The sequence below is a fragment of the Lactuca serriola genome, chromosome 5 (genome assembly GCF_051521515.1).
Source record: "Lactuca serriola cultivar US96UC23 chromosome 5, Lser_US96UC23_V15, whole genome shotgun sequence".
NCBI lineage: Eukaryota > Viridiplantae > Streptophyta > Magnoliopsida > Asterales > Asteraceae > Lactuca > Lactuca serriola.
Genome location: NC_136412.1, coordinates 264,259,740 through 264,331,828, shown reverse-complemented (window position 1 = coordinate 264,331,828; position 72,089 = coordinate 264,259,740). Strand labels below are relative to the sequence as shown.

Here is a 72,089-nt window from a genome sequence, read left to right as displayed (position 1 = left end):
TTTGGTCGGAGTTGGGAATTTTCGTATAACAACAGTTATCACACTAGCATTAATCGACTTCATTTTGAGATGCTCTATGGGAGGAAATGCATGACCCCGATTTGTTAGGGTGAGGTTCGTCAACGGGGTGCGAGATATGGTTCTCCTGAAGGTGTCACCTTAGAAAGGTGTCATCCGGTTCAGGAAGCAGGGCAAGATCGGCCCCAAGTATATTGGTCCCTTTAGGGTTTTGGCCTGGGTGGGCCGGGTTGGGTACCGTTTAGATCTTCCAGCCGAGCTCGGTCAGATTCATAACACTTTTCATGTCTCTCAGTTGCGGAAATGCGTGTTAGATAATTTCGCAGTGGTGCCATTAGAGGATATTCAGGTGGATGACCGCCTGAATTATATTGAGAGATCGGTGGCGATTCTAGATCGAAAGACGAAAACCTTAAGGAACAAGATAGTTGAGTTGGTGAAGGTGCAACGGCAGCACCCAAAGTTATTTGGAGCAACGGACTTCGAGGACAAAGTCTGATTCAAGTGGGGGAGAATTGTAACACTTATACCCTGGTATGTATCTTATGGCCCTTTTATTTTTGGAATTAAGCATTTTAGTCCCTGAAGTAGTACGCGGGGCATACCACATGGTATGCTTAGCGTACTAGTTGTAAAGCTAGTACGCGGGGCGTATCACTTGGTATGCTTAGCGTACTGAGTTGGTGGTGAGATGGGACCCAGGTCACGTACGTTGGGCGTATGTGGACTTTAATGAAACTCTAGTTAGGGGTTTTGCACCCTATATAAACATCCTTATTCATTAGGGTTGGCCTCCTCACCAGCCTCTAAAGCCCCAAAACCCTAAAAACCTTTGCCTCTATTGTTGAGTGTTTGAGCCCTTGGAGAGAAACTTGAAGTTGCTTAGCTTGGAGACAAGGTCTTGGATCCAGAATGACCACCCTTTTTGCAAAGCCTTTGAGGTATCAAGTTCTCATCTTGTCTTCTAGATGTTTAGATCTCTTTTTTGGGATGTTTTGTCATGCTTTTGGCCATTGCTGGGTGGATTGTTGAGTTAAGACGTCCTAAGGACTTATCCTTTCGGATCTAGGTTTATCATGGGCTCCTTAAGCATAAATGTGCCAGCTTTATGGAGTTTAGGGCCTCATGCATGCATTAAGTCACTTATTAAGTCCTTGTTGAGATTTATAGCTTCATTTAGCCATGCATGGAGTTAAAGTTAGCAACTTTACATGGTAATCCAGCTCAAAGAAGTCTGGTCTACATTCGGGAGTGAAGTCTTAGTGGGTTAAGAGCTAAAATTAGAAGGTGGCTAAAACTGGAAGGTACGTTGGGCATACAAGCCTGTACGCGCAACATACAAGCCTTTAAGCCTGTACGCTTAGTGTACAAGTTGAGTACACCCTGCGTACTCAATCGAGTGGCTTTGCGATTTTGGGCTTTGAGTTTGGCCCATGTTTTGGGCTTAGAAGGTTGGGGTTTATTCCATTTAAATTTAGGAAGTATTGGGCCAGGAACATTATTAGGCCTTGGGTTAAGGCCCATGAGAAGGGATTGGGCCCAATTGGAAATTGGGCCAAAATTGGGCCTCGGTAGATTATTTGACTTTTAGGCCTTTTAGATTTTGAGATTGGGCCTTAGTCTTGGACCAATCTAGGTTAGGGATAAAATGGTCTTTTGCACAAAGTATGGATTTGAGGTTATGGATTGGAATCCAAATGTTAATTGGATTTTATTTGATATTGATAGCTCGGGGATTTTTCGGACCAGCAGCCAGGGATTATTCGTTTGATTCAGCAATGCGAGGTGAGTTTCCTCACTGAGTTTAGCGGATCGAAGGCACCAATGCCGGCCCATGTTTATAATATGTTTGTATGCTAGCTGTCTTCATGACTCATGCATGTGTTATGTGCTTATATGCTTACCGGGTAGGGCCCGATGACCACTTTGTGATTCCTAGTAGTTAGACTGACTGTTTGAGGAATTTTCTTCTTGGAATTCTCAAGAAACCTAGAGAATTTCCTAGACCTAGTTTCTTTTGTTAGAACCCATTTTTATAATGAACGGTGAGTGCAGAAGTAAGATATCTCGAGATTAATCGTGTTTTTGGAAGTATGAACACGAAGAACATATTATGAGTTCATAAAAAAACAAAGAGAGAATAATATTGATATTCATGAAGAACATGGTGGGAGAGAAACTCTCCCTGGGTGGGAGAACCCACCAACTTTCTCTCTCTAGATTACATTGTGAGAAGTAAAGTAATCTCTAAGAAAAGTAAAATGAGCTAGCTAAAAGAATAAATGACCAACTCTCCCTTTATATAGGAGGGAGAGTATTTACACCATAAATACAATAAAGGGAAAATACAACCTAATAAACACTCATTATTTTTGGAGCATTTCCATGCACCAACATTCTCTCCCTAAATGCTTACAAATGATGAGAGATCCAATAAGTGATATAAGGCTATAATACAGTAATCCGACTAGCAAGTGTGGTAATAAAATGAAATCAAGTGTTGAAATGTCACTACTAGAAAAACAACCTTTTACGACGCTCATTGCACGTCGTAAAAGGCTCAGACGACGCGCAAATGCGCGTCAAGGAAGGCCCTGTCATAAAGAGAGACGACGCGCATTTACGATGTGCAGTTACGACGCGCGCTTACGACACGCAATGCGTATCAAGGAAGGCCCTGTCATAAAGGAAGACGACACGCATTCGCGTGTCGTTACCTTACGACGCACGTGTTAATGACACACAATGCATATCAAGAAAGCCCCTGTCAAGAAAGGCCATGTCATAAATGAAGATGACACACATTTTTGCGTATCATAATTTTAAATGTTTAAAAAAATATTATTTATAGATTTACTTATTTTCAAATTAAATTTATATTTAATGTTTAATAGTAGAAAATAAAATATCATATACAAAAAATAGAATCCATTGCATAAATTTAATGTCATACAATTCTATTTCTTACAATATATAAATTTGCATCTAATCTACTATGTACATCGAATTCCAACTAACTAAAGTTGCATCTTGCCTTTCATAATTCTTTAAGACTAATGCTCCAAGCAGCTGATTATATGACTTAGCAAAATTCAACTCCAAGTCTTTACTGCATCTTGCTGATAATACTGCAAGATTTAAATAAAATTCAACTCCAAGTCTTTACTCAATAATCAAAATCCCAAGAGCAACATCCATTGTAGTTCGTTTTCAAAACAAAACATAGTATTTATAATGATAAGGATGTGGAGGGTACACTGTAAAAACTCATACATGGCTATAATGGAGATAACAGGGATAGATATATATACCTTAAACAAATTAGCTTCCAGATCAGATTGAGAGCTGCAAAAAAACTAATATATGTTAAGGTAGTATTTGGAGGATGTAATATGATGACATACATGTCCAGAAGGCTATTATCTATGAGCTTGACCAACACCAAGGGCATTATTGGTAGAAATAATGTTACTATTTGTAGGGTTGATAGGGATAATGTCTCCTCACTTTGTTCATGTACTGAAGCTCCCTGTTGAATATATTATGTTTTTCTATGCATATGGGAACATGGGGAGGCGTCCTATGGGGGTAGATTTGTCATTTGACATACCGGTGACTGAACTGAAGGTGAAGACAAAAGAATTTTCATGAAATTTTTTGTTCATATGAATTCCTTCTACATAGGGCAATTAAGCCAACTAACTTGACTAAGTTGACATGGTTTCTAATTGAAACTAGTTTCTAGATGATGAATGGAATATAAATTCAAGTAGGGTTTTGAAGTTTGAACAACAGATATGTTGTTACCTTAACGAGGCCAGGTGGAATTACTAACCATCAACACCAATAGGCCAATGCGGAGCCTTAGCTGCAACATCGAGGCATTGCAGAATTGCTTGCTCTACCTTAATTATAGATATTGAAAACGCTACACCACAGCACAACACAAAGATATTAGCCACTTTTTTGCATCAGAAAACAAAATGAACTTAACAAACCTCCCATATCGGTTATGGTTCATATGAGGTGAGATATCGCTTAATCGCTTAACCCGCAAAAAATCCATGTCACAAAATATAAAAAATAATAATAATAAAGAAAAAAAATAGAAGATATCTTCCCTAAAACAACCAATTCTGCAAATATCCAATAACAATGGTAGAACCAATGGTGATTTTCATCTTGAGACTGAAACATTTAACAAATCATGAAATTTGATTTAATTAAAACTAAAACATTAAACAAAAATTCATACCTTGTTTAATGGGTGAGAAATCAATTGTTGTTCAAGTTTCTCAATCTGATTTACCAGGTCCACAAACTGAGGTTCTTGTATGCCCATATCCTGTCAACAGAAGTCATGTATTTTTGAATTAGTTATGAAAAATAAAAGGTCAGTAAAACGCAAATAAAGTTACCTTGACAGGATTAAGTTTTGGAAGACCTTGAGGAAAATGTTTTTGAAGCTTAGGATTCAAAATTTGAAAAACATTACCAGTCTTGATATTGCAAATAATGGTATTTCAGATACTATTCCTCTCGAGTTTTGGGGCTCGTGGCCTTCCCGGTTAACATTCCTGAATCTTTCTTCCAACAACATAAAGTGGGAAAGTACCAGATCTGTCATCAATATTTCACAACAATTCAGTGATAGATTTAAGCTCCAACAGCTTTGATGGTCTAATAACTAATGTCTCTTCCACTATGGCATTACTAAATCTTTCCAGAAACAAATTTTCTGGAGGAATCTCCTTTTTATGTGAGGTTATCCATGGCTTTTTAGTTATACTTGACCTCTCTCATAACTATCTAAGCGGACAAATTCCAGACTGTTTGTGGCATTTCAAAGAACTAAAAGTTCTTAATTTAGAACACAATAATCTGTCTGGAAGGCTTCCTGCTTCTGTTGGATCTATGATTAAGCTCGAGGCATTGGATTTATACAAGAATGATTTCTCCGAATCTGTCCCAGCTTCTGGAAGGCACGGCTTTTTCACCACATTTACAACCACCCCCACCCCCAATCTGTCCCAGCTTCTCGAACCTTAACCTGAAACAAAAAAAAAATAGACGAATATAACCTTATCATTTTCTCAAGTATTTGACACTGCCCCAAGTACAATCTCAATTTTATGAATAAGTTGATGAACAAACACTTCACTGAGCTCAAACAGTTCTTCATGATCATGGGAGCCATGATGACCTCCCTCCACTAATGACTCATCTGTCCCTTCAAGTGCCACATAGGAATCACCTTTGTGTGCCTGGAACATTAAATAAAATATATAATATGGCCTTTAAATATTAATCAAAAAATATAAACATGATTAAAACAATAAAAAGAACATGACATACTCTGTTATGATGTGCCTTTAAACTGAAAGGCTTGGGTAGCAGCATCCATGGGACAACAATTAAGGATAGAAGTAGTAGCATAAGCTGTCATTGCCATTGCCAATCAGATCATTTCTGTTAGTTGTCACCTTCAATAAACTTTAGATGAATACAATTTATTTTTATAAAAAAATAACATTTTTTGCTTTATTCATTAACTTAATTTACTTAGTTTTCTAGTTATACCTGACTGTCTTTCAACGGAGATGAGTGATGACCTAAACTCTTTGCTATTCAGTGTTTTCATTTTTTATATTACTTTCAAGTTATGATATGTAATTACTTTTGCACCAGACTTAGTATATACTCATATGCACTCGTCATTAGCCCAACATTGCAACATGCATCTCATGATTTCTTTTATGTTGGATCACATTGAAAAGAATCAAAATAAATATTCTTAGATAAAGATTACTTTATAATAAAATCCAATAACACAAGTGAAGGAATGTAGTGGTAAACAAAGAAGTATGAGTTGAAAGTTTGGAAATGGAAGTTAACCTCTACTGTTCTTTTAGCTTAATCAAATTCATTTTTCAAATTCTCAACATTTGTACGCTTGACAGCTATCATCTTAATCACACATCTAGTATTATAAATAGAAAATCGTTATTAAAAGATGGATATGATAAATAAAATATTAGAAAGAGGTTAAAAGCTATCTCCATATTAGGTGAACATGAAAGGTATGTTCAAGCACATTTGGCAGCCATCTACCAAATGAGTAAGCATCAACATTAAAAAAGAAGAAAAACCTCAACTGTGAAAAGGAGACAGACCCATGACAACTCTAAGATTCTTTTGAGCATTTATACAAACACATTGTGTGCATATCCATGTTCCACATAATCATATAAAAAGTTTACACTAACATCGGTCCATGTAGTTAGAAATTAATGAATTACAATCCACATACAAAAAATTAATTTTGCCATTTCAGTTGATGGATGAATCTCACTGACACTCAAAAATTGCTTTGATAACAAAATTTATGAAAACATGAACCTGTAAAATGATGTATCGATGAAAGAGACGAGAATAACACCTCAAAATTTGGTACAGTTCACACAAGTCAGCCAGCAAGTGATTATAAAAATTGATTTTAGGGATGCCATTCATCAAAATACTTGCTCTATAAATGAAAAAACCCTAATATCAAAGAGAGAGAGAGAGAGAGAGAGAGAGAGAGATCACGAGGAATCAAAATAGGACCTGAATGTTCAAGTTGTTAGCTCAACCCGTCTTTTTCCATCCTCGTCCCAGTTTAGAGAGATGTGCTTGAAATTTCACAAGAATATAGGGTTAGAAAACCTTGGACGGCCTAATTCGATTGTGGACTTGATTTTTTTTCTAATAGAATCGCACAATAGGGATGTGAATGAGTATCTGGTGGAAGCTCTCCAATCTTCGTTCCCTTAATTTTATCGTCATCTTTGTGTGCGTGAAGAGCCGAAAAGAGAAAAGTAGAAAGAAGGAGAACAAGGCAGGGTTTTCGAATTTTCGGGGATTTCGTTTCCGTCTTAGCTATTAAAGGTCGGAAAACGCATGTTTCATCGATTTTTGCATCTAGGTTAGAACGAAGAAGGAAGTGTGGGGAGCAAAAAACCCTAAAAAAAGGGGGTGAACGAATTAACTAGAGATCGATTAACATCTAGAAAGAGATCATTAGCTAATAAAACCAACGAAGCCTTGTTATACGATGAACTTGGAATGATTGAAATAGAAGAGGGTAGTGATGCATAAAAGAAAATCCCCAAATTTAATAGTAAATAGAAGAGGGTAGTGATGCATAAAAGAAAATAGAAGAGGGTAGTGATGCATCCAATCGGACGAACTGATACATTATCGGAATCATCTCTATCTCTCTCTCTCTCCCATTTGTTGTGGTTAATGGGAGAGAGAGAGAGAGAGATTTGTTATAGATAGGGCGCAGGTGGTGAATGAGATGTTTGGTGATACTGATAAGAAGGAGATCGAGTAGAGATCCGATGAACGAGATGTTTGATGATACTGAAGATGAAGATGAAGGACCTAGGGCTTTTTCTTGCTAAGTAGAAGAGGCGGGGGGATTAATTTTGGGATTTAATAGGCGGGGGTAATTTTCGTCGATTTCATTTCCCGCCTAAAACGCGTGTTTCACTTAAAATTATAAAGCGACACATTCACATGACGCACATTTTATGAAAGGTGCCCTCCGCATTTCTTTTTTTTTCTTTTCTGACACAAATTTTAGGGCGCGCAAAAATGCGTGCCCTCTATCCTTCAAATTTTGCAAAACTGACATTATCTTTTAGGGCACTTACAAATGCGCGTCGTGTATCAGCGAGTGTCATTGTTTGCGCGTCATTAAAGGGCTATTTTCTTGTAGTGTGTCTCTGAAACTCTGAAGTGTCAGTGAAGTCTGAAACTGACCATGAATCTCTAACAATGAAGGTCTTCGGCTTCAAAGCACAACCAATGAAGCAGAAAAAATAAGATCCAATTTGTCAAACCAGTCATGATCACCCGAAGAAGGAGGTCACCATGAGCAAGTAGAAGATCCAATAAAAGAAACACTTCGGCTTCAAAAGTCTGAAAAACATCTCAAGTTCTCGAATCATAATACACCGAAATTCTTCAAAAAATAACCTGCTAAAAATGTGAAGAATCCATAAAATGAAATTCGGATAAAAATAATGTAAGTCCAAAAACATGGTCCAACAATGCCAAAAAATTGATCCAAGGACCAAAAATAAGTGTCACGTCACATCACCAAAATAATCTTCTTCTTCAACATATCACAAATCCAAACTCGTGAAACCATAAGATCTGAACTGGATGCGAACACAAAATCATCCTGTGGTAGAGTCCGAATAATAAATAATCTGAATCGGAAAACATCGAGTAATGCCAAAAATTTGATCCGTAAAGACCAAAAATAAGTGCCATATCGCATCACTAAATAAATAATCGTCTTCAGAAGTCTTCAAAAATCCAAACTCAAACAATCATAATAATCAAATCTGGATGATATTATCTCCCTATTTTTGATAACCAATGATCGGATTATCAAAAATCAACAAATCATCGGATGATAAGTGTCGGATACCAAGAGCTAACAGAGAAGCTCTCCCTAGATGTATGAAGGGTATCGATAAGAAACGAGACAGAGTAAAAGAGATACTCTTGCGGTCCTGAGGAGGCGGGTGACATAGTTGCTGAAGTTGTGCTGAGAGTAATCTGTTGTGCCAAAAATATATCCAAATATCCAAACTATGGTGTCGGAACACTTGAAGTGGTCTTCAATAGAGAATAAAGTCCACATGCTCAAGATACATGATTCGTCAACCAAAAATCAAGAGCGACAAATCATAAAACCCCATAGAGTAAAGAATGCGAAACAACTTTGTTGATCAATCGCCGTTGCGGTGCAAACATCACAAAAAATAATATGAAGTCCGACTGCGGTAGGTGTATTCTTCCAATAATAACCGACATGAAATGAACTAATATGACAATCCAAGGCTCGGTTGTGGCAAAAATTGGTGTTAAAAAATGGTTTTAATAAAAAAATGGCTAAATAAAAATAATTGGTGTTAAAAAAAATTAGCTGAATAATAAATAATTGGCGTTAAAAAAAATTGGTGTTAAAAAAAATTGGAGAAAATAATAATAATAATAATACAAAAAAACTGAATAAAAAAAATGAGGCTTAAAAAAATAAGAAGGCTAAAAAGAAAAAAAAAAAAAAAAAAAAAAAAAAGGGGGGGGGGGGGGTGGAGGGGGCTGATGAGAGGGGAGGAAAAGGAAAGGAGGGGAGGAGGGGAGAAGGAAGAAGGAGAAAGAAGGAAGAAGGAGAAAAGGAAGGAAGGAGGAAGGAGGGATGGTCGAAGGAAGGAGCTGAAGGAGGGAATCCGAAGTCTGGTGGTTGCAGGTGGGAGGTGATTGCGGTGGGGTGGTTGGGTGCGGATGGTGCTGACTTGTGGATGGAAGGGCTGGGTACCGAAGTCAGTGAAGTAGCTGCGGTTCGGAAGGAAGACGAGGCGGTTGCGGATGCGAGACAGCAGTAGGCGTGTGCTTGTGGTCCGAGGCTGCGGTTTGAGGTCTTCTATCAGCATTCAAGGGTGGACTTCGGTCAGCAAGGAAGGGTTGCGGTCTCTTGGCTGTGGACCAAGAGGCTGCGGGTATGACTTCGGAGCAGGGGCTAAGAAGGGATGCTGAGAGACTTCTTAGGAGACTCCAGTAGGCAGTTTTTGGTTGCGGTTCGGGGCTCCGAGAAGGGCGGAATATTGATGAAAAATGCTATTTTTCCATGAAAAATGGTACCGCAAAGGCCATTTATTCATATTTTAATGAGAGAATCTTTTTACAAAGCATTCTAAGTCAAAGGTGGGTCTTGGGAAGGCAAAAAGAAGAGTGTGCAGGGGTTTTTTCGGGACAAAAGGTGATGGGTTTGGACAATGTCACATGGTTTTTGTCTTTTTGAGGGAGCAAATAGTGGAGCACTCTTTACCTAAAAGAGTAACAAGGACAAGATGCTTTATGCAAACACTTAAACACGTCCATATGCACTAATTTGAAGATTCACAGCAACAAGTAAAAGGCAGAATGTATGAATATCATACCTTTTTGATGATCATAATAAACATGCTGTAGAAAAAAAATCTTCGAGAAAAAGTGTTTTCCTCCACTATCTTCAAGAATAATAAGTGCATAATTTTTGTGTCTCATTTCCAAGGCATAAATAAAATGCCTGGAGCACATCTTCAACTTTTTGGAGACCACAAAATAAATTTCTTCTCCCATTTTTCTTCATTTCTTCAACAACAAAAAAATAATAATTTTAAGAACATCTTTTTCCAGCAACAAATAGAACGAGCAGCAACAACAACAATTTATTTTATTAAGTAGGAATCACCCAAAAAATAGAACTAAGAACGAATTCATAAAAAAAATTCCGGAAAGAAGCCCGATTTTTTTTTTTTTTTTTTTTGCAGAAACACAGAAAAATCACAAGATTATCACTGAACGGGAGTCGTTCCCTTGAACTAATCGTGAGATCTTCAAGGTACGGCTCTGATACCAATTGTAGAGACCCATTTTTATAACGAACAGTGAGTGCGGAAGTAAGATATCTCGAGATTAATCGTGTTTTTGAAAGTATGAACACGAAGAACATATTATGAGTTCATAAAAAAAGAACAAAGAGAGAATAATGTTGATATTCAGGAAGAACATGATGGGAGAGAAACTCCCCCTGGGTGGGAGAACCCACCAACTTTCTCTCTCTAGATTACATTGTGAGAAGTAAAGTAATCTCTAAGAAAATTAAAGTGAGCTAGCTAAAAGAATAAATGACCAACTCTCCCTTTATATAGGAGGGAGAGTATTTACACCATAAATACAATAAAGGGAAAATACAACCTAATAAACACTCATTATTTGTGGAGCATTTCCATGCACCAACATCTTTTTCAAGAGATTTCCTAGCTTTGGTCTCTAGATGAACAATGTCTTTCTTGTTTAGACAAGGTTTCTTCCAAAAGTCAGATGATGACTTGGAATTTTGTCCAACTGATGGATTGTTGAAATAAGGCTTAATTGGCATTAGAGTTGATCTTGAAACCACATTAGAGTTGGAGACACAGGAATCGGATGAGGTGTCGTTATCACTCTTAAGTTCTACATCACTATCAAGTGAAGCCCAAAAGTAGTTGAACTTGTCCGAGTCATGTCCATTTGTCTCACAACTAATTTCCTTGATAACACAATTTTTCGGAGGACCAGAGTTCTGAACACAAAATCCAGTACTTCTTGTGCTATGTAAGGGTTCCGAAGACTGATTCAGGCTTAGGGATATTAGAGGCGGAAATTTTCATGGAATCGGGACATGTAATAGTGATAGGTTTGAACTCAGGAATCAAAGATTTATATTTATCTGAAGTCTCATGAAGGGATGACAATGGTGAGACAGGGGTATTCGAATAAGCGTGTTTCAGAATATCTCCCATAAACGTTAAGTTTTGAAGTTCCTTTAGGGGACGACCAACTAGCTTCGGAAACTCACTTCCAAGACTAGGAGTTTTGGACCTGGGATGACAAATATTGTGATGTCATTCTTTCATTAGCTTCAAGAATATCTATCGATTTGTGCAAAGCGTCAATTTTTTACATTAGGACATTTATTACCAGTAACCAAGATATTTCTTTAACTAATTGAAATTGCACATTTCTTATTTAAAATAATACATTCATCCTTAGCCATTAAAAGTTCTCTCTCTACTGATTCAATCTTAAGCTTGCGGTCTTCAAAACGTATTCTAAGTCTAGTCAACTCACTATCCAACTTCTCACTAACTTCTATGGTAGACTCATAGGATTTATGGATAACTATCATATCTGATTGAATTTGAGTTAGATAAGGTTCACAAACAAATAAATCAAATTTATTATCACTAATCATGGATTTTACCTGCTGGATGATGCTTCGGCCAGGTGGATCATTTATTGCCATGTAGCAGTAGTTTGGCTCCACATCATCATCATTAGCTTCGAACCAGAGGTGTAACACCCAGTTCCGAATCGTTTCATTACTCAGGGATGTGACCTGATTATCAGTTATCATAAGGCTTAGGGTCTTGTATAAGAAGGTAATTAACCTTTTTGGTCGTGGGTATTATAGATTAGGTGATCCGAGAGTTTGGTTGTGTTTCGGAACCCAGGGGTATAGTCGTAATTTGGCAGTTCAGGTCTTTATGCATTTTGTTTTTTAGAAGATCTTTAGGCGATGGTGTGTTAATAGAAGTATAGGGCTTCCCTTCACCTTTCCGTGGATATAAAATTCGTCGAAAATGGACTTAGAACGAAGGAATTATGGTAAAATGAAATTTAACTGTTGTAGTGGGTGATCAGATCGCGAAGGCCTTTAGAGTATGCCAGACGTACTAAGGGGTACGTGGGGTGTACTTCCTTTAAATAGAAACCCTAATTTCTAGGGTTTTACCCCTATTTAAGCTTCATTTATTCTTTGAGCTTTGCCTCTTATCAGCCTCCATACCTCTTAAACCCTAATCTCGACCCCTAGCCACCATCTTGGAGTTCTCAAGCTATTGTGAGGGATTTTGGAATGTTCTTGAGCATTTTGAAGAGATTGAAGGTTATTGAAGGATCATCACTTGGAGTGGGGCTTGTAGATCCAGAAGTTGTAACACCGAAAATTTCAAACAATTTTTCATTTAAAAATAGTCGTTTAATTCTTAGAAACACTAATTTTAAAATCTCATTCATAATCGAATTACAAAACATGACTCCATTTTCACTTGTATAGAAAACCAGGATCCTCAAAACATGACACTTTCTCTTGTGTGTACAATCAAGCCGGTGCCGTCCCATGATCCTGAAAGAAACCTGCAACACATACATAAAACAAAACACTGTAAGCACGAAGCTTAGTGAGTTCCCCAAAATACCACACATAACACATATTAGCCACTCGAGGCTATAACTCTGTGGGTCCGTGGACCCTGCTCTATGAACCCTCTGGTTCTAACTCTGTGAACCTTCCGGTTCTAACTCTAGGAACCCTCCGGTTCCAACTCTGAAAACATGCACAACATAAATCACATAGAAATAATGCAGTACAACACATAACATATATAGCATACAAATACTCTATCACATAACTCTGGTTACCTACTCTAGGTAAAGTATAGTGAGAAGACTCACCTGGCAAGCAGAAAGCAGATATCCCCACACTTGAATCTCAAACTCGCCACCGCCTAACACGTAAGGCATATACTCTCATGAATATAACTCTCGAGACTAGAATCAACCCTCTCATGGCACCCTCTTAAGGGTAAAAGACTATTTTACCCCTCTCTTGGCCCAAAGGCCACATCGCTGACCAAGCCCTAAAAGTCAACGGTCAACTCATGGTCAAAGTCAAAGTCCTCAGTCAAAGTCAACCCTCCTGGTTGACCCTGCTCGCCGAGTCAACCCGTCGACTCGTCGATTTCCCATGCTCAGAACTTCCCCAGTCCGCGACTCAACTCGCCGAGTCACCCCGAGACTCGCCGAGTCCCACAACTCTGAGTCCACTCGCACACAACTCACCGAGTCATCCCTTGACTCGCTGATTCTCGACTCGACCAGAAAATATTGGGACTCTTCAACAAGACTCGCCGAGTCCAACAACAGACTCGCCGAGTCTAAGGCTATCTTCAACCTACTCGCCGAGTTGTTCATACAACTCGCCGAGTTCCAGGCCATCTTCATCCAACTCGCCGAGTTGTTCTTCTAACTCGTCGAGTTCCAGCTTATCTTCAAGCAACTCGTCGAGTCCACCCATGTGACTCGCCGAGTACCACCGGTCTGAATCCATACTGAAGCATTCCAGGCCATGCAATTGATCCAAAACATAGATCTAGCCTCCTACAACTCATCCATCACGTAAAGTGGCAAACTTTACGTGAATCCAAAGAGACCTATGCAATTTCACATTAGGGCTAAGGTTGGGGACAAAATAGCTCCATCAACCACTCACAAACAGGGACTTTCATGCATTCCAACCCTTCTCCATTCCAGATCTGAGGTAGCAACCTCAGATCTAACCTTAAACTCCAATACATCCAAAGATATGATCTCTAATACCCCCAAAATGATGCATCTAGGAAATAACAGCTCAAAAAACGAGATATTACCTCAGAAGAACGTCCCAACTGCAATGAAACTCAATTCCAAGCAAAGCCCCTTGCTCCAAGCCTCTTCTTCTCTAAGAACTCTTCAACAACCACCTCTCCAAGCTCTAATTTGCTCAACAATGGGGTTCCTCCATGAAATTAGGGTTTCTGGGACTCAAGGGGTGATAAAGAGGCTGGGAAGGAAACATAATGTTCTTTATATAGGGCTCAACCCCGAGAATTAGGGTTTTCTCCACTCAGAGCCTACTCGCCGAGTCCATCTCATTGACTCGCCGAGTCGGCTACTTAACACGCGACCAAATCGCAACTCTACTCGCCGAGTCCATCCATGGACTCGCCGAGTCACTCTCTCCCAATTTACTCTTTTAGCGCTTCAACTCTACTCTTGATATTTCGGGATGTTACAAAAGTTCTTCACCTATTGCAACCTATTGAAGGTTAAAAGCTCTCATCTTGGCATCTCTTTGGATAAATATTGTTTAGGGTGGTTCATGGCACATTTTGGTCCCTTTGGTTTATCTTTATGAGTTTAAGCTTGCCCCAAGAGTTTGGACACTAGATCTGGACGTTTTAGGTGCTCCAAATTCATAAAAATGTAATCTTGACAGTTGATATCAACCATGCATTTGTATTAGCCCCTTTGTTGAAGTTGTAAAGTAAGAACTTGGAGTTGGGACCCATTGAGTCATGCAAAAGCTCAAAGTTGATGACTTTATGGATTAAGTCATGTTTTGGAACTAGATCTGAGCATTGGACGTTTTGACTTAAGGGATTAATACATTTTCTAAGTGGATTGTGGATAGAGTAAGTGCGGCATACCTCTTAATATGTAGCGTTTACTGAGTTAAGTCGAGGTACGCTGAGCGTACAAACTGAGTACGCGGTGCATACTTAGTCTATTTGGGTTTTCTCAATGTATTGACTTTTTGACCTAGGACCATGGAATAGAAGTTTGAAATGGGTTGACCATTGGATGTTTTGAGCCTCTTAGGATATTGGGTCTTCTCGGTTTAGGCCCATGATGGGTTTGGGCCCGATTTGGATATTAGGCCTCGTGGTGCCATTTAAGGGTTTAGGCTTGATGCTAGTGGATTGGTCCTTGGACTTTAACAAAGTAAGGAAAGGGGTAAAATGGACATTTACCCTAAAGGTTGGTCATTGGGCTATAATTCTTGTTTGGTTCAACAATCAATTACTGATGGGATGTTATTTGTTGTTGTTAGTGCAAGGATTGCGGTAGCAGCAACTCGAGTGTTATGTTATCTTGGTTTGAGGAGAGTTTCCTCACCATTTTTAGCGGGTCAAAGGCACCAATGCTGGCCCATGATTTTGTTATGTTAGGATGCTAGATGTATGCATGACTATTGCACGTCTTATGTGCTCGTATGCTTACCAGGCGGGGACCGATTACCATTTTGAATGCGATGTATCTTTGTGATTATTGCATGTGTTATGTGTTATATGTTTATATGTATGTTGGGTGAGGCCTGATGACTGACAAATCTGTATATCGAGTGGGGCTTAATGATGGGTGGGGCCGGATGACGGGCGGGGCCCATTATGTGTTTATTTATGTATGTATGTTATGTGGTATTTGGGGAACTCACTAAGCTCTATGCTTACGGTTTTCAGTTTATGTTTCAGGTACTTCTGGTTCCAAAGGGAAGAGCTCAACACAACACGATTCCACATTTTTTGATTTACTCTGATGGTTGATGTTGTATTGATACAATTTTGTTACCTTGGTTTTATGACAATGATATGGTTCACTATCTTATTAATCTAAAAATGAACAAATTTCGGTTCTTATTTTAGGACGTTTCAAGATGGTATCAGAGCCTTGGTTTGAGGGATTCAGACATACTCACAGGTATGTCTGAACTCAGACTGAGGGTTTGGTAAATTTTATCCTAAAAAAGAAAAAGAAAAAAAAAAAGAAATGCTTTTAAAGAAAAAGGGTTTTCTAATACAAAAATGGCGTGGTGCATGAAATCGACCGAGCTCAAGTAAGTTTTTCCCAAATACCCATACATTTTAGCTGATATGATTTGCGTTATGAATTTGTGAATCACATTCTAGTTAGGGCTAAGGATTTGCTCAGTGTTTGCATGATAGAATGCTAGGAAAGATGACTTGTATGCCTATTGTGTGAGCTTGTAGAATTTCAAGCTAGTTATGATTAGTTAATGATAGACTGGCCTGATATGTGATGCCTCGTAGCCTAAGTAGCATGGGATGTTATATTGGGTATAATTTGTATGCGTAAGGAAATCGGTAGCGAGAGTGGAAGTTCCTAGCATGAGTTGTAGTATGTGAGATTGGATGTTCTTGGTTATTCTTCGATTTGAATGTTACTACACAAATGATGCCTACTTGGTGCTTTGTGGAAATCTTAAGTGATGTGAGTTAGATACAAAGTGAATATGTTAAGTCATTTGACACAAAGGTTGAATAATCTCAGAGTGATGGATTTGACCCTATTGTGTAACTCTCGTTTGAAGCTAACCGTTGTAGGGATGAGTCCGTTACTCGAAGGATTATCTAATCTTTGTTTCATGTGATTATATTTATGAAATAGTTAACTCACATTATTGGAAGTTCTTCAGGAGCTGGTGGAAGGGTAAGGTCAGGAACCTAGGAAAGCCTAGGAAGTACTCCAGTGGGTTTAGTTGCGTTGTTTAGGGATCACGTGGAGTATCAGTTTGAGAAGGTGACTTAGAGGATTCAGGATGATTCTCAAGGAAATTATGGATAGGTGTGGAAGGTAGTATTGGGCTCGTACTACTAAAAGCATAGGACCCGTACTCGAATCGGGGAGAGTTTCGGAGAATCTAGGAAACCTGTGTGATAAGGATCTTTGGGTATGTTCTGATCATTTGCATGTTGTTTTTCAGTATGGAGATGAGCTCTCGGGAAGGAGGTTCGGGTTTAGATTTAGGCTTAGGTGCAAGTGTTGAGCCGATTGATGAGCGCATGTGGGAGTTTATCTCGTCAGAGATTACCCGCGATATATTCGAATGGACTCCTATGATATTTGGTTCGGTTAAGGAAGGGATTTTGGAGCTTTTGGATGGTCGTCCCGGGGCTTTTCAGGCCCAGACTATAGCGGGGTAGTTGGGGGCTCATCTGGAGCCTAAAGCTTGTGGAACCTTAGAATCCTTTAGGAAGGAGGATCCAATTGCGAGTTCTTGTGATTTGAGATCTGAGGTGGGTTATGCACCATGCTTTTAGGGGGATCGATCCCATGATTGGATTGTCACGAAGATTTTGTGAGCCTTACATGAGGAGTTACCCAACATCATTAGGCATGTCACTGATAGATTGCTCGCCAGGTTCGAGTGTCGGACCTTGGCTATTCAAACGATTGATGGGATGGTCGGGGTAACCTAGGAGCAGGAAATTGGTTCGGATAGGCAACTGGGAAAGGGGAAGTGGACTCATGGTACGACTCGTTGATCTAAGCAGTTGGACGTTGCCATAACTAGTGTTAGAGTGATTGTTTTGACCCCTTTGCACAGCTCTTGTCTGGGTCTAACCGTTACGGGGAAGAATCTTCTACTCGAAAATTATTTTAGCCTTTTCTCAAGTATAAGTGTTCTATAGCAGTATATGGACAGTGATTTTGGTTCCAAATGGAAGCATCAGGATAATTAAGGGTTAGAAGCGTTTTGTTTGGTCTAAAATTCAATGAGGATTTTGCATGGTAGTGGTTCAGTGTGGGTGGTCTGTCGGGGAGTCAGACCAATTTGAGATTTTAGGTTTTAGAGAAGGAAGAAGTGGTTTTCTGCAAGGGATTAAGGATTCTTTCTTCTTTGGGTTTGGAGAGTTCTGCCATGGTTGGTTTTGGTTGCCTTTGGGAAGGGTGAGGTACGCGTAGGGGTTATGATTGTGTTGTTCAAGCTGTATGGTGTGCTGGAATGATAAGTAATGATATCCATGATGAAATCTAATTTAAGTGGGGGAGAGTTGTAATGACCTGTTCCGAATCGTTGCCAACGAGTATTTTGGTAAAATGGCAGGGAGCTTTTATGTAAATTGGGTTTTTGTTTGGGAAATTTTATGGAAATTATGATTTGATAAAAGTGTAGAGCTTCTCATTACATTTTCATGGATATAAGGATCGTTGAAATCAGATTTATAACGAAGAAGTTATGTCCTTCATAGTATTTTAGGGTTTAACAGGGAACCCTAGTAGGCAGGGCATACAAAGGGAGTACGCAGGGCTTGCTAGTGTAAAGGGAAGTATGTTGGGCGTACATTGGTGTATACTTAGCGTACCCATAAGGAATGATCATGAACCTCGACCTCATACGTTGGGCGTACGATGGGTTCTTAAACCCTAATTTTCGAGCAAGTGTTAAGCATCTTAAGTCTTTTGGGTTGGCCTTTTTACAAGCCCCCAAACCTCCTAAAACCCTAAATCGACCACTTAGCCTTTTGGTGGTGTTCTTGAGGTAATAAGAAGACTTTGGTTCTCATTTTTTCCTTTGTGAAGGAATTGAAGAAACGTGAAGTTGCTTTACTTAGTGAAAAGGCTTTAGATCCAGAATCATCATCTTGTGGGAAAGCTTTCTGAGGTATCAAGTTTGCTCCTTGGTTTGTATATGTTTAGATCTCTTCTTAGTTAGTTTGTTATGCTTTTGGTACCTTTTTGGGTTAATGGATGGGTTAAGTCGTTTAAGGGCTTGTTCTTTTAGATCTGAGGTTGTTTTGGTCTCCTTACGCTTAAGGGTGCAAGCTTTATGAGATTTTTGGTGTCATGCATGCATTAAGTCACTTATTAAGTCCCTTTTAAGCTTAAGAGCTTCATTTGGCCATGCATGAACGTAAAGTTAGCAACATTACATGATAATCCAGCTCAAGGAAGTCAGATCTATGTTTTGGAGCTTTGTCTTAAGGGATTAAGTGATTGAATAGTTTCGGCCGAAGAGGTTGATTGCGTTGAGTATACAAGCAGGTATGCTTAGCATACAAGCCTCCAAGCAAGTACGTTGCGCGTACAAGCTAGTTACGTCTCGCGTACTCAGTCTGTTAGGCCTCGCATGTTTGGGCTTCAGGTTTGGTCCATCTCTTTGGGCTTTCTTGCTTGGGGCATTGTTGGGCCAACTAACAACAAGTTTTTTGGACTAGGAAGAGTTATTGGGCTTTAGGGTAAGGCCCATGTAAGGGTTTGGGCCTAATTTGGAAAATTGGGCCATATGTGGGCTTTGGATGATTATTTGGTTTGTGGGCCTTTTTGATTGTGAGTTTGGTCCTTAGTCTTGGACCAAATGATGTGAGGGGTAAAATGGTCTTTTTACCCCATATATGGATTGTTGGTTTTGGATTGGAACCCAAATGTTAATTGGGTGTTGTTTGATAGTGATAGCTCGGGGAATTGTCGGACCAGCAGCCAGGGATTATCCGTGTGATTCAGCAGTGCGAGGTGAGTCTCCTCACTATACTATGGGTCGAAGGCACCAATATCGGACCATTTGGTTTATGTATTATAGGAAGACCAAGGGGTTGCCCTTGGTATTTGTATGAAAGACCAGGAGGCGGCACCTGGCGGATCTTTATGCAAGACCGGATTTTGGACTCTAGCAGTTAAGTAGATGAATAGTTGTAGATTATATGCTAGCTGTCTTTGTGATGCTTGCGTGGAAGACTAGGAGGTGGATCCTAGCACTTGTCTGTAAGACCCAGGGTTTTGGTCCCCGACTTGGCAAAGAAAGACTATGATACAGATCATGGCATAATGGCAAGACTATGGTTGGCACATAGCACTTCCTATTGCATGTTTGATATGTATGACTCGTATGTTATGCACGGTATGTGGTATTCGGGGAACTCACTAAGCTTTATGCTTACAGTTGTTTTTTATCATTTTAGGTACTTCTGGTTCAAAAGGAAAGGGCACGGCTTGATCGCAGTGCATACACCTATATTTTCCACAACTTTGAGATTTTGGGATTGTACTCTGATAACTGTTTTTATTATAAATATATCTTTAAGTATTTGTTTAAATGATAAACGGGTGTTTTGATTGTTTTAAAATGAAACTTTTACCCTCGTGTTTTGGGATGTTACAAGTTGGTATCAGAGCCTTGGTTTGAGGGATTCGGACATACTCTCGGGTATGTATGGACTCAAACTGAGTGTTTGGTGAAAATTTTCATTAAATAAATGTTTTATTAAAAAGGGGCTTCTAATCAAAGAAAGTGGTGTGATGCGTGCAATCTTCCGAGCTCTAGTAAGTGGTTCCCATAATACCAAAAGATAATTTATTATGTTTAAATTGTATTTTCAGACTAAAAGAAATGCTCGAGTTAAAATGGAAGCGGGACCAGTGATCGGAAGCTCGGTAATTGAAGAAAGAAGAAATTAAGCCAAAAAGTTGAAGGACTCGGCGAGTTGGTCATCAACTCGACGAGTAGATAGGAATATTTGCGAACCATTAGGTGTCTTATCATGCACAAGATTTAAGTGATGGACTCTTCGAGTCAGTCTATGGATTCGACGACTTGCCCGTGTTTTTTCAAAAAACTATATAAAGAGCACTAAGTCCCAAGACAAGGACTTCTCTCGGGATATTTTGGCGACTTATCTGCAATTAGAAGGTTATTGAAGCTCTGGAATTCGAAGATCAACCCTAGAGATCAAATTGGAAGAGATCAAAGGCAATATATATTCTCTTTTTCTTAATCTGATGCACAAAACTATGTCTTTACTTATGGATTTCGTTTTTGAGATATTACTTGTTGTTGATATGAGCTAAAAAAACTCATTACTTCTATTTAGTGTAGATTAGCTAGTTAATATGGATTGAATTTATGGCATGGATTATTTGATTTGGTAAAATTGTTTTGTTAAGCTTGTAAATGAACCTTATGTGCTGACAATAACTATTTTCTGTTAATTATCAAGTCTATTAAGTTGCATGAACATCCTCTTAATTGCTTGCTTCATATGATTTATGTGAAAACAATATTATATGCCTAGTATTAGTGAATATGAACCTAGGATTAATTTGAAAATAGGTAAGTTAGTGTGTGATCTTGTGTGATGAACAACAATACAAGATGTTGATTGAATTAGTAATTTAATTAGCTACAACTACAAGCCTTACTTAACCCAAATCAAAATACTAGGAAATTCATTAGTTTAACCTATTGGCCACTGTTTAAATTAATTTGTTGTCTAAGGATTAGTAATAGTGAATATGAATCTAATCACATTAATCGGTAGCCAGTGACAAAATAATCCATTGCACTTGCCATAAAATCAACTATAGAAACAAGTGAGTCAACCCTGAACAGAAGTCTCTTTTAATATTGAATCTAGTTACTTCTTATTTGCTTTAGTTGTTAGTTATCTTAGGTTGAGTGTTAGTTAACTGTTTAAGTTTCTAGTATTGCAAAACTAGATAAAACCCTTATTTTTATTGTTAGTTTTTAAGTAGATAATTCTAGTAGTTAGTTTAATTATTACTGTTTCCTGTGTTCGATACTCTACTTGCTTGAACTATATTGCTAAACGATAGGTACACTGCCTTTCGTGTGTTTATTTGTGTTTGAAGTAGTAGGATTAAAAACTAGTGCATTTCACACACATCAATGAGAGTTTCAGGATCTCCACTAGACTACTAAGACTGTGGCAAAGATCACTGCCAAGTTCCGGGAGAGGGCCTTATTGCATCCGCAATATGCAACGGAAGAGGAGATGAAGAATGTAAGGTATCATGATATGCTGCGGGATGACATTAGGGAGTTTGTGAGTATTTCATGATGCAAGACCCTGAATGATATGATTTCTAGAGCCTAAGAGCGAGAGATCGATTTGGAGCACCTAGGGAAGAGGGGGGGTAGTTCAGGTGCAGGTAGTGGAGGGTCCCGGGAAGAGACCCAAGACTTCGGATCCGTGATTCAGGGGCCAACTTGGTCGGGGTCAGTGCAGCACATGCAGGAAACTGCACGATGGAGTTTGTCTTTCTAGGAGTTTGGGCTGCTACAAGTGTGGCAGGATTGGTCATGTCAGCAGGGATTGTCCTCAGGAGGCAAGCCATTATGTTTTCACTACAACCAAGTGCGCCAAAAGAAGGTCGACTGTCCGATGTTGAGGGGAGGAACAGTGAGTCCACCTGCTCCGACTACATTGAGGATAACTAATGCTTGTGAGGGTAGGGCAGGAGCCCCAACAGAGAGCAGCCGAGCATTGCAGTGCCAGACATGGGAGGTCAGGACTCCAGCAGGTTATATTGTGGGTATGTTATATTTTGCCTTCTTTTGAGTTGTTATCATTATTTATATTGTTTGGAATTTATTATCGATTGGGGTAAGCGTTATCCTTGGTCTCTTTTCCTTGTTATTGTTTGAGTTGTATCATCAAGAATGGTTATATGCCATTTGCATGCCATGAATCATTAGTGGGTCAGACGTGGTTGCATCTTGTTGAGTGTGTTTCAATGTGTTCGGTTGTTATTCTGGTTCTTGGTTGGGATTGGTTCAGGGGTATTGTGTGGAAGGTCTATGGTCAGGTTCAGATGGTTAGTTCTCCAATATCGTAGGGGTTCAGTGGTTTTAGCATTTAAGCTTGGTTAGACAATGGGAGTGCCAAGGGAAGTGGTCTATTGCTAAGGTTTAGGTCTTGTCATCAATATAAAGGACTTCAATATTTGGGTGCTATATCATTAAAAGCTTCCTTAGTTATCAGAATTATTGGGATTTCGGGGAGTGTTCATATGGTCTTCAAGGGTTATGAGGTCTTTGGGTTTGACTAGTAACGGAACACTAGCATTAGTAAGTGCAGGTTATCAACGGTTCAATCATAAGGAATAAGATGGATTAGGAATCCTTCAAACCTTGTATGTTGGGGCAGCTACATCAAAAATTAAGTGGGGGAGAACCGTTCAGATTTCCGAGAGCGGAATCAGGCATGAAACTAGGATGAGTTTCACATACCCGTCGGGGAGGGAGGCGACTCAAGTGGTCGTCTGGATTGATGAATGTGTGAGTGGGAGTTCAGGAAACTTCCCAAAAGTAGGTTAGTACCTTCTTGGTGATGGATGACATGCTTTTGGTGGACCCAGGTAGGGGTTCCAGGCAGGACTGGAGCCTAACTTGGGCGCTTGGTCGGGTGCGTGTTCAACTTTGGATGTGCACGGATGGATTGATAGATGAGCGGTAAGACCATGGGCGGTGGCCATGGCAAAATAAGGGTGTTGTAGGTTTTCGGGGTGGCCCAATGCATTCACTAGGTTATCACTTAGTGTAGAAGTATTGTAAAACTGTGGCGTGGCCCATATCATTCACTAGTTGGTAGTTAGTGTGGGACTGTTGTAATACTGTAGGGTGGCCCGTAACATTCAGCGGTCACTGTGCAGCGGTGAGAGTGTGGCAACTCCATGATTGGTCATGGATTTCTTTAGATGTATTAGACCAGGGTGGGTCATTTTGTAAGACTATGGGAGGGTCACAACATGCTTGGAATAAGGAAGTGGTAGGTCATTGGAGGCCGAGTATGATATAAGACTACAATTGGTCATGTAGCATTGGATTTGGTGGCGAGATAGTTTGGGCAATTATTATCAGATGAGGCTTTCTTTCGGAAGTCGCTTGGGGCGACTGTGTGTGTCTTTTGACTCAGCAACTGGGTGGGAGTCTGGTGTTTCAGTTAGTTGGCAGACAAGTTGGGACCAGGGAGGTATTGGCTGCTTTTGAAAATCATCTAGGGGTAGCAAGATGAGTCATGATGGTATTAGTGATTTGGGATTTATGTATGGAGTCGCTTGTTATTCTGGGCATATGCTAAGTCACTTGCAATTCGGATTAAATAATCTCAGAGTGATTGATTTGACCTTGTTGCGTAGCTTTTGTCTAAGTCTAACAGTTGTGGGGACGAATCTTTTACTTGAAGGACGATCTGAGCCTTCTGCAAGTATAATTGTTCTTTAACAGTATATGGTCAGTTTTGGTTTCCAATGGAAGCATCAAGATAATCAAGGGATAGAAGCGTTTTGCTTGGTCTTAAATTTAGTGAGGATTTTGCATGGTAGTGGTTTGGTGTGGGCGGTCTGTCGGGGAGTCAGACCAATTTGAGATTTCAGGTTTCGGAGAAGGTAGAAGTTGTTTTCTGCATGGGATTAAGGATTCGTTCTTCTTCGAGTTTGAAGAGTTTTGCTAGGGTTGGGTTTGGTTGCCTTTGGGAAGGTTGTGGTACGCATAGCGGTTGTGAATCGTTACTTGTTTGGGTGCGGGTGACGTAATGTAGATGATTTGGGCGTTCATATTTGGTTTTGGAGCCAAGGGGTATTTTGGTAAAACGGCAGCAGGGTTTTATGGAAATTGGATTTTTGTTCGGGGAATTTTATGGCAAGTATGAGTTGATAAAAGTGTAGAGCTTCACATTACCTTTACATGGATATAAGTATCGTCGAAATCGGATTTATAACGAAAAAGTTATGTCCTTCAGAGTATTTTAGGGTTTAAGAGGGAACCCTAGTACGAAGAGCGCACAAAGGGACTACACAGGGCATACTAGTGTGAAGGACAGTACATTGGGCATACATTGGTGTACACTTAGCGTACCCAGAAGGGAGGATCGTGAACCTCGGCATCGTACGCTGGGCATACGAGGAGTATATTGGACGTACGAGGGGTGCTTAAACCTTACTTTTTGAGCAAGTGTTCCCTATTTAAGCATCTTAAGTCTTTCGGGCTAGCCTCTTTACCAACCTCCAAACCTCCTAAAACCCTAAATCGACCCCTTAGTCTCTTGGTGGTGTTCTTGAGCTATTAAGAAGACTTTGGTGCTCATTTTTGCCTTTGTGAAGGAATTAGAGAAGCTTGAAGTTGCTTTGCTTGGTGAAAAGGCTTTGGATCCAGAATCATCATCATGTGGGAAAGCTTTCTGAGTTGTCCAGTTTGCATCTTGGCTTGTATATGTTCAGATCTATTCTTAGTTTGTTTGTTATGCTTTTGGTCCTTTTTGGGTTAATGGAAGGGTTAAGTCGTTTAAGGGCTTGTTCTTTTAGATCTGAGGTTGTTTTGGTCTTCTTAATCTTAAAGGTGCAAGCTTTACGATATCCTTGGTGTCATGCATGCATTAAGTTACTTATTAAGTCCCTTTTAAGCTTCAGAGCTTCATTTAGCCACGCATGAACGTAAAGGTGGCAACTTTACACGATAATCCAGTTCAAGGAAGTCATATATATGTTTTGGAGCAATGTCTTTAGGGATTAAGTGATTGAATCAAGGTTGGGCTGAAGAGGGTGCGTACGTTGGGCGTACAAGTAGGTACACTTAGTGTACAAGACTCCAAGCGAGTACGTTGTGTGTACGTGCTATGTACGTCCCACGTACTCAGTTTGTTGGGCCTCACATGTTTAGGATTCGGGTTTGGTCCATCTATTTAGGCTTGGTTGCTTGGGGCATTGTTGGGCCAACTAAGAACAAGTGTTTTGGACTAGGAAGAGTTATTAGGCTTTATAGTAAGGCCGATGTAAGGGTTTGGGCCCAATTTGGAAAATTGGGCCATAAGTGGTCTTTGGATGATTATTTGGTTTGTGGTTCTTTTTCATTGTGGGTTTGGTCCTTAGTCTTGGTCCAAACTATGTGAGGGGTAAAATGGTCTTTTTACCTCATATATGGATTGTTGGTTTTGGATTGGAACCCAAATGTTAATTGGGTGTTGTTTGATAGTGATAGCTCGGGGAATTGTTGAACCAGTAGCCATGGATTATCAGTGTGATTTAGCAGTGCGAGGTGAGTCTCCTCACCATACTATGGGTCGAAGGCACCAATGTCGGCCTATTTGGTTTATATATTATAGGAAGACCAGGGGTGGCCCTTGGAATTTGTATGAAAGATCAGGAGGTGGCTCTTGGTGGATCTGTATGCAAGACCAGAGTTTGGATTATGGCAGTTAAGTAGATAAATAGTTGTAGATTATATGCTAGCTGTCTTTATGATGCTTGCATGAAAGACTATGAGGTGGCTCCTAGAACTTGTATGTAAGACCCAGGGTTTTGGTCCCCGACTTGGCAAAGAAAGACTATGATACAGATCGTGGCATAATGTCAAGACTATGGTTAGCACACAACACCTCCTATTGTGTGTTTGATATGTATGACTCGTATGTTATGTATGGTATGTGGTATTCAGGGAACTCACTAAGCTTTGTGCTTACAATTGTTGTTTATGGTTTCATGTACTTCCGGTTCGAAAAGGAAGGACCCGACTTGATCGCAACTCACTCACCTATATTTTTCGCAACTTTGAGATTTTGGGATTGTACTCTAATAACTGTTTTTATTATAAAATATATTTAAGTATGATAAATGGGTGTTTTGACTGTTTCAAATATGAATTTTTACCCTCGTATTTTGGGATGTTACACAACAGCTGATTGGTGTTTTCTTTGTGTTAGATATCAGGCATGTAGATGGATCCAGGATGAGGGTTGTGTTAGAGCCGCTCTTCATGTTCTCTTGCGATTAAGGATTAGGGGTTTGAAGTATGACCGGAACACCTGAATGGAGTGTAGTCAGCTGCGTGTTCGACTTAAGATGAGCCCGAGATGGTATTTATGATTTGGCACTCGTATGAGGAGTCGCTTATTATTCGGCGAATATGTTAGTCACTTGCAGTTAGATTAAATAATCTCAAAGTAGTTGATTCGACTCTGCTGTGCAACTCTCGTTTGAGTCTAACCATTGCAAAGTTGAGTTTTCTACTTGAAGGATTATCTAAGCCTTCTGTCAAGAAAAGTGTTATGCAACAAAGAATGGTCTGTGATTATGTTCCCAATAAAAGCAACAAGATAATCAAAGGCTGGAAGTGTTTTGATTAGTTTGGAATTCAAAGTGGGGTTGATCTGTCAGTGGTTCATCATGGGTTGTCTGTCAGGGAGTCATACAAGGTTTCTGAGTTTCGGATTTCGGTCACAGTGGTAAGGATTTTCCCTAGGGGTTAATTTTAGAAGGTACCAATGTCGGCCCATGAATTGTTGTTAGTGCGAGGATTTCGGTAGTAGCAGCTCGATTGTTTGGTTATCTTGGTTTGAGGTGAGTTTCCTCACCATGTTTATCGGGTCGAAGGCACCAAAGTCGGCCCATGATTTTGCTATGTTACGATGCTAGATGTTTTCATGACTCTTGCATGTGTTATGTACCCGTATGCTTACCGGGTGGGGCCCAATGACCATTTTGTATGCTATGTATCCTTATGATTATTGCATGTGTTATGTGTTAAATGTTTATATGTTTATATGTATGTCGAGCGGGGCCTGATGACTGACATAACTGTATACCGAACGGGGCTCGATGTCGGGCGGGGCCCAACGTCGAGCGTAGCCTAATGTCGGGCGAGGCCCATTATGTGTTTATTAATGCATGTATGGTATGTCGTCTTTGGGAAACTCACTAAGCTTTGTGCTTACAATTTTCTTTTATGTTTCAGATACTTCTGGTTCCAAAGGGAAGAGCTCGGGACGATTGTAGAGCACACATCACACGATTCCTTATTTTGTGATTTACTCTATTGGTTGGTGTTGTATTTATACAGTTTGTTACCTTGGTTTTACTATCTTATTAATCTAAAAATGAAAAAATGGGTCTTATTTTTGGACGTTTCAAGAGGACCGGTAACCCTCATCACACTCAATTGATTGTCAAGCCATAAGACACAAGTTCTCTACAAATTTTCCTTCACCTTTTGTAACATCCCCAAAAATACAGTCCAAAAATTTCACTTTAAATCATTAAGAAATTCATAGTTATGAAACATCATATAAAAATCATATGTAGTGTATCTCAAAATATCATAACATCTATCAAAATATATCAGAGTATAAACATCCCAGACTAAACAAATGGTGTGTGCACTGCAATCATCCTGAGCTTTTCCCTTTGCTACCGGAAGTACCTTAAACCAAAACTGAAAATTGTAAGCATAAAACTTAGTGAGTCTCCCCAAACTACCACATACCATACACATAATCACATAATAACATACATTGGGCCTTGCCCGCTACATCCGGCCCCGCCCGGTATCGGACCGAAGTCCGGCATCGGGCCCCGCCCGACATCAGACTGAAGTCCGGAAACGACCCCCGCTCGGCATTGGATTGAAGTTCGGTATACATATAAATACATCAACAACGCATATAAAATAAACACATAACATAAGAATATAAACATTCCTTGGGCCCCGCCCGACATCAGACCAAAATCCGGAAACATATAACATAACATATAAGCTAAACATTCATCGGGCTTGCCCCGACATCGGACCGAAGCCCGGAATATATAAACAAGCACATGCAAAAATTACGAAGACATCAAGCATAAAAACATTCCTCGGGCTTTCCCTGACATCAGACCGAAGTCCAGAAACATATAATCTACATCAGGCTAACCCCAGAATCGAACATAAGCCTGGAACATACTAGCACACATATACGGGCCGACATTGGTGCCTTCGACCCGTTCATATAAGAGGAAACTCACCTCAAACTGTTGAAGTCCCACGAATAAATCTCTGACTGCTGGCTGACAGATTCCCGAACTGTCAATATCAAAACAAAACCCAAACCTCTACACGATCTTAACTTAAAGCCCAACCATTTATTCTAGTCTAAACACTTGGCATTCTGATGGTCCAATATCTCATAATCATCAAGGCCCAATTATGGCCCATCTGTGGCCTAATTTTCAAATTGGGACAAAACCTTTCCAATGGGCCTTATCCTAAAGCCCAATCCAAATATTCTAGTCCATAGACTTATTAATAGTTGGCCCATTAAGAGTCTAGACATCTAGGCCCAACAGAAAGGTCCAATTCAAAACCCAACATAGTTAGGGTTTTCACAAGAATTGACGATTAAGGTTAATTAGAAACACTTAACCCATTAAGGACTTAATCGATTAAGTCCATCAATCTACTAAGTCAATCATACGGTGTGGTCGGACATAATTCAAAATTCAAGTCCAACAGTCCAAACGCGGATCCCGGCAAACCAAAACTAACATCTCCTAAAATTAGGGTTTTCTAAACCCTAATTATGGTTTCAGCTATTGGGCCGGTTAGGGTTTCACTATGTCGAGCACCACCCACTGCCACCTCGGGCGGTGGTGGTCGACGGCAACTCACTGCGGCAACCACCACCTCACGATGGTGGTGGCGATTTTCTTCACTTTTGACTAAGAAAATTGATACAACATTTATCAATCGAGCACACACACTCACAAACCATACTACACACACAACCACCTCTACACGATGGCTGGTGGTGGCAGCAAACGGTAGCAGCCACCACCTCATGGTGCTGGCGGTGGGTTTTTCCGGCCAAATTACTCGCATACTACACCACAAATACCGAAAGCAACCAAAATACTCGAACATGCTCATATTCAGCCACCTCTTAGGTGGATGTCATCACCGGAATAGACGGAAACAGTGGCCAAAAAGGCCACCGACGGTAGCAGCGACACCCTACGACGTCCTACCAACAGAAACGAAGAAGAAGACAGAAGGCGGGTGGCGAGCATTCTTACCAAGGGTTTCCAGTCGCTCACGACCTGCACAACGATGACACAGCTCCTCCTTCGGTCATCGGCTATCTTCCAGCGGTTCTTGACGTCACTGCACCAGTCTCTTGATTCAAGAGTCTTTATCTTCTTATCCCCCGAGCATTTCGGCCCCTCGTGATTCGACTTCTCTTTCTGTAGTTTTAGTATAGTAAGGTGAGTGCTGAAACGCTGCACGAATCTTTCTTAGAAAGATTCAGCGACAAAGTTCTGCCCCTGCAGAGCCCGACTCCTAGCTAAAACCCCATTGTAAGTAAGTTATGCCTACCCAATTTTAATAAAGCTTATATTTAAAATTAGTATTGTTATTATGAACTTATAATAAATATTTGAGCTATTATTATGACTTATATAAGTGTTGTTATAATATCTTTTTAACTACTCGCGGTACGGGGAATCTGGTTTAAAAGGCCACATAGGGTGGTTGGATTTCAAAAGTGTTATATGCCAAAATGGTCCTGCCCTCCGGTGTTTTATATCTGGCCCCTGTCTGTACATAGTGGTTGGAAAGTATTGTTTAAACGTTTATATAATAATAATAATAATAATAATAATAATAATAATAATAATAAGACTAATAATTAGTCACGGTAAATATTAGACTAAAATCTAGTGGTAATACTACTATGTTTCGTTGAAGGAAATTATTTTAAAGTAAACGAAGCGTTGTCCGATACCGAGTTGCCACCTTATCAAGTGAGTGCATAGTTATTTTCATCTTACACATAAATATGAAGTATTTTATATAAATTACGTGCTATGTGTGCAAACTATCTGAATACTTGCTGTCTATGCTGGATGAATGATTTTATACATGTTTTAAAATGATTTAAACTGTATATGTATTTTATATCTACAAATATGTTGGGTATGACATGGGTAGATGAATAATGAGATATAAAAGATGATGTGAGTAAACATTGACAGCTATAGACTTAGTGTCTAATAGATAACATCGGCAGCTATGGACTTAGTGCCTATTGGACAAACACTGGTAGATATGGACTTAGTACCTATTAGGTAAACATAGGTGGCTATGGACTTAGTACCTGTTAGGTGATGGTAGCTATGGACTTAGTACTTGACATCTATGGACTTAGTGCCAGTTAGACAAACATTGGTAGCTATGGACTTAGTACCTACACTAGTAGCCATGGATTTAGTACCTGATCAATGAGCTTTAGCAACTATGGATTTAGTGCATTGGCAGCTATGGACTTAGTGCCTGTCTTATAAACCCTGGAAGCAAGGGACTTCGAAATGAACGAATGCAGGATAAATGACTCTTAGGGTAGACCCTTAAGAGTAAGGAAGATAATGGGGATGGGTAATTGGGTTGATTGTTTGATGTTTAAATATAATAATTATATTATTGTGGGTTGAAAACCATATGTACTCACCAGGTTTCCCAACCCGACCCACTCAGTTTATTTTTATCACAGGTGTTGATATGAAGTCTCATTACACTGAGAGATTAAGGAGATATAAATCACTAGTGATAATGAATGTAAGTTCTGTTTATGCTTATGTTTCTGTATTGACGATGACATCCCAATGTTTTAAAATGAATAAAAATACATTTCTTCGGAAATGCTTTGATAACGTATTTATCATGTTTTACTGGGAACAAATTCTGCAACATTTTTATTAAAAGAGGTACTCTGATTTTTATAAAGCATAAACAAAATCGGTCTTTTCTGGCCGTGAAAATGGGGATGTCACAGTTGGTATCAGAGCATTAATTTAAGCGAACTAGGAATATGGATTTATTTCTAGACTTAAACTTAGAATGCTAAGCAATGATTGTGAGGAGTGTGTCTTAGGTAATACACCTGAATAGACACAAACACTAGCTTATTTAGGGAAAATGCCTAGCATGTTTTTATGTGATTAATGATTTATGATGCTAAATTTATGATCAGATCTATGGTCTGTTGCCGACCGGATCTGGAAACTTTACGTGTTCAGACTTCTAAACGTTTAATTACTGTATTAGAATTGGCATGTAACTTTTTGGAGTAATAGGGAGATTTACACGTTGATCGTAAATAAAATATTTCCTATATTAATTCTTGTCATTACACACCAAATGTTTGAATTGGTGTATAGATCAAATGGCAAGAACCCGAAGTGGAGTCAGGAACGCAAATAGGAATCAACAGCCCCTAGTGATTGAACAAATACTTGTTGTAGTAGAAGCTACACCTGAACCAATCACCATGGCTGGAGTACAAGCTATGATTCGGGCTATCTTAGTTGAACAAAGGGAAGAAATGAGAAGGATGTTGCATGAAAATAGCTACAAACCTACCATGCCCATTGAGCAACCTGAGCTGATTCCCGAGCAATCGGAGGAAGGGAACTATAGCCACCCTGTAAGTCAAGTTGGGACTCAAGGAGAACGAAGGAATGGCCCGGAGAGGGGAAACGACATTGATGCACGAATGTATAAGAACTTCTTGGGTGCCAAGCCACCAAGCCTTTCCGGAAGCCTGAAGCCAGTGGAGATTATGGATTGGATCTCCGAAATGGAGATGGTGTTTGAAAGCTGTGACTACGGCGACAGGAAAAAGACCATCTTTACAGTCAGACAACTAAAGACTGGAGTGCTAAGTTGGTGGAAGTTGTTGGCAGATACAATGCCACGAGGAGAAGCCATGTGAATGTCTTGGGAAGCACTCGTGGAGCAGTCGAAAATGCAGTACTGCTTGGAGATAGATCTGATAGACCTAAACAACGAATTTCAGAATCTGAAGAAAGGAAAAATGAGTGTGGATGAGTATGTCACAGCATTCACCGAGAGGATGAAGCTATTCCCTTACTTGGTACCTACTGAACTCTCAAAGATCGATAGGTTTGCTAATGGACTGCCCACATACTTTGACCCAATGGTCAAAATGGCAACTACTTTGAAAACAGTCGTTAGAGCAGCTAAGAACGTAGAGACCCGGATAAGAGAAAAGGGTCTAGAAAAAGATAAGGCAGGAGAAAAGCGGAAATTAGAAGGATCTTCAAGGTCCAACAAGGAGAGCAAATTCTCGAAGCTTAAAGGAGGAGAAAGAGGTGAAGCGAGATGGTGTGATAAGTGCAAGAAGAAGCATTGTGGGAGATGCAACAAAGAAGTGACTTGTTACAAGTGTGGGAGGAGCGGTCACTATTCCAAGGATTGTACACATAATGATAAGGTACGCTATGGATGTGGAGGCAAGGGGCACATGTCTAGAGAGTGCCCGAGGAAAGATAAAGTTGTGAGGCCAGATACACCACCAAGGCCAAGGGCATTCCACATGATCCTCGACGAAGCAGAAAACAACGCAAGGAATCAAGGATGAGGACTTCATATCCAAAGATCGAGTTATGCGGTAGTCGTGTGGATAGTATCGTATGGTTTAGCCTATTAGAGGCATAGTCTATTTTGAACTAGAACACCTATGTAATAGTTTCAAGAAATAATAAAACCTTCGTTTTGTTATCTGGTGTGTTAAACTGTTATGTGAATTTTTGTATGGTGACTTGGGAAACTGCGAGAAAATACTTGGGACGAGTATGAGTAGGTGTGAATGGTAGTAGAGGCCTATACTATCGGAAGCACAGGACTCACGCTTGGATCAGGGAAAGTCACAAGGTTACCAAGAAGCTAGTAATTGATACCGTTTTATTCAAATATGTCGTTACCATCGTTTCAGTAATGACTAAGAATATGATTGTTATTCCAACCCTAGTGGTCATATCGAATTGATTCCGACTACGATGAGTATGTTACGTGGTTCAGAGAACCAAGTTTGATGTAACATCTGACTTAAGCCGAAAGATTGAAATAAAAGATAATCAAAGCGATCAATAGAGGTATCATGATAGTTCCTTGTAACTAGAAATGCTACTTTTTAAGATGTGATTAGAACATGAAGGAAGGGATAGTATGTTCTGGAATTTGACTCTAAAAGACCTGAGTCCAAGCAATGCATCATACGATGAGAGGTCATTAGAACATGACCCATCGGTCTATTATGATAATCGAAGGAAGAAACTTATCTCAAGTTTGTTAAAGAAGGAGTCTCCAATAAAGATCGAGATCACAACATGAAGATCATGATTAGAAGTCTAACATGAGATAGAGAGCGGGTCCAAGATCGGGCACCGCCTGCAGTCAAGAAGTCTTAGAGTTAGATACTCGTTCGAAGAAACATCAAAGTTATCGTTATTACTTAGTATGAAGAGATAACATATGGAGTCATCATGTGAGCCTTGTTTCGTTGATGATTCCGGGACGTAATCATCCTAAGGGGGAGATAACTGTAACGCCCATAGATCCGGGCTAGTCAATTTAGAGATAATAGGGGTCGAAAATGACTTTTTGACAAAAAATTATTTAAAATAAATAATCTTAACCAAATTTTAGAATATGTCTCAAGGGTTCCGTACATATAAAGAACGCCGAAATCCGAGTTATAACGAAGAAGTTATCGCCCGTCGAAGTTTTACGGCAAAACCGGCACGACACCAAGAGACTGAAATAGTGAATTTACGATAGAGGAACTTTTAGCCTTAGTAATCTAAACAAAATTCGTAGAATATGTTTAACTGAGATCGTCTATAAAAAGAACGCCCAAATCTGACTTCGTATGAGGAAGTTATGAATTTTCTAACATTTGGCATAGCACTGCACGACCCGAAACTCGAATTTTAGCTCGAGCTGTTTTTGGCCTACGCGACCTAAATGAGAGTTGAAGATCTCATTAATAAGAACTCAATGGTAAAAATATAGAAAAAAAACGGAGTCCGTATGTAGAAGTTATGAATTTTACGCGGACAATTAATAGTATAATCTCCTCCTACTGTTAAATTTAAGACTGGACAAGAATTAGCCGACTGAGTCTAAATGAAAGTTTTAGATCTTGCTTTTAACTATGCACGGATATAAAGAATGTCGAGATTAGAGCTCGTATGTTAAAGATATGGACGGAACTTGGTCCCTACTCTTCGAGCGCGATAAATTCGATACAGTTTGGTAAATCTGAGATAGAATGAGAACTAGCTGATGACATCTAAATGAAAGTTGTAATACTCGTAAATACCAATGCGTGGATATAAAGAACGTCAAAAATGGAGTTTGTATGAATGATTTACATATTATAATAGCATATTTATGTATTAAAGTAAAGTATAAATCATATATACGTACACACACATACACACATACACACACACACACACATACATATATATATATATATATATATATATATACACACACACACACACACAAATGTATATATCATTAGAAAGGTATCGACAATACAGTTATTATAATACTAGTGTTGAGTACTTTCGATATTAGTTTAGTACAAATATCGTTAAATCTATTTAAAATAGTATTATGAAGGGGTGTTTAGTCGTTTATATAACTATAAGGTCATTAAGTAATCATGGAGGGTAGTTTTTGTAAATTCAATTACTATAAATACGAGGCTTAGGCTCTCATATTTCTTGCACCATTCTCTTGATTCAAGAGTCTTTCTCTTCTTATCCCTCGAGCATTTCGGTCCCTCGTGATTCGACTTCTCTTTTTGTAGTTTTAGTATACTAAGGTGAGCGCTGAAGCGCTGCACGAATCTTTCTTAGAAAGATTCAGCGACAAAGTTATGCCCCTGCAGAGCCCGACTCCTAGCTAAAACCCCCTTATAAGTAACTTATGCTTATCCTATTTTAATATAGCTTATATTTAAAATTAGTATTGTTATTATGAACTTATAATAAATATTTGAGCTATTATTATGACTTATATAAGTGTCGTTATAATATCTTTTTAACTACTCGCGGTACGAGGAATCTGGTTTAAAGGGCCGCATAGGGTTGTAGGATTTCAGAAGTGCTATATGCCAAAATGGTCCTACCCTCCGGTGTTTTATGTCTGACCCCTATTTGTACATAGTGGTTGAAAAGTATTGTTTAAACGCTCATATAATAATAATAATAATAATAATAATAATAATAATAATAATAATAATAATAATAATAATAATTAGTCATGGTAAATATTAGACTAAAATCTAGTGGTAATAATAGTAGGTTTCGTCGAAGGAAATTATTTTAAAGTAAACGAAACGTTATCCGAGTACCGAGTAACCACCTTATCTAGTGAGTGCATAGTTAATTTCATCTTACACATAAATATGAAGTATTCTATATAAATTACATGTTATGTGTGCATACTATCTGAATACTTGTTGTCTATGCTGGATGAATGATTTTATACATGTTTTAAAATGATTTAAACTGTATATGTATTTTATATCTACAAATATGTTAGGTATGACATGGGTAGATGAATAATGAGAGATAAAAGATGATGTGAGTAAACATTGGAAGCTACAGACTTAGTGCCTAATAAATAACATCGACAGCTATGGACTTAGTGTCTATTGGACAAACACCGGTAGATATGGACTTAGTACCTATTAGGCAAATGTAACGCCCGTAGATCCGGGTTAGTCAATTTAGAGATAATAGGGGTCAAAAATGACTTTTCGACAAAAGATAATTTAGAATAAATAATCTTATCCAAGTTTTATAATATGTCTCAAGGGTTCCGTACATATAAAGAACATCGAAATCCGAGTTATAACGAAGAAGTTATGGCCCGTCGAAGTTTTACGGCAAAACCGGCATGGCACCGGGAGACGTAAATAGTGAATTTTTGATAAAGGAATTTTTAGCCTTATCGATCCAAATAAAAGTTTTAGTATATGTTAAACCGAGAACATACCAAAAAAGAACGCCCAAATCTGACTTCGTATGAGGAAATTATGAATTTTCTAAGATTTGGCATAGCACTGCACGGCCTGAAACTCGAATTTTAGTTCGAGCGGTTTTTGGCCTACACGACCTAAATGAGAATTGAATATCTCATTAATAGGAACTCAACGGTAAAAAGACAGATGAAAACAGAGTCCGTATGTAGAAGTTACAAATTTTACGCGGACATTTAACAGTATAATCTCCTCGTACTGTTAAATTTAAGATCGGTCGAGAATTAGCCAACGGAGTCAAAATGAAAGTTTTAGATCTTATTTTTACCTACACGTGGATATAAATAACATCAAAAACGGAGGTCGTATGTGAAAGTTATGGATTTTAAAAGTCGGAAGTGTGTTGTGCAAAAATGGGTGATGTGGCACAATCTTGGTCATTGTTTTCTCCCCAAGTCTTGCCACTAGATGGTGACATGTGGCACCAAGTTCAGCCATTTTCACCCTATAAATAGAACCTCTCGCACCCTCATTTTTTCACACCTTTCCCATTCTTTCTTCTTTTTACTCTTTGTCTAGAACCTCCCTCTTAGCCCCGAAACCCCCCGAAAAGGCTAGGGAACCTCCCTAGCACGAGGCAAAAGCCCCGGAGTGCTCGACGGATCCGAGAAGAAGAGATTTTCGGCTCGGGAACGCTGCTCCAAGCAAAGCCCGGTTTTCTATAAAACCCGCTGTAAGTGAGCTACGGCTACGCTATTTTTAATATAGTTTTTATTTAATTATAGTAACGTTATTAGGAACTTATAATAAGTACTTGGGCTATTATTATGGGTTATATAAGTATTGTTTAACGCTTATATAACTGTAATAATAGCTAGACTATTAATTAGTCTCCACAAATAATAGACTAAACTCTAGTGGTAATAATACTAGGTTTCGTCGAAGGAAATTATTTTTAAGAAGCGAAGCGCTGACTGAGTTTGGAATCACCACCTTTTCAAGTGAGTGCATAGTCCCTTTCATGAACATGATTTTAATACAAATATCGATTGAAGTATTAAATATATGTTTATGTGCAAATTATTTAATGTTGGGTGAGATACTTATTAAAGAACATACGTGATTATATATGCTGATTTAGGATAAAGAGTAAACCTAAATTAATTATGAGGAATATTGGGTAGTGTTTTCTTCCGAGTACGAGTGAATTATACTCAAAGAATAAAACCTTAGTATATGTCATTGATCTGGGAGCATGGATTAGACATAGTCATTGTCCCTAGTCCGAGAGCATGGATTAGGCATAATCATTCATCATTAATCTGAGAGTATGGATTAGTCATTCGTCCCTAGTCCGAGAGTATGGATTAGGTAAAGTCGTTCATTTCTGATCCGGGAGTATGGATTAGGTAAAACGGCTAATCTTAGGTCCGACAGTATGGATATTCTTGTTGTGAGGATCGACGAGGTGGGATAAGAGTTGTTTATATATATGGTGAAATTGTATATTTTGTGAGTTTTAAACAATATATATGGTATAACATTGTGGGATTGAAATCCCTATGTACTCACCAGGTTTCCCAACCTGACCCACTCAGTTTAATTATATCACAGGTGTTGATATGAAGTCACATTACACTGAGAGATTAAGGAGATATAAATCACTAGTGATAATGAATGTAAGTTATGTTTATGCTTATGTTTTTGTATTGACGATGACATCCCAAATGTTTTAAAATGAATAAAAATACTTTTCTTCGGAAGTGCTTTGATAATGTATTTATCATGTTTTACCGCAAAAAATTCCACAACATTTTTATTAAAAGAGGTACTCTGATTTTTATAAAGCATAAACAAAATCGGTTTTTTCTGGCCGTGAAAATGGGGATGTCACAGTTGGTATCACAACATTAGTTTAAGCGAACTAGGAATTTGTAGGATTTCTAGACTTAAACTTAGAATGTTAAGCGATGATTGTGAGATGTGAGCACTAGCTTATTTTAGGAATTATGCCTAAAATGCTTTTATGTGCTAAATGCTTTGTGCCTGATATGTTGTTATTTGTTCGGATCTATGGTATGTTGCCGACCGGATCTGGAAACCTTATGTGTTTAGGATTCTAAACGTACGACTACGATATTAGAACTAGCATATAAACGTTTTGGAGAGATAAGGATGATTTAAACGTTAGTCCTAAATAAAGATCTATATTCACCTTATTCGGTGTATAGATCAAGATGGCAAAGACCCGTAGCGGAAACGTAAATGCAAATGGGAACCGAGATCAACCCCCAGTGATACAGCAAATACCAGTCGTAGTAGAAGTTGCACCTGAGCCAATCACCATGGCGGGAGTACAAGCCATGATGCGGGCTATGTTAGTAGAACAAAGGGAAGAAATGAGGCGGATGATGCAAGAGAATAGGGACAAAGCCACCATGCCTATTGTGCAACAGGAGCCGATTCCCGAACAATCGGAGGAAGGAAACTATAGTAGGTCAGTGGGCCAAGATGATCCGCCAGTTAATAGGAGAAACGGCCAAGATGATGTAGCCGAGAGAAACAGATGCAAGTACAAGGATTTTCTGACTTGCAAGCCATCGACTTTCACTGGAAAGGAAGATCCGATAGGAGTCATGGATTGGATCTCAGAAATGGAGTTAGCTTTTATGACGTGCGGTTGCAGAGGTAAGCTGCAAACCACCTTTGCAGTGTGTCAGTTCTGAGGAGGCGCTGTGCGTTGGTGGAATACCCTAGGGAAGACTCTGAGCCCCAATGAGCCCCTGCAACTGACATGGGCAGAGTTTTTAGTACAGTTCAAACGAAAGTACTGCTCAGCCCAAAACCTGCTCGAGCTGGAGAACCAATTCCTAACCTTGAAGAAAGGAAGCATGACCATCGGTGAATACACCAACAACTTCACGGACAAGATGGAGTTTGCTTTGTGCCTTGTCCCGGACGAGCTGACAAAAATTGACAAGTACGCAAAGGGACTTGCATGGGAGTATGTGGTGCCTGTACGTCAGGCACCTACTCTCGAGGCAACTATCTGGGCTGCCAAGTCTGTTGAAGATATGATCAAGGGAAGAGCCGCCAACAAGATGGAGGTTGGCGATAAGAGAAAGTTTGAAGGATCCTCAAGGTCCGACAAGAAGAGAAAATTCTCGAAGTCTGGTTCGAAGAAGTTCGAAGAAGGAGCGCAATGGTGTGACAAGTGCAGAAAGAAGCACATTGGGAAATGCTCTAAAGAGATGACCTGCTTTAAATGCGGGAAGACCGGTCATTACGCCAGCGAATGCACAACCAAGAGAGAAGTTTGCTTTAAGTGTGGTGAAGAGGGACACTTCAAACAAGACTGCCCAAGGAAAGAAGAAGCTACAAAGCCGAATATGCCGCCAAAACCAAAGGCAAGAGCATTTCAGATGATCCTTGACGAAGCAGGTGACAACGCGAGGAATCAAGGATGAGGACTTCATATCCGAAGATCGAGTTATGCAGTAGCCATAATATCGTATGATGTAGCCTGTTAGAGGCATAGTCTATGGTGAACTTGAACACCTATGTAATCATTTCAAGAAATAATATAAAACCTTCGTTTTGATATTTGATGTGTTAAGTTGTTATGTGATTTTCTTGTATGGTGACTTGGAAAACTGCGGGACAATACTTGGGACGAGTATGAGTAGGTGTGAATGGTAGTAGAGGCCTATACTACTGAAATCACAGGACTCGCACTTGGATCAGGGAAGGTCACAAGGTTACCAAGAAGCTAGTAATTGATACCGTTTTATTCAAATATGTCGTTACCATCGTTTTGGTAATGACTAAGAGGATGATTGTTATTCCGACCCTAGTGGTCATATCGAATTGAGTCCGAATATGATAAGTATGTTACGTGGTTAGAGAACCAAGTTTGATGTAGCATCTAACTTAAGCCGGAAGGTTGAAATAAAAGATAATCAAAGCGATCAGCAGGGGTATCGTGATAGTTGCTTGTAGCTAGAAATGCTACCTTTTAAGATGTGATTAGAACATGAAGAAATGTATAGTCTATTCTGGAAGACTCTAAGAGACTTGAGTCTAAGCGTGAGAACATACGATGATAAGTCATTAGAATATTACACATCAGTCCATTGTAGTAATAAAATAACTTATCTTAAGTTTGTTAAGAAGAAGAAGCAGTCTCCAGTAAGGATCGAGATTGTGACTTGAAGGTCATAATTTGGAGTCTAACGTGAGATAGGGAGCAAGTGCAAGATCGAGCACCGCCAGCAATCAGGAAGTCTTAGAGTTAGATACCCGTTCGAAGAAACATCAAAGTTACGGTTATTACTTAGGATGAAGAGATCGGTCGAGAATTAGCCGACGGAGTTAAATTTAAGATCGGTCGAGAATTAGCCGATGGAGTCAAAATAAAGTTGTAGATCTTATTTTTACCTACGTGTGGATATAAAGAACGTCAAAAACGAAGGTTGTATGTGAAACTTATGGATTTTAGAAGTCGGAAGTGTGATGTGCGAAAATGGGTGATGTGGCACAATCTTGGTCATTGCTTTCTCCCCAAGTCTTGCCACTAGATGGTGGCATGTGGCACCAAGTTCAGCCATTTTCACCCTATAAATAGAACATCTCTCACACTCATTTTTTCATACCTTTCCCATTCTTTCTTCTTTTTACTCTTTCTCTAGAACCTCTCTCTAGCCCCGAAACCCCTTGAAAAGGCTAGGGAACCTCCCTAGCACGAGGCGGAAGCCTCGGAGTGCTCGACGGATCCGAGAAGAAGAGCTTTTCGGCTCGGGAACGCTGCTCCAAGCAAAGCCCGGTTTTCTATAAAACCCGCTGTAAGTGAGCTACGGCTACGCTATTTTTAATATAGTTTTTATTTAATTATAGTAACGTTATTAGGAACTTATAATAAGTATTTGGGCTATTATTATGGGTTATATAAGTATTGTTTAACGCTTATATAATTGTAATAATAGCTAGATTATTAATTAGTCTCCACAAATAATAGACTAAACTCTAGTGGTAATAATACTAGGTTTCGTCGAAGGAAATTATTTTTAAGAAGCGAAGCGGTGTCTGAGTTTGGAATCACCACCTTTTCAAGTGAGTGCATAGTCCCTTTCATGAACATGATTTTAATAATAATATCAATTGAAGTATTAAATATATGTTTATGTGCAAATTATTTGATGTTGGCTAAGATACTTGTTAAAGAACATACCTGATTATATATGTTGATTTAGGATAAAGAGTAAACCTAAATTAATTATGAGGAATATTGGGTAGTGTTTTCTTACGAGTACGAGTGAATTATACTCAGAGAATAAAACCTTAGTATATGTCATTGATCTGGGAGCATGGATTAGACATAGTCATTGTCCCTAGTCTGAGAGCATGGATTAGGCATAATCATTCATCATTAATCCGAGAGTATGGATAAGTCATTCGTCCCTAGTCCGAGAGTACGGATTAGGTAAAGTCGTTCATTTCTGATCCGGGAGTATGGATTAGGTAAAACGTCTAATCTTAGGTCCGAGAGTATGGATAGTCTCGTTGTGAGGATCGACGAGGTGGGATAAGAGTTGTTTATATATATGGTGAAATTGTGTTTGTGAGTTTTAAACTATATATATGGTATAAAATTGTGGGATTGAAATCCCTATGTACTCACCAGGTTTCCCAACCTGACCCACTCAGTTTATTTATATCACAGGTATTGATATGAAGTCACATTACACTGAGAGATTAAGGAGATATAAATCACTAGTGATAATGAATGTAAGTTCTGTTTATGCTTATGTTTCTGTATTGACGATGACATCCCAAATGTTTTAAAATGAATAAAAATACTTTTCTTCGGAAGTGCTTTGATAACGTATTTATCATGTTTTACTGGGAACAAATTCTGTAACATTTTTATTAAAAGAGGTACTCTGATTTTTATAAAGCATAAACAAAATCGGTCTTTTCTAGCCGTGAAAATGGGGATGTCACAGTTAACATAGGTGGCTATGGACTTAGTACTTGTTAGGTGATGGTAGTTATAGACTTAGTACCTGGCAGTTATGGACTTAGTGCATGTTAGATAAATGTTGGTAGCTATGGACTTAGTACCTACACTGGTAGCTATGGATTTAGTACCTGATCAATGAACTTTAGCAGCTATGGATTTAGTGCATTGGCAGCTATGGACTTAGTGCCTGTCTTATAAACCCTGGAAGCAAGGGAATTCGAAATAAACGAATGCAGGATAGATGACTCATAGGTTAGACCCTTAAGAGTAAGGAAGATAATGGGGATGGGTAATTGGGTTGATTGTTTGATGTTTAAATATAATAATTATATTATTATGGGGTTAAAACCCTATGTACTCACCAGGTTTCCCAACCTGGCCCACTCAGTTTATTTATATCACAGGTGTTGATATGAAGTCTCAATACACTGATAGATTAAGGAGATATAAATCACTAGTGATAATGAATGTAAGTTCTGTTTATGCTTAAGTTTCTGTATTGGTGATGGCATCCCAATGTTTTTTAAATAAATAAAAATACATTTCTTTGGAAATGCTTTGATAACGTATTTATCATGTTTTACTAGGAACAAATTCCGCAACATTTTTATTAAAAGAGGTACTCTGTTTTTATAAAGCATAAACCAAATCGGTCTTTTCTGGCCGTAAAAATGGGGATGTTACAAGACGGGTGGAGTTCAAACCCAACTGGTAGCGGCGGCGGCGGCGGCCTCAGAGCTTCTCATGGTGGCGACTGAAGATGTGTGCCTTAGGGTTAGGGTTTTGGTGATCCAACAGGAGGAAAAAGGATGGCACCGGTTCAATCCTATGTCTATACAATCTTCATGCAGATTTGACATTTCTAGTCCCTCCCTTTCATAATCTTTTCAACTTAAGTCCCAATAATTACCAAGCAGTCGCTGCCCTCAGAAATGTTTACAAACTGAATCCGAATTTTACCTTGTAACCTTTTCTTCCCAAAAATATATTCAGCACAAGTCCAAATGATATCATTTAGACCATAAATTCCCGAATTTATAATATTTTACTCCCAAGGCTGACACTAATAAACTATTATGGATTTAGGGCCTCAATAAAATAATATGAAATATAATTCTCATCCCGGTGTTTATTTATTTATTTATTTTATTTAATCTTATTTATTTAAATCCTAAAATAGAATGTTACACCTTCATCATCAGATGACCAATACCCATCAACATTCCTTGAAACCGTGTTGAAAAAAGCTTTTTCACTTTCAGCAAGTTCGTATACTTGACAAGCATAGTAAGCAAAGTCTTTCACCTTTGGTATTTGAGGAACCTCAGCCAAACAGTCCTTAGCATAGTGGTTTAAGAGACCATATTTGTGACATATGACTTTAGGTTTGACTGAGTTCAGAACTTTCTAAGGTTCCGAGGAGAAATTCTGAATGTTGGGTCGATATGCAGGTGGATTTTTAGTGGGTTTAGGGTAAGGTTGAGGATTTCCTTGGTGAGGAGACTGAAATTTTTTTCAGACGTTTTCTGATTGGGATTCCAAGGACGTCTGTACTTCATAGATCGAAGTGCAAACTCTTGCAAGAAATGAAGTTTGGAATCAGCATATTCTAAATCAAGGTTTTCTTCAAACGAATAGTTTAGAACTTGAGATGATGGTGTAATAAGTGGTGTAGGTTGAACAGGTGGAATAGGTATGACTCCAACAGGTAGGATGAATAGGTGGAAACAGATGGGCTAGGAATCAGTGGATTAACTGAGCTAACTAAAGCGAGAGGACCTCCTAAAAGTTCTCTCAACGTTTGAGCAACATCGAATTCATGTCCTTGCATTTCGTCAAAAAAACTGATAGAGCTTCAGTTTCTTCAAAGATCCATTACTCTAAAGACTTGACTTAACATTTCCCCATCATTTTCTTAGGATGTTGATGAACTTGAGGTTGTACTCGAGTGGAGTTTGGACTACTCCATGTGTCGTCATGTTGTTCATCATGATCCTATACTGATTTGATGCGGAGGCTATAGATTTACCAAGAGTTGTAATAAAGGCGTCAAAGTCATTTACAACAGATGTAAAATGCTTATACTTCATGTTCTCTGATCCTTCAAATAAATCTTATAGTGTATCCCAAATATCCTTAGCATATTTGCACAACTTAATTTTCTCAAAGAGAGATGAAGGTACACCAAAAACCATTTCAGAGAAGGCGATTTAATCTGCATCAAGCTTCTTGATGTCTATTGCAGTCAGTGGTGCTGGTCGAGTCTCCTCTTGACCCATGAGAGTGGAAACACCATCTATAACCACTTGTCTTACTGGAACATGAGGACCTTATTTCACCAATCTCTATATTTCTCAACCTTTATTTCTTTACCAAGTAAAAATCTCTCCATTCTAACTTTCTAGTGGTCATACTCTTTAACGACTAACAATGGGGCATGCATTGGCCAAACCATGATATTTTCTATTTGCATTAAATACATTTGTTGAGATTGATTAGAAGCAGTCATTGAAGTTAATATTGATGGGTTTGTATACTACAACATCCTATGGTGCACATTCAACACTAAATACATTGGATCTATGTTTTCACTAATTATACATGCAAATGGATTCCAAGGCATTAAACCTATAACTAGCATGCATTTGACATAAAACATATAAGATACTAGTTAGGGTAACATACCTTTTATGTAGCTTGAAGTCTTGATGTATTTGGCCTTAAGAGCTTAGCCCCAATAGTGTGGAAGCCTCAAATGAAGTCACAACACATCATGGACAAAGGTAGACATTTGAGAGAGAATCTTCATACACCAAAAACCATCCATATGAACTCCAAGAACCTTGTTCACGTTTTTGGCTATGTACTCACCTATTTATATGTAGTTATAACCCAAATCCATACCCATGGGTGTTATGATCCATGGTTCATGTGGCCCAACTCTTTATGTATCTATACATAAACTTGGTCCAACATGGATCATAAGCCCAACACATATAAATATAATTAATTACCATAATTAGTCCTCATAGATTTAATTAGTCTCTTTTGACGACTAAATTAATTCAAAATTAATTCTTGATCAATACTCATTAAAACATATGATTTCATATTAATATATTATAACTTATAATATATTAATAAATCGTATATAACCTTCTCTCAAAAGTCCATCCTAACAAATTGTCCTGATGATATGCAACCCAAATGGATCATGCTACTCTCAGGTCAAGTACATACCAATAATAGTTATGGGCATAGACATCTAATCCAATAGTCTCCTACTTGGATAAGTCTAAAACTATTATTGCAAGTATGACTCCAAAACCCGACTAACAATCGTAGCTCTTAAAAGTCGTTGTTGAAGTCTAACCTAGTCAATAACACGTCCATTAGATAAGGGATCATATATTCCTCCATTCTAGATATCATATGGACTGAGACATGGATTATAATCATTCTCTCTGTCCATTTGTTGTTTCCCGATTTCCGATTTATGACGACTGACTAATTGAACAAATCAAATCAGTCCAGGCCCGGCCGAGCACTTACGTTTGTCATCACCAAATCATCGAGGGGCCCACATATATCACTTTTATCCCTCCAAGGGTAAAAGGAATGGATAAACTTCGACTCATATGCTTGTACTAACTACTTGTTGAATCATACACAAAAGCACGTTTTATAACATCAAGTTATTGATGTGTTTTCGTGCAATCAATGTACAACCAACTCATAGTCAACAACTCATATCTCTGGGTTTGAAGAATATAATATATTATCATCTCATGATCACTCATGATAAAATCCATGAAGTGAGTCAAATGAGCGTAGGTTTAATCCAATACTCGAATCTCATTCCAGGAGCACTCATGAATGTTGCAGCAACTTTTGCTATGTCTAAACACTTTAGACATCCACAAGCCCAATTCATGACAATCTTGATTCATACCTACTTCCAAAGTATGATTGACTATGGAGAGTTTGAATAAACTAGTTATTCGAGAAGTCAAAACATGCAAAGTGAAACACAAGAACAATTGAATCTAATATGGTCTCAGAACAAATGAATATAAATAAAACACCTTTTATTTAATCATCATATTGATTACACATTAATCATTGCATAATGTTTCAAATAATCAACTTAATACTTGAACTGAAACAATAGTCATGCCATGCTCCAAGCATGCACACTACGTTTGTCCAAACAACAGTTATGCCATACTCCAAGTATGCACACTATGTTTGTCTAGATCCTTACTTTGTGAAATAGACCAATTGAACATGATTCCAATTATGCTCATTTCACAATCCCAAATCCTTACCGCAAATGTAAGAATACAAGATTCTTTGCCATCTACTGAAATCTGTTAGATTCTAAACTTATATGTGTAATGACTGTGCACAAAATCACAAAGACTTGGCAACAGACATTTACAAAGTATTACAATGGAGATCAATTCCATGGAAACGAAGTCTCAAATTTAATGTACATTCCTTTGAACATCCTTTTTGCATTAAGTTTTCTAATCTTACACAAATTTAATGAATAACTTCCACCTATGGAAACATTTCCATATTCCCATTTTGACTGTCACTTCTAAACAAGAGTTGCCTCTTTTAGAATATGTCAATACGGTCCTTCCAAAATTTACACTATACTTCCAACTGTCCATGAGCAACCAATCTTTGGTAAACCTCAGATTGTCCTCGACAATTGCTTAATCATTTTAGTAATATCCAGTTCTAGTACTTTTTCCCTCTTAATGCCCTAGGCATTTGGAAAAATTTAGAACAGATGAATATTACAGCACATGTAATCGATCCTATATCTGAAGCATATGGGACACGATTCATGATGTCTCATATAAAGACATGATACAAGACCAGTCCTTTGCTATAATATTTCTATTTCTATTTGTTGTGTTCTCATAATTCAGATTATGAAAAGGGATGTCGTAATCATAATCGAATTTTAGAACGCAAATAATGTAATTATGACTAAATTTGATTAAAAACTCACAATCTAAGCTTTTAGAATTGGAATGAAGTATAATTTTCTCTCCCTTAATTATAGCAAACGACTTTTCAACCCCCGCAACTTCACGAATTGAAACCCTTCTGTTTTCTATAATTAACATTGCTAATTAGCAATCCTAAACATAATAATCATGCTCCCACTAACATGATAATTATTAACATAACACTTATGCTCCCACTAGCTTTGACATGTATCCAGAAATCAGCTGGACTTCTAGAAATCAATACTTTATTGACTTTCTTACCAAAGTTCAGATTTCTAATACGAGATGCTTTGATAATACTTTATCAAAATCATACATCTTTTCTTAGATAGCTCACACGTGTGTCTAAACAATTTTTAGAACTATGAAGGGATCTTGTAATCATAATCTCAATTGTTTAGACCTTTGCCATTTCTCACAAGTCCATGTTAGTGTGTCGGTTAACCACGCACGCTCCACTAACAACTTTGAGAATGCAAATATCACAATTGCTATCTCCTTAAAATCTACTTAGTGAAAGCATTTCCTCACCATCATTTTCATGAATCGGAGAGAAACCTTATGACACTTAGATTTTATGGTGTATGTGTTCCTATCCATGTGAATTTGTGAAAACCATAATCACAAGACAAGGTTAGTGACAAATCCAAACTCATATGGACTGAACTTGTGCAATCTTAACTTCTTGCCACTTGGCAGAACAAAGGCCTTCCATTGCTTCCAGGTTGTCATGCAAACAATTGAGAACTTGTAGAACTCAGATGCATAGTCAACTTTAACTGGAATAGGCACAGAAATAAGAATATGTCAACACGATAGGTTACAAACCTCAAGTTGTGTGCTAGTGATAAACAACAGGTTTTTATTCTTGAATAGTTCTTGAAACTTTTTCAAGATCTTTAAGACTCCCACTGACGTCTTGACACATAAGATTTTCTTGTCAAGAACCATTCCTTAACAAAAAAAAAATATTCAAGATTTAGTTGTGGATTCTTATCAAGATAAACACTTCACTCAATTGGTCTTAATTGGTCTTTGTTTTATCTAAAAACATCACAACTTACCAATTTCAAATGTACAAGATTAGAAAACATTTTACTCTACATTTGATAAGTGTTTTAAACGTTGTTAAGATTATGTCACTCAAGTTACAATCTTGGAGTATTACTCTAAGACTCAATTTTGGAACGAAGTATGACTTGTCTTTTTGATAACCAATTCAAACTCAATTTTGGAACGAAGTATGACTTATCTTTTTAATTTAACCAATTCAACAATTCACGATTCCTCTTCTTGGTCAAACAAATGCACTAATATGTCCTTAGAGGATTAATTGTGATATAGTTTCTTAATTACAAAGATAATCACAAAACAAGATACTCAAATATTCTCCCATCTTTTCAGATTGGAGAAACTTTTATCTTTCTGCCTAAGTTGATTCTTCTTGTTCATTCTGCCTTAAATTGAAAATTTTCCAATGTTTCAGAATTACACTTAAACTTGTAAATATAACCATATTAACTAAATTTAGTAAATCATGATGAATAGCCTTATCGATCTTTGTGTGGACCTGACCAACACACAACCAAGTGTACCTGATCCTATAATCCTTCACTTGACTCACACAAACATGTGAACAAGGAATTAGTCTTAATTTGCCAAAGATGAAAAATTCTCATTCATCATACAATACAAGTTGCATGATTCCAAGTTTCTGTCCAACTGAAACTTGGGTGATGAGAATCTTTCCTTATTTGGTAAATTATGACACTACCACAAACGAAAGAATCAAATCCATTTTCCAATATTGCTATCAATGGAATCATATAAACAACAATTTTCACAATTCCCATCGTAATGATACTTAGAATAAATAAAATCAAAAATTTTCCTTTTATTTTTAAATTGCAGAAAAACTTATCCTTTCAATGCAAATACATATGAAAACTATGTTGTTCTCTATTCCTAAGCAATCTATCATAACTCTTAGCAGCAACTCAAAATTCTGATATTCACGATCAGAATCAGCTTACTCTTCCTTTAAGCTTCCTCTCTTTTCTTTGATTCTAAAAACATCAAAATGTGACCTAGTCACATCATGTAATAAGAATCTCAAAATAGGAACTTAATAGAGTTAGATAGTGGACTTCACCCGAAGTAGAGTCAAACTTTTTGACTTTACCATCCTAATGATTTTTCAGGTAAATAGGGAAGCTTCGCAACCAACGCCCCTTCCTTTGGCAATAGAAACATATGGACTCTTTGGGAATGGTACACTGGACTATCTGAGACTTAGCCTTTCTCTTTACCAATTGGTCAACCGAGTTGACCATGGCCGATCCTTTTCCATTGGGACGAGAAAGCTTTTCTGGATTTCCAATGTTACCATTGTCAGTGTCCATGAAAGTTTGGGAAGTAGATCTTCCAATAAAATTTGTTTTACCAGTGCCCTAAATCATTGTTGATTCAGTAGCAACAAGCAAATAGGTAAGATCAATAAGGCTCATGTCGTGATCTGTCATCAGGGAGTGTCTAAAGAACCAAGTCAACAACCAGCTACCTTGAGACTTTGACACCCAACTCTCCCAGCCTGTCAATGTGTAATTTCATATCCAATATGTAAGCACATATAGATTTTGCTTGCCAATAGGGATGGAGTGACCTTGAACTTTTCAAGAACTTGTGGGTTAGGGAGAATAGTTGGAGGAGGTGGAGGAAGAGAGGTATGATTTCCATGATCCAATCGCGGGACATCATCTTCATTAGGAAAGCTTGCTCCAAGAGATTTGGGAAGATCATAATTTTCTAAACCAGACATCTACAATGGGAGAAATTCAAGTAAGCTGATTTAAGTCCTTAATATAACACCCAATATGAAACATTAAGGCTAGAACCCAACATAATATTTTATAACTTGGAAGAGGGATGTCGTAATCCAAGCTATAAAATATTTGAAGGTAGGTAAATGATGATTTACCAATTTCCACCACAAAAAACGAAAAGGAATTTTAGGTCTTAAGTGAATTGAAACTCCTAGATCCTTTGATATTCATTGACATTTTCAATGGCATGTTTAAATCACGATTGTGACATCTCAAGTTTGTGACTGGGATGTCAAGGATCACAAACAAGGTGTGAATAACCATACAAATTAACTTGGTACCCTTAATTTTTATCCCCTAATCGATGTGCCGGTTAACCACACACACTTCACCAATCTATGATAAACATTAAGTTACGATTTGCCACTCTTACTAGTCCATGTTAGTGTGCCGGTTAACCACACACGCTCCACCAATGACTTGGTAAGGTACAAAGTGTAATTTCATGGGTTAGCACCAAATTCACATTTTCCTAAAGTAACTAAGATTAGGAATTTAATAAAGTTTAGTTACTTTATATTTATCATTATACTTTTAATGAAAGGAGAACGTATGTCATGTCCTACCCTTTCGGCTAACGACCCTCCACCAGTCAAAGAAGTGGTGGGTGAAAGTGGACACCTATTAAACTGTCATTTTATAGGCAGTAACCTTATACCCCCCTTATAGACTGGCTTCGTGAATGAGGCCTACTAACGATAAGACTGACTTTCTCTTATACATATGTATGTATGTGTGTGTGTGTGTATATATATATATATATATATATATATTAAACCTATAATATTATAATAGTATAAGGGTTGAATTTTAAAGTTTTAAAATTCTAAGGCTTTAGCTTGGAATTAAAGTATTCATTGGGGAGGGGGGGACTTTACAAATTCCAAAACTTGAGGGCAAGTTTTGAACAATTCAAAAACTTTTCAATTCCATAACATATGATTTTAGTGTAGGATTTAAAACCTTTAATGAAGAGACTTTTGAACATCCATAACTTGAGGACAAGTTATGGAGTTTATAAAACTATTTATGAGGAAAAAGACTCTTCAATTGTGTAACATATGGCTTTAATGAAGATTTAATACAAAAACTTTTGATTTTACATAACTTGAGGACAAGTTATGGAATCCATTAAAAAACACCAAGATCATCAAATCAACTAACAAGCATGTCAATTAAAAAACTATGATCTAGATTAAACTCATATGAACAAGATAATTTAAATCAATTAATTTTCATGTAATTAGCCTAACCATTAAACTAATACAAAACATGAAAATTTTGACAATTATCTTTTGAATTGGATTAACATGAACATTACCATATCAAAAATAGGTTTATAAGTTCAAAAACAGCTTAGGGTAATGTTCCTAGTCCAATTCCAGCCTTAAATGTCGAAAATCTGCACTCTAGGCCTCCTACTCGTCGAGTGTATGAACCTACTCGATGAGTAGGATGAATTTGTTATGGACTTGGCAAGTCCATCAGTGGACTCCGCAAGTCCACAGTCCAGACAACCAGAAAATGGATTTTTTTCAGCAATTTGCATCAAGTATAATTGAAAACAAGTCTTGGGTTTGATATCACTGATTGGTTTTGTATACTACAACATCCTATGGTGCACATACAACCCTAGATACCTTGGATCTATGTTTTCACTAATTATACATGGAAATGGCTTCCAAAGCATTAAACCTATAACTAGCATGCATTTGACATAAAACATATAAGATACTAGTTAGGGTAACATACCTTTTATGTAGTTCGAAGTCTTGATGTATTTGGCCTTAAGAGCTTAGCTCTAATAATGTGGAAGCCTCAAATGAAGTCACAACACATCATTGACAAAGGTAGACATTTGAGAGAGAATGTTCATACACCAAAAACCATCCATATGAACTCCAAGAACCTTGTTCACGTTTTTTGCTATGTACTCACCTATTTATATGTAGGATTCCAAGGGTCATGGGTATAACCCAAATCCATACCCATGGGTGTTATGATCCATGGTTCATGTGGCCTAACTCTTTATGTATCCATACATAAACTTGGTCCAACATGGATCATAAGCCCAACACAAATAAATATAACTAATTACCATAATTAGTCCCCATAGATTTAATTAGTCTCTTTTGACAACTAAATTAATTCCAAATTAATTCTTGATCAATACTAATTAAAACATATGATTTCATGTTAATATATTACAACTTATAATATATTAATAAATCATATATAACCTTCTCTCAAAAGTCCATCCTAAAAAATTGTCCTGATGATATGCAACCCAAATGGACCATGCTACTCTCGGGTCGAGTACATACCAATAATAGTTATGGGCTTAGACATCTAATCCAACAAATATATTAGAGCTGAAGTGATATATAGAAGAACTTTTATCCTGAACACATAAACAATTGAGATACCAAGATAATCTACAACCAACTATAATATGTTCTTATGGATTCAAAGGACAACCACTTAGGCTCTGATACCAAGTGTGAATGTAATTCAAAGGGGTGCGCATACAAGGTTTGAAAACTTAAACCTTGAGTTAACCTAAGATCAATGTATGCTAATAATAAAGACCCAGTCAATTCTGGTAAACCAGTCTTGTCTCAGAATTAATACAATCATCAAAGTGCTCAAAAGTATAAAAAATTAAGTGTGAACAATGTAAAGTAACTCAAGAACAAGAAGAATGTAATAGAGAATGATTGATTGAATAATTATTGATAAATGTGAAAAAGGTGCTTATTCCACACATGATACATAAATGACTACTCCTTAAATAGAAAAGGAGTAACCACAAGGCAAATGAGAAAAAATAAGCGTGGACTGAGAGACTTCTGAAGATCAACAGACTGACACAGTTGTTGCTATTGATCTTGTCTCATGTACTATATAAGAAGACAATGGGAACATAACAAAATAGTACTTGTAACAATTAATGCACATTACAAAATAAAAACACTTTAACACTTAGATGCATCTCAGACTGAACTATAACTTCGGAATTGTCTTCATTTCGGAAATCATCACCTCAGATTACTTATCGATCACTTTTCATGTTCTAACAACCTCGATCCAGTCGCCATGTCGTGGCAAACTGAGCTACGTCGTGAGGACTGGTCTAGGCGCCTTATACCATTAAGTCACTTTTCTTTCCAACTTCAAGGGCTCCAAAACTCAGATCTGGTCCTTTCTAAGCTCCAAGTGGATAAAGTTTCTAACTTTATCCCTTTAGACCCTCCAAGAGATAGAGATCTCTCTTCTAAGTCTAAATAAGGCAAAACATGACTTGACTTAACCCATTAAGCGCTTTTTCCATGAAGGCTTACTAGATCCTCATTCCAGAACGTTTCCAGCACCTTATAATCACATAAAAATCCATACTTTCCAGGCATGCATGTCTAATGCATGTCTTGGACTCTTATTAGATCAAAATATAGAAAAAGGGGCCAAGATCTCATGTAAGAGTTCAAAACTCTATAAAACTCAAGATCTAACACTCCTACCTACAAAGGGACTCTAGGGATTCATAAATTTGGCAACTTTATGAAATCCTAACACTATAATATGTACCAACATGAAAAATAAGGCATAGAAACCTAGATATATGCACAATAAACTAAAAAGCTTGGAACTTGGGGACTTACAAGAGTCCATAAGATGCATAACAAGATGATGAGAAAAGTTACTTGTTGAATCCAAGACTAGGGGTCACCTTCTACTTCTTACAATCCTTAAAATTAACACAAAAAGCTTAGAGAGCAAAATGAAGGTTAGGGTTTGCTTGGAAGCTGAGATAGTGTGATCGAGGTTGAGTGTGAGCAACCCTAGCCATCACATTCCCTTAAATAGGGCACAAACCCCGGATATTAGGGTTTTCTTATTAATCAACTGCCATGTCGTGGCCATAGACTGTCACGCAATGGCGGCCTTAAACGAGATTGCGATATTCTTGAAACGCCATGCTATGACACTTTCCCTTACGCCGTGGCAACCCAAAATACTTAAAATTTTGAAATTTGAATTACCTCAGGTCCGGATGTTACAGTGAGTGATTTCATACTCTTCATTTAGCCTTCTTTTTGCTCTTTTTTGCAAAATTTGTAAATCTAAAAAATGTTTGGAAGAAAGGGTGAGAGAATTGTGGATTTATGTGTGTGTAGAATAAATAGGATCATAGAATAGAAAAAAACAAACTGATAAAAAAAGATGTCTAAATAGATAAAGACCAACCTACTAAAGAAATAAAATAATTATAATTGGCTATTAAGTTAAAAAGAAACTCTCACAAGATAAGATTTTGGTATGTTTGACTAGTCATCTATACCAACACAACATAAACATGTAATATTATTGCTACTTGTTTATATTCTATGTATACATATTTGTATTTGGAGCATTGTGTTTTGGATCTAATATGTTTCTATCAAAAAGATTGTGGAAACTAGATCATATCATGATTTGTTATACTTTTGGCATTATATCATATGATTGATTTTTTTATCATAACATGATTAGATCATAAATAGTTCCAAATAGACCATTGTTTTAATTGATTTGTAACATGTCGATGATAAACCATTTGCATCATATCATTTTTGAATCATATATTTTTGACTTATTATGATCCTTTGTCTATCATTTGATGATGATATTCATCATGAAATATCATTTATAAAACCCCTAGTTATTTGTGGAAGAGACATTTGCGTTAATAACCGGGTATGTGTTCTAAGTTTATATTAATAACTAAATGCATTGTTCATTTTGGTAAATTTTAGCGTGTGTTTTTATTCCAGATTTTATTGTAAACTCTAATAAGAGAGTCATTTATCTCCAACGAGATGTAAAACTTTCATCAAGCAATAATCTTCATGTTTCATGCAACAATTTATAAATTTTATCATCAATGATATACATGTTGTAAAGACATAGAAAACAATGAGAGTTTTCTTGTTTGTGTTCTTGAATATGTCTCACTTACTAGAGATCTTGAGTTTGTGTTTAGTTTACACGAGAGACATGGTAGCCTTTTAATGATGCTATTTTGTTTGTGCCTAAAGTCAAAGCAGCAGTATCATTTAATAATTATTTCTCTATTTGTAAATGAAAATCACAGTTAATAGAAACATAAGCTATTATTTATATTACCAATAAATACAATGTAGTTTTCGTTTACCGATAATAGCCACATACTTATACTCTTACACATATTATCAACAAACTTGCAATTTCATTCCCATAATAGCACTCTACACATAATATCAACAAAGTTGTCAATGTTGGTAGTAATACATAAGTACATTTTTATTATGAGTAAATAATAAAGTACACTTATATTACTAGTAAAGAAATACAAGGATGTTGTACATATGCGTGAACAAACATAGTACATTACTTGAGTAAAAGAACATATGCATTACCTATATTGATCGACTTAAGTCCAAGATCCATTATGTAAATTTCTTTAAAATTCTAGATTTTACGCAAGTAGCTCAAAACGTTTTTACTTCAAACCATGTGTCAATCCAAAAGTTACAACTTACTATTTTTGCTGCAAAACTAACTCCACTTAAAAGTATTAGATTGATAAGAACGTCGAATTCTTTTCTTGTCAGTGTCACATCTCCTAGGACTTGTGTTTCCATTATTTCTAAATATTATTATATTCATAATATTTTTCAGTCATATAACCAATTAATTAATGTAAAACAGCTTAGTAAAACAATATATTTGATGCCTAATCATTTGAAGTGACATTCTTTAGCAACGCCAGCAATCAAGGCTTCATCAAGAATTGGGAATGAACATATAAAGTCTGGAATGATTTCTGGAAAAGGATCATACTTGTGTTGGAGTAATATATAACGGAGGACCATGTTCTTCAACAATAAATAATTACGAGTAACCTTCTACAACACCATAAAAAGCCAAATAAATTTCATGGAAGATAGATGGAATCATATGATGAAGATCAACACACAAACCATAGTTAGCAATCGAATCATATATATACCATGTTATATTTTGAATGTTATTTAAGAAATTATTATAATAGAGAATGGTGAACGGATGAAAATTGTTATTCTGGACCACCTAAAGATTAACATTTAAATAAATAGCCTATAACATTAAATAAAAAAACTCACCAAATAAGAGATACATGCTATATAAACCTTTTTGTAAAAAAATAAACCAAAGTTTCTTAATTTTATGATATGTCATTAAAATTTGTCTCTAGTGTACAACAGAAAAAAAAAACATTTGTGTCACTTCAATGAATGATTGACAAGTTTTTGATAAGACGTTATCATGACAAAGTACAATTGTCGTAATTTGGAACAACTAAAGATCTTTAACAATGAGAAGATTATAGAAAATGATAAGTGATCGAATTCAATTCATCGATTTGTGAATGACTTTGACCTATAAATTAGTCGATCAAAAAAGGAAAACAAAATTGCACATATGAAAGAGACAGCATATGGAATAAAAACGAACGGGAAGGTACGTATGTGGTTAATTGAACCCCAAACTTCAATTAATGGTTAACAATATATGGAACAACATTCTTTTAACAAGGTATGCAACAATTTTATTATTTTACCAATTTGTTCAACTATTTAACCTGTTAAACATGTTATCACAAAACATTGTAGCTTTGATCATAAAGCATATTTTGTATAAAAAAAACAATATCGTCGCATCAATTGGAATATAGTGAAACGTCGTTGCAAAAATGTCAATTCAACCCTCAAAAATAGCAGTAACATGCATACAAAGGTAAATGAAGGTGATTGGCAAAAACAAATAATTTTTGGAACATCATAAGGACCTGGATATTGAAAAATGAAAATCAACACTTGATCGACATATAGTTACCTTCAGATTGCTTAGCATCTTTACAATTTGCAGAACTAAAATATGCAAAAACCGTTTAATTTGTTTTTCAATTTAGGTTGAAGTTAAAAGTTAATGACCCAATAAATTTGATTAATCTTCTGAAATACGAGTTCAATTTAATCAAACATCTAGGAATATCTCGAATGTCAATTCTAAAATAGAGGCCTTATTGTCCTTTTTTGGATAACCCTGTCTCTAAACTCCTTTATCCATATCAACATCAAGCACTGAATAATTGAATTCATCATATAAATTGTCGTCTTTTAAATTCTTTTGTTGCAACAATTATATTTTCCCATATTTTAAGGGATATTTACAAAAGAATATCGATAGAAAATTGATTTGAAATGCCTTCCTCCCAAGAAAACAGGATTCATAATAGATAAATAAATACCGCCCCAATATTATTGTTTTGGTGCAACATATTTCCGCATTTATGCGTAAAATACGATAACAATATATAATAATTCTATAAGAAGTATTTGTATATATATATTTTTTTTTAATTCTAGATATTTGTGTAAGTTATTTATTTATATTAGCGTGGAGCCCATAACTACGTCAAGCCCATTCAAACAGTATAACTTACCAAAATCATTGTAGCAAAATTTCCAAAAAAACATAAAATTGTAAAACTCAATTATTAGTTGGAGGCATTGTTTCATTAGTGGCAGATATTTTCAACGGAAATCCATTAAATTAACCACAATGTAACGTATATTTTTAAAGAAAATATATTGGTAAAATAATGATCAATTTCGCATTGGTGTATTAGAACAAAAAAAAATTTCTGACAAAAAAATTACATTTCGGATTGAAATTATGGACTTTGGACTAAAATTTTGAAGTTTTGAAAAAATAAAATTCATGGTTTTAAGAACAAGTATGAAATCCAATAAATTGTTTTAGAATTTCAAGAAAAAAAACATTTTTCCTAATATCTAACAAAAAGTTAAACAAATATATTAAATGAGAACTATATAAGATATTATGACATAAAAACAAACATTTGATTGAAAAAACTTTATATTTCACATTTTGAACCGAATATTTCAATATAAGTACAAAGATTTCTTTGGAAAAAAAACTCAAGAATTTGAAAGGGAGATCTTCAGAAAAGTTCAAATATTTAAATTTCAAATTAAAATTTATTTACGAAAAAACATGAATTACCGGTAAAAATGACGATTTTACTAATTTTTTCGGTTTATTGGTTTCATTACTTACCCGGTTCCATTAAAGTTTCATTATTTTACCATAATTTGCAAATAAGTCTTAAACTAAAATCAAGTGATGATTTGGATATTTTCTTCATGTAACATACATTTTATCGGTTTCATTGTTGACTTGGACGTCTATTCATTAAATAACCTGATAAGATGGATACGATGAATTATATACTGTTACGTTTACCGAAACATTTGATATTCATCTCATTAGTTCATTTATGATTATGTATCTAGATCTACTCTAATAAATGAAAATCTTTTTGCCACATGACACACTCTCATTGATTTTGCCACTTGTCATTTTGTGGTTATTTTCAATTAAATTTTTTCCACATGACATTTTGTGGTTTTTTCATTTTTATTAAATTTCATATAATAATTTATTAAATGTATTAATTTCAATAAATGTAATAATAAATGCATATCAATTTCATTAATTGACTTTCCTTCTAATTCCAAATTTTCAAAATTAAAACCCAATTAGTTTCCTTTGTTTATTTATCTAAATTATATGTTTAAATTTAAAGGAGAAAAACACTTTAATTTTAATAATTCAATATTTTTCTAATTTTTTTTATAAATTTAAACTTCTTAAATTTTTAGAATTTCATATTTTTTTTAAATGAACCCATGTAATACAACCGATAAAATGTGTGTTTCTGGGAAAAATGACGTAACATGAGTTGATGAGATGATATACTGGGTTACATAAGATTAGACAGGCAATTTGAAATTTCATATAAACTTAAAAAATAAAGAAGTTGTTGCTAGTTTATGTAATTATTGCAGTCTTCGATAAATGCATTTTATATTCCAAAAAATATACAATACATCAGGATATCTAGTTTTATGGTAAACATAAGATTACATAACCCAACATATCAATCTCATCAACTCATTTAATAACTAGACGTCTAGGTCAACAATGAAACCGATAATATGAATGTTACAGTGAGAAATGACCAAATCATCACTTAATTTTATTTTAGGACTTGTGCATAAATTATGGTACAATAATGAGACTTTAATGGAACCAAGTAGGTAATGAAACCGGTAAACCGGGAAAAAAATGGTCAAATCGTCATTTTTACCGGTAATTCATGCTTTTTGGAAACAAATTTTAATTTTGGACTTTTTGTAAATTAGGATAAAATATTAGGACTTTTTTGGAGATTTCTCAATTTGAAAAACAATCCACAAATTGAGACATTCCGAAAAAAGTGATTATTTTTCAAAAATTGAAAAAGTTATTATTTTTTTAATAGCTAATTGAGAATGCTTTAAACTTTATTATTAGTTAACAAAACTTTTTTAACAAATAACGCATCAAATGTACACATAAGATCATCCGTTATACACATCACTAACCACTATAGTGGTGGATGTCACATCATCACCACACTCCCTACCACTAACAATGAGCTACGTACCATTAAACACACCACTCCACTTCATTTTTTTATTTAAAATTAAAAAAATACATTAAAATGCAACATATTTTTTTATTTAAATTAATTACAAACACAATAAAACATATTTTTTTAAATTAGTATTTTATTCAGTTAAACGAAGATTACATTAAATTTAAAACACACAACATAAAATAAAAAAGATAATAATAAAAAAAAACATAAAAATGCAACCACAAACATTTTAATCCTTATTTTTAATGACTAAATTTTGGGGACTCTCTCAATTTTCGCCAAGCTTTGACGTATTTAAATGATGTGTGTTTTGTGTCTTCATATTGGTGCATGCCCACAGCAAAGGGGTCACCTTCGTCTACGTTGTTTATAACAAAGTTATAAATATTATTGAATTCAAGGGATTTAACCCTCATGTCGCGAAACTTCGAACATATTTCATCAAGATTACGACTTTGGCAACCCATTAGATAATAGAAAACATTTCCAACTTTACCTAAAAATTAGAAGGTATTTCTGGGTCTTCTGAAATAGCTACCCATGCTAATGTTAAGTTATCTTCCTCATTTACTGACCAATTTATTATTTTAGGAGCCATTGTTTTGAATTTATCAAACAAAAGAAGTGTGTGATTGTGAGAAGAAGAGACAAGAATTGTGTGAATAGGTGTGGTATTTAAAGAAGAGGTTTAATGTTGTTTGAAAGGTAAAATAAAATAAAAATAAAAAAGCGAGATTTTAAATCCTAAATATGGTTGTTACTCAACAGCCAATTACATTGATCGTTTACATTTGTTGTCCCGACCACGAACGCCCACGACCACGAACCACAACGAGCAATCGGGATGGCGTGCACGGTTGTGGTTCGTAGCCACCTAGATCACGAACTCGTCCGTTGCAACTATACCGGACGGCCTAAGTATCACCAAAAAGAACTATTAATTTTTATAACAATAAAACCAAATAACTTAAAATTTACAACAATGTAACAGAATTGAAAGTTAGAGTTGTTAAGTACTTTGGAGAATAACTTTAGACATCTAAAAGCATTTCTAACAAAACTTTTTTCATGACTTATTATTATTATTATTTTATTGATTCTTTATTGAAGTATTTGACTTATTTTTTTATTTGTTTTTATTAGTCATTTAATATATATTAATGGTTAATATATTATACATCTTTCATGTTACTCTTTTAGTTATATCTTTTTTAAGTATTGTTAATTAATTAATTAATTCTATTAAATATTTAATAATATTTTATTTATGAAATATAAATTATGATGATTATAAAATATTTTCAAATTTCTTTTATAATTATGGTGTATTAATTTTTTTTTTCTTTGTGTGTATTTTTTTCCAGACAATGTATGGTAATATGTTTCTTTTGAAATAATGTATTGTAATAATTTATTAATTATTTAAAATATAACATTGACTAAATAAATAAAGGCTATATAAAACATTTTAAATAGATTTAGATAAATGTACAAAAACCATATGTTATTTAAATGTACAAAAACCATATGTTTTAAACGAAACATTTAAAAAATTGAAAACTATTAACTGTATTAAGTGACATTGACATAAGTCTAAGTCATAACAATAACTCGTTTTTATCATTACAGCACAAATATTTTAAATAATAACTAATAGTCTAGTATTTTTCTTATATTTTATGTTGAATGTAAAGGTTAAGAGATAATAGTCTAATAGAGGGCTCAAAGTGTTCATACTTAATACAACATAAAGTATATTGCCGTTTATTATCAATAAAATAGTCTTCACAAACTGGCTGAAAACGTATGTACTTCACGCTATCACGATTGTACCCAAAACTATAACAGGGAACCAAGCTGAGCTTTCAATTTGTACATACACAAAAAGCTACAAGCTGGCCCCTCAAATACTATGTAAATCCAAAAAGAGCCCAAAAGATTTAATTTTTTACAGAAAAGCCCCCAAAAGACGTCGGAGGTTTATGTTTCAAGAGAAGATTTCCGGGGACGTATCTCAGCCATCCCTCTGGTAAAATCTCTTATGCAGCCGGCACCGGAAAAAGGAAGCTTTTTGGGCTCTGTTTCTTCAAGCTTGTGTTGCCAAATCGTTGGCGCTTATGAATGTTCCATGGAAGCCATATGGAACCCTCGACGGCAGTTTCACAGTCGCCTCCAATTGTAATGTGATTGCGTTGACGATTTGAAGCTCCGATTTCCATGTCTTCTCATCGTGGACGAAGGTCAAGATGTGGCCGTCGTCTTCGGTTTCGGAATTGGGGTCTCTTGGAAGAAACAGAGGCTCGCCGCCGTACTTTTGGTTGCCGTAGATGAATTTCTTGGTTTCCCCGGTGGAGAGGTCGACTTTGGCGAAACCTGAAACCTTCGGCCATGGCTCAGCTATTGCAAGATAAGCGTATTTAGATTTCCGGCCAAGAAGGTTTTTGTTCACCATCCCTGCTTCCAGATTGACGTCATTTTCGGGGGAAATTATAGCCCGACGCGTGGATTTTCCGGTTTTTAGATTAAGTCTAATTTCAGACAAAACGCTTTTCAATTCTTCGTTGTTTTCGTTAAAAATGGAGTCCGCCGGAGTCATGCAGGATCCGATCACGACTACTTCGTCGGTTTCTGGTTCTTCCCAAGCGTTCCAGAGATGGAAACAGAAACAGTCGGGAACTTCGACCCATTTGATGCTAGAACCATCATCGGCGTACTTATCAAGAACACCAAAACGTGACACTTTTTCTTTGTCATAGACCACCGGAGACCCACCAGTGATCATTTCCGACATCTTGAAAACCACCTGGTGGTCAGGCACCACCACAAAATTCTCTGTAATTGCGAAATCATGAACCATAGTAGGCTTTGCCAAATCAATCGCTACGTCTTTTGATTTCGTTCCATCCGGTGAAAATCGGAAGTACTTCAAGTAAGGCTTCTGGATCACGTCGTAGCTCAGTGAGAAAAGCTCGCCGGAAACCGGATCAAGTTTTGGGTGTGCAATCATGGTGGACTTCAATTGCTCGTCGAAATTATACCTTCCGACAGTTTTCAAGTCGCCGGTGGGGGTAACCCGCACTTCGTAAGGTAAATCATCCTCCGACATGGCCAAAAGCCGGTTGTTAAAGTAAACCAAACCGGCGTTCGCCACCCCAATGCCTTGACTGTGATCAACCAACCCACATAGCCCACGAGCATAAAACAACAACAGCTTAGCGATGCCAGAATGGCCATGGAGTTCTCCGATCGCCTTTGGAAAAACCGGCTTTCCAAGAGCACGTTCCTGGACAAGCCTTTGTGTCTCCGTATGGCGGCAAGCGAAGCTCGCCGATCCATTTTCAAACTTCACGGCGTAGATCATACCATCGCCATCAAACAAATGGTGGCCAGAAGTAGGCTCGAACAACGGGTTAGCCCCATTTCTCAAGTACACGCCTTGAACATGCTCTGGAATTTCTCCGACGACTGGTAAGCAGTGGCGAACAGATTGCTCTGGGACAGGAGAGAAATTTCCGGAAATTTGAACTTTGGGATCAGCTGTTTTGGGTAAAGCGTGTTTTTTTTCTTGTTCTATTAAACCATTCTCGATTGCGTCCAATGCCATAGCTGAAATTTTCTGCAACAAGTTCCATGAATCCGGTGTCGAAGAAGGTAATTGAAAGGGAGATTGTTTGGGAAATTGGAGAATCGAAGGTGATTGAAGAGCACAACTGATTTTTTTCTGTTTCTTCCTGGAAGGTACTGAAAAAGAAGAAGGGAGTTTAGGGGACGATGAGAATGTGGTTCTGGGGTTAGGGTTAGCCCAAATGGTACTAGAAGAAGTGGAAGCAGTCGCCATTGTAGCAATTTGGAAGCTTTTTCTTAAGCTTCCTGTAAGCAATTTGAAAGTTGGTGGAAAGGAGTGAGAAACAGAGGTTGTGATTGAGGAGGAAGAAACAGAAAGGGGGTATAAATAGTAAATAGTAGGGGAAGGTTGTGGGGAGGGTCCACCACCGGAAACATGTAAGAGGAGACCACGTGTTGCATACTTGAAGAAAGGCGACGCAAAATATCGACGAACCAAACTACATTTTTTTTAATATATTCTTTGATTAGAAAATTTTCTATAAGTCTTTACTTTTAAAACTTTTGATTATTTTATTTTCAATAAGTTGAAATTGAAAATCAAGTTTGGGCATTTGAAAGCCATTACTTTGTTATTTTTAATAAAAAAAAAATCAAATTAAAAACATTCGATAATACAAAGTTTTAGCTTTTAATTTAAACAAATAATATTAATTCTAAAGGTTTATTTATTTTTATTTTTTTTTTGTAATTTTACATCTTTTAAAAACATACAAATATTTTTATCAAACACTTATAAACAAATAAATCTATAGTGGTCGGATTACTAACTATTTTTGCTAAACCTATCCAAATTTTCTATGGTTGATTTTGGGAAAGTCATTGTATTTGTATGATTTTATGGAAAATACATATTTTGTAGGTCTAATAAAATTATGTACCTATTTATTGATTACTAAAAACTAGCTTATAACCCATGTAACCGATGGTTACAAAAATAATTAAATTTTTATAATAAAAACTCATAGATATTAATCAATTATTTTTAACAAATTATTATTAAACATGATTTTGTAAGATTTTTAATATAAAAATACAATTAATTATGGTCAATCATAATCAAAACTTATTGAAGACGAATTTAAATTTTCTTCTAACAATCAGGAATCAAATAAATAGTTGTCTACCTTATTATCAACATCAATACTTCTTAAAAAATAAAAAATGATGAGAAAATGACAAGTGTCAGTTTTATAAAGCATTTGAAAATAAAACGTAAATTATGAGAAAATGACAACTGACAAGTGACACTAGGGATGTTATTCGGGTCGGAACCGAACCGAATTGACTTGAACTTGAATAACCCAAAAACTGAATAACCGAAAACCGAACCGATTAACCAATACGAGTTTAATTTGGTTCGGTTATTACCCGTATAACCTGAATAACATGTACAAGATGATTAAGTACCTAATATAACAAAAAAAACCGAATAAACCGTGTTATGATTTTATAACCCGAATAAACCAAAAAATAGAATAATAATGTACTTTTATACATCAACATAAAACATTTAAATACTAACATAACACAATAACACATTGAAAGAATAACATTTATATAGTAGATTAACATAATGAGAATTAATTTCTTACTTGAGTTTCTTGAATTGAAACCCAATTTTCCATGACTCGGCAAAATAAGAATTCATAAATCCTTAAAGACAATAAGAATTGTCGATTTTTGAAAGTTTGAAACAAGAGGAAGGATCGACAAAAGTGATTTCACGTTTGTAAATAGATGGGAATGTTGGTTGATTTTGAAACGACGAGAACAAGTGTAGGGTTTTCTTCTATTATGAACGACGAAGACAAAAATATGAATCATGATTTTGATTTCTGTCGATCAGAGAAAGGTGAGGATGAATGTTTATTCGGATCGGGTATTTAGAACCGAATAAACTCTTATTTGGGTAACCCGAACCGAATAAGCATAATATCGATACCCGAAACCCGAATCAAATTGATTATTCGGGCCTAATTCGGTTCAGGTTTCGATTCGGTTCGGGTTTTAAAGCCAAATTTTCATTCGTAAGTAACACTAATAACTATTCTTTTATTAGTATAGAAAGATTCTCTACTCTAAATACAAATTATAAAAATTAGTTTGTTAAAAGAGTTAATAATTTCAACTAAGCTCGTACAAGTGATTGAATCTTACAGAAGATCTAAAAGTTCTATATTGGTCAAGAATTTAATTTAATTTACGGCAAACCTTTTCGCATCTGGATTAATTTTTATATATTTAATATGTTTTCGTTTCGAAATTGTTTTTCTTTTTAAATATCAAAATAAGTGCTAGGAGTATGTCCTAGGGGTGAGCATTTGGACCGGTGGACCGGACCAGACCGGTGAACCGGACCGGACCGTTTTTTTGAACCCCCGGGCCAGTTCTCGGTTCTAAGATTTCTCGTCGGTCCGGTCCGGTTTTTACCGGGTTTAGAACCAGTTGGACATGATTAAGATTTTTGTGACGTTTTTTAAACACACATAACTCATTCGTTTTAAGTCGGATTGACATGCGGTTTTTTCCAACATTTAGTTTACAGTTTGTAGATGAATTTAGACTATAATTTTGTTTATTTTGGTATTATATTTACCGTGTTTCAATCCTTCAAAGTAGAGCTATCAAAGCTGAAAAAATTCAGCTTTTCAGCAACATTTTGTAAGCTGTGACGTTTTTTAAACACCCATAACTCATTCGCTTTAAGTCGGATTGACCTCCGATTTTTTCCAACATTTAGTTTACAGTTTGTAGATGAGTTTAGATTATAATTTTGTTTATTTTGGTATTATATTCACTGAGTTACAATCCTTCAAAGTAGAGCTATCAAAGTTGAACAAATTCAGCTTTTTAGCAAGATTTTATAATCTGACATTTTTTAAACACCCATAACTCATTCGTTTTAAGTCGGATTGACCTAAGGTTTTTTCCAACATTTAGTTTACAATTTGTAGATGAATTTAGACTATAATTTTGTTTATTTTGGTATTATATTCATTGAGTTACAATCCTTCAATGTAGAGCTATCAAAGCTGAAATATTTCAGCTTTTTAGTATTATTTTATACTATAATTCCGAGTCCGCGTTTAGCACTTGTGGTAGAGTTGTAAATGAGTATCAAACTAGTTTATCGACATTGATAGTTGAAGCTTTGTTATGCACCCAAGATTGGGTGATAAAGTTTACAAATCCGATAGTTGACAACGTTGATGACATCTTGAACGATGATGATATAGCTTTGGGTAAAAAAAATTACAATCTTTATTCTTTTTTATACAATTATTACTTTTTATTAAATACTAACAACATTTTCATTTGTGTTTATGTAGAGATTGCACAAGCTTTAAATATGTTACATATGGATGACAATGATATGGGGAAGAGGCCAATGGAAGATTAGATTATGAGTTTATGAAATTTGTTAGTTTGATTGATTTTAAAGTTTAAACTATGATTTTTGTTGTTATGGTAATACTTTTGTATGTTTGTCTTAAAATTGTTTAACTTTTGTTGGTGAACTTGATTTATATGTTAGTTGCTTTTATTTGAAAAATTAATTTTTGCAAATTGCAAGTTATAATATTATACATCAATGTAGATTAGTTAGGCGTGAAACGGAAACATATTAATTTTGCAAGTTATAATATTATACATCAATGTAGATTACTTATTATACTATAAGCAATTAAAGTTGTACCGGTCCAAACGGGTCCAAAAACCGGAAAACCCGGACCTGGACCCGGACACGGACACAACTCATCCGGTCCGGTCCATGGTCCACAAAATTCTCCATAACCGGTTCGGTCCGGGCCGGTCCAAATGCTCACCTCTAGTATGACCTTTTGACAACAAGTCAACAAGTAATACACCAATAAAGAAATTTAGACTTACCGTAAAAACGTTTTATTTATTCAAAAGAATCTATTACATTTACTATGAGATATGAAAACTATATGTTTTCATTATTTATATAAAAAGATTGAACAAATATAATATTTTTGATCTAAGTCATATTTTATCACTAACGAGGTAATTAGTAGAATTTTAGAACAAGACCTAACACGGAAACATATAGAATTTGCCAAGCATAAAGTCCAACGCGTATAAATTTCTCCAAGCAATTAACTATGAATAAAAAATGTTATTATAATAATTTAGTTTGTATAATCATATTTAAAATTTCAATACATATTCACAACATCAAATGTACAATAAGGAATCGCATGTTTGTCAGAGAGCACATTGTGTGGACACATGATTCGAGTCAGAGAGCCAATTAGTTCCTTACGTGGGAACCAGACCAACCAAGCCACGAGTGATTGAAGTTTGTGGTGTTCGGGGAAATAACATACAAGTAGGGACTTTACACTAGACAATATTTTACAACTGCACTATATGTGTTTTCGGGGAATATGAAATATCTGTAGGATAATCATAAAATAACCTCTTGCATATATCAAACCGATCCAATTTTTGGATATTTGTTAAAATAGCCAAGTTGTTAGAAACACGGTGTTTCAGACTAAAATACATGAGTATCCCAGTGTCAGGTTTTCTATTGAAATGAAATTTATCTAATGTTGTTCTTTTTGGACAACAGTTTCAGAGTCCATAATTTTTTCCATCTTATGTTAGTTAAAGTTTTTACAAACTTATCATCACAGTAACCACGGATATACAATTTTGTTGCGAAACGAGTTCATCCAACCGAATCCACAAAGAAAGTTTTTCCAGCTCCATCTATTGTTATAATTTGGAAAAAGTGAATCCAAGAAGGCAAGAACACTTACCCACATTGAGACCGATGACTACGATTGGTTTGACTTTCTATTTATCTCCACTAGTTGTGTGGTTAGATTTATTTTAAAATACGATATTAGTTTTTAGTTTCAGTTTAATTAAGTGTTTTGATTGATTGTCTAATAATTTGAGATTTTTAAACTATTTTGGGGCTAGTGATCATAATAGATAATGTCGTCCTAAAAAGAATTACTTATGATCGATGCTCTAAGCCGTTGTAATGATCGGAAACCACCAAATTGCCATAGCTTATGGAGTGGGCGAAATGAAGTATGTGAAGTACGTGGCATGGTTTTTTATCAAGACTAAAGGAATGCATGGGGAACGTTGGGAATTCCGTTAGACATCCACAATGCAATGAACTCTATAGAGTTTAATGGAGTGTCATATCATCATTCACTATTCCATACAATTCTATTCATTTTTATCTCACAATGCATTAAACTCTACAAGTTTAATGGAACATATTAAAAAAATATTTATTTAAAGATTTAAAGACTTTCCTTTTTTCCATTGAAGAGTTCAATGACCATTGAACTCCAAATCCATTGAGTGTCAAGGTGACATTTCATAATGGTGGAGTTGTATCCATTGAATGACAAGTAGGCATTACACCTCATTCAACTCTTCCATTAAACTCCCCATTATGGATGCTCTTATTATATCCGAAACGACCAATTCTACTTACAAGGCTCATAGACATGTTTTCTAAAATGCATACCATGAGCTTTGTTATCGGAAAATAATCATTAACTGGTGATCTATAATTGAAAAAAATGAAGAGTGGAAAGTTTGTTATAGTTCTTATGCATGTAAGATGTTTGATGAAATATCTAATTAAAATAGGGTAAGTTTTATGTTGTAAACATATTTTTTGTATTAAGTTATGAAATGATAGTTTGCACAAGGTGTTTGATGAAACAACTAAATGAAAAAAAAAATGATAAGTTTAAGCTATGAATGTATAATTTTTTTGTATTGAGTTATGAATGATGTAAGAATGTATAAGTTTTTTGTATTAAGCTGTGAACATATATATTTTTATAGTAAATTGTGAATAGAGTATGGATATATAAGTTTTATGTTAAAATGTGAATAATGAAAAAGTGAATGTTTTGTATTAATTTTTTGACTCAATTGCACAAATGGTCCCTGTGGTTTACTCAAAATTGTCACTTTGGTCCAAAAAAGTTTGGACTAGCACCACAGGTCCAATTTCTTATGAATTTTTTTAAAATGACGAGTTTGCCCTTCATTTTGTCTTTTTTAATTACTTTAATGTTTTCTGCTTAAAAGAAAAATAAAAAATAAAATTAAACCCTCAACCACTCCCCCTTCTATTCTATTCCCTTCTACTAGACCCCTTCTTCCCCATTCTTCGTCATCCTCCGGTAAAACCACCATCGTTGGTCAGTAGTGCCGCCTTCGGTCAATCCCTGGAAGCACCACTGGTTACCACCACCACCACCCTCAATTTTCCAGTCAACAACACCACTCTATTCTCCAGATGAATACATAGCAAAATTCAAAAAATTAACATATAACAACACATACAAAACCCAGAGATTTTCTAAAACCAAACACATGCATCTATTGAAGATTTGATACACAAAATAAGAAATCAGATATATACAATAACACACATGAACCGACTAGGGTTTCGAAAAAACTTAAAGGGCGGTGTCATTGTCGGTACCTCACCCGCTCTGAAGCTCCAAATCTGCAACATCTCTATAGCGACGCCAACGACTCTATCGATGATGACACCATCGTATGGTGTCGCCTTCTCGTTGGATTTGGAAAGACGATGGAGATTTGTTCAAACTCGCCACTCCAATCGGTCATTTAGGGCCTCCCTACCTTGCCATCTCGTTCGTCATGGTTTAGATTTGACGGCGGCTAGGGTTAGTGTTCCCAACTGATGGTGGAGGCTTTCAGATATAAGGGTTTTCTTATCGGAGGTTGGTGAAGGCTTTCAGATATGAGGAACGACAAAGCGCCGGAGAAGTAGAGAAACGGAGGTGGCGGAAACCTAGGGTTTGTTGAGGAAGATGGCGTCAGACCTCCGTTCTTCGATTTGTGGATCAGAGTAGCAGTGGTTTTAAGTTGCTAGGTTGTGGGTAAATGGGTGGCACTGATGGTGATGCTCCGGCTAAATAAGCAACATCGACGGTGGTGCTCCGGTAGCAAATGAAAAGAGATAGGGAGAGTGTTGGTATGTTAAAAGTGAGAGGGTGGGTTGAGGGTTTAATTTTATTTTTTATTTTTCTTTTAAGCAGAAAACATTGAAGTAATTAAAAAAAGACAAAATAAAGGGCAAACTCATCATTTTTAAAAAAAAAATCATAAGAAATTGGACTAAGCTGGCAACAAAATAAAAAACTTTGGACATATGGTGCTAGTCCAAACTTTTTTGGACCCGTGGTGAATGTATATATTTTTGTGATGTATAAATATGTATGTTGCATTAGATTGTGAATGAGTGTATGAAATATAGGTATTAAATTGTGTATATCGTTTTAGTTCGAGGAAATGACGATTTTGTTCTTTTTTACCAATAAAAAAAAGAAAAAACAGATTTTAACCTATCGTATCATATATATATATATATATATATATATGTGTGTGTGTGTGTGTGTATGTGTGGGTATATATATATATACACACACAAACACACACACTAGTTTATAACCCGTGAGAACTACGGTTATAAAATCAATTAAACTTTCATATTAAAATATTAAAATTATATACACACACACTAGTATGTATATATATATATATATATATATATATATATATATATATATATATATATATATATACACACACACACACACACTAGTTAATAACACGTGAGAACTATGGTTATAAAATTAATTAAACTTTCATATTAAAAAATAAAAATTATTAATCTATATTTTAAATAAATTATTACTTAAGAGATAGTTTTTTAGTTATATAAAATTATAATCGTTGATTTAAATAAATATTAAAATTATATACACACACTAGTATGTATATATATACACACACACACACACTAGTTAATAACACGTGAGAACTATGGTTATAAAATTAATTAAATTTTCATATTAAAAAATCAAAATTATTAATCTATATTTTAAATAAATTATTACTTAAGAGATAGTTTTTTAGTTATATAAAATTATAATCGTTGATTTAAATAAATACGTAAAGATATATCACCTTATAATCTGTATTAATTTATTTTATTTTTTAATCTAATGTTATTAATCTAATATAATTAGAGTGAGAAAATTTAAAATAGAGAATCAATTATTAATTTATTGTAGTTAGAGTGAGAAATTTAAAATGGATAATTAATATGTTAAAAAAATGGCATGATAGGTAACATAATATTAATGAAGAGTTATAATACTATGACACTTGTTAATAGAAGAATAAAACTATTTGTTTATTTGAATAGTGGTATATATATATATATATATATATATATATATATATATATATATATATATATATATATATATATATATATATATATATGGTTTAGGTTCTATGGAAAACAAAAAACCCTAAAAATCATAAAAATGCATAAAAATTCTTAGAAACCACAATTTTTTTTTGGATTTTTTTATGAAGAAATCGCATGTTTTTAAATAAATAATGATTTCTTTTTTGAAAAAAAATATTTTTTTTTAATTTTTTTGATTTTTTATTTCTTTTAGCAAATTTATTAAAAAACCTACAATTTTTTTATAAAAAATTAAAAAAAAG

At 36.3% G+C, this 72,089-nt stretch overlaps 1 protein-coding gene and 1 long non-coding RNA gene across 2 annotated transcripts; one reads left to right on the top strand and one right to left on the bottom strand.

Annotated features, from left to right (window-relative positions):
* Positions 1-61,643: 61,643 nt before the first annotated feature.
* LOC145054192 (9-cis-epoxycarotenoid dioxygenase NCED1, chloroplastic-like) lies at positions 61,644-63,809 on the bottom strand. Its single transcript, XM_079002333.1, has one exon. The coding sequence runs from the start codon at positions 63,736-63,738 to the stop codon at positions 61,987-61,989; it is 1,752 nt and encodes a 583-aa protein (XP_078858459.1). The 5' UTR covers positions 63,739-63,809; the 3' UTR covers positions 61,644-61,986.
* Positions 63,810-66,292: 2,483 nt separating this feature from the next.
* LOC145051605 (uncharacterized) lies at positions 66,293-67,045 on the top strand. Its single transcript, XR_013683724.1, has 2 exons — positions 66,293-66,769; positions 66,857-67,045. It is a non-coding gene; the product is annotated as an uncharacterized LOC145051605 (long non-coding RNA).
* Positions 67,046-72,089: the final 5,044 nt, after the last annotated feature.

What these genes read in the sequence shown, in the direction of transcription:
- LOC145054192 (XM_079002333.1), bottom strand. Translation starts at nt 63,738, where the DNA reads ATGGCGACTGCTTCCACTTCTTCTAGTACCATTTGGGCTAACCCTAAC.